Genomic DNA, 70,442 nt, shown 5'->3' on the forward strand with positions numbered 1-70,442 from the left:
AAATGTCGGCTACTACCGCGGTTTTTGCGGCTGCTACTGCTCCTTATGTTCAACAGGTTATTTTCCAAAAGGCTGTTTGTTAGTCCTTCTGTCCGTGTGTTCATTATGGCGCTCAACCACCGAGACCCAATGGACAAAACACTAGCGATGAGTCACTCACCTAAGCCCCGGATGTGACATGCTAAGAAGTAGCTGGTTGCTCAGATATCAATATTGTTATTTCCAAGTGGGTAGGTTAAAAAAAATATTCTCACCGTCCACAAGAGTAAATTTCTCTTCCCCCTTGTGGTCATTCCGAGAATTACCGCTGCCACTTACATCCTTCACCTCGCAGGGCCAGGTTTCTAAAAGTTCCTAGAGATCCCTGGGAGACCGCATTCAGCTCAGAGGTTACCAAGCTGGAGTCCCAAACCCCACATGTCAGACAAGGTGCTAATGAATATTTTTTTAAAAATTTTCACGCATATTAACTTTCAATCCTCATAACAATCCTTTGAGGTAGGTACCACGTTATCATCCCCATTTTACGAGTGAAAAAGATGATTCATAGAATAAATTGTCCAAGTAACAAATAGCAGAGATGGGTTTGAACCCAGGCAGTCTGGCTCCAGGGACTATGTGCTTATCTACCCTGCTGTGTGGTTCAGTTATACTAGCTCTATTTCCCTAGTACCCTCTATGTGCCAGGACTCACACCATATGTCCATATATCCTCAAAACCGACCTGCATTTTGCAGATGAAAAAGCTCAGACTCGGGATGCCTGGGTGGCTCAGTTGGTTAAGCCACTGCCTTCAGCTCAGGTCGTGATCCCAGGGTCCTGGGATCGAGTCCCGCATTGGGCTCCTTGCTTAGTGGGGAGCCTGCTTCTCTCTCTGCCTCTACCTGCCACTCAGCCTGCTTGTGTGTACTCTCTCTCTCTCTGACAAATAAATAAATAAATACATCTTAAAAAAAAAAAAAAAAGCTCAGACTCAAAGGGGCACAAGGAAGCTTTTGTGGGTAAAGAATACATTCATTGCTGATTTGTGAAGGTGGTTTCACAGGTGTATACAAATGTCAGACTCATCAAATTGTTCTTGGTACAGTTTATTGCGTGTCAGTTTTATCTCAATAAAGCTGCCAACACACGAAATGCAGAGGTCAGTCCTTGGCTCTTCTATCATTTGATATTCCATATCTACTTAGTGGGGGCACAGGGCATGGAGAGGTCTGGAGTGAGGAGTACTACCTTGGCTAGGCCCTCTGTATGGATTTCTCGGGTCCACAAAGACAGATCCTGGGAGGCTTGGAGGCTGGGGGTTCCCAAAAATGCGAATAGACTCTTCATTGATCCCTTAGGGTAGTATTTGGTGCTGTAACAAACAAACCCACAAAACAAGTTTATTTCTTGCTAACATAAAATCCAAAGTGTCCCTGATTGACATGTGACCTTTTTATATATTTTTTAAAGATTTTATTTATTGGGGCGCCTGGATGGCTCAGTGGATTAAGCTGCTGCCTTCGGCTCAGGTCATGATCTCAGGGTCCTGGGATCGAGCCCGCATCGGGCTCTCTGCTCCGCAGGGAGCCTGCTTCCTCCTCTCTCTCTGCCTGCCTCTCTGCCTACTTGTGATCTCTCTCTCTGTCAAATGAATAAATAAAATCTTTAAAAAAAAAAAAAGAAAAAAAAGATTTTATTTATTTATTTGAAAGACAGAGATCACAAGTAGGCAGAGAGGCGGGCAGAGAGAGAGGAGGAAGTAGGTACCCTGCGGAGCAGAGAGCCCGATGAGGGGCTCGATCCCAGAACCCTGAGATCACTACCTGAGTCGAAGGCAGAGGTTTAACCCACTGAGCCACCCAGGTGCCCCGGCATGTGACCTTTTTAGCAGTGATTCCATAACCCAGGCTCCTGCCATCTCATGGCTCTGTCCATCTTCACTAAGTGGCTCCCAAATTAGCCAAGCTGTCAAACCATAAGAAGAAGAAAGGGCATGGGGAGTAGGATCTGGTGGACAGAGTATGTCTGTTCACATCCCATTGGCTAGAGCTCTGTCACATGGCCACACCTGACAGCAAGGGAACTTGGGAAATGTAGTCTGGCTGCCTGCTCAGGAAGAGGAGGAGATAGACTCAGAAGGGACATGGTCAGAAGGGAATTGCCCACAGCTCTTAAAAAATAAAAGCGTTACCACTGACTGAACATCTGCTCTGTGCCAAACATAGTGCTGGCACTTCATTTAATTTATTTAATTAACTCAGTCCTCTGAAACACCTCTGCAAAGTAGCTATAATATACAGGGAGGGGATGACGGAGGAAAAACCCAAGGTTTGGAAATGTTGGCTAATTTGCCCAAGGTCACAGAGCTGGTGGACGGTGGAGTCAAGGTTTTGAACCTGGATTTGTCTGGATTCCAGAACCCAATCTGTTTGTAAGAATGGGATTCCTTTGTATCTGTGGTTCTTATTTGTATTTATATCTAATCTCCTTTCTATAAGGCCCTCTTTAGAGCCAACACGTTATTTATGCATCCTCCCAGTACCTCCAGTATAGACCTTGAACATAACTGGTGATCAACAATGTTTTTTGACTGAATAGTAATACATATACACAGTATTTAGAGGCATACAAAGCCCTTTTATGCCTTTAAAACAATCCTGAGGGGCACCTGGTTGGCTTAGTCAGTTGAGCGTCTGCCTTCAGCTCGGGTCATGCTCCCGGGGTTGTGGGATCGAGCCCTGTTAGGGCCTGCTCATCGGGGAACCTCTTTCTCTCTCTGCCCCTCCCTCCTGCTCTGCTCTCTCTTGCTATTGCACTCCCACTCAAATAAGTAAAATCTTTAAAAAATAATAAAATAAAAACAAGATTTGAACACAATTTGTCAAATGCTAAGTACAGTGCTGATACCAGCATTACTACTTTCTAGCAGGATGACCTCGAGTGTAATTTAACCTCACAAATAATTTAACATCATACTCTTAAGTAAAATGAGTAGAGTCAAAGACTTCACTCAATAGGCAAGTAAGTAAAGGCACTAACACTTATAAAGCATGTGGTACAGTTGGCACTGGGTAAGCATACAATAAAAATGAACTATTGATTAAGAGATATAAGTCCTTTTTTTTAAAGTCCATGGCATAAGGTTTTATTAGTTGTTTATAAGACACATATCAATTTCAGAGATGTTTAAAAACACATGCCTTTTTTTAAAAGAGAGATTTAAGGGGCGCCTGGGTGGCTCAGTGGGTTAAAGCCTCTGCCTTCGGCTCAGGTCATGATCCTGGGGTACTGGGATCGAGCCTCGCATGGGGGGGGGTCTCTGCTCAGCAGGGAACCTGCTTTCTCCTCTCTTGCCTGCTGCTCTGCCCACTTGTGATCTCTGTCTGTCAAATAAATAAATAAAATCTTAAAAAAAAAAAGAGATTTGAATTCTTTAATATACCATTTGATTAAGTTCTCTGACATTCCAGTTTTTGTAATATGTACATAGAAATACTCATATCTTCTTTACTGTTTTTTAAAATATTTTATTTTCAAATAATCTCTACATTCAATGTGGGTCTTGAATTTACAGCCCCAAGATCAAGAATCACATGCTCTACTGACTGAGCCAGCCAGGCGTCCTTGTTTTCCTTTTTTTAAAAAAGATAATTAAATGAGCAAAAGCCTTTAAAACCCCTAGTAAAGTGCTTAGCATGTGGTAAATGGGAGGAAGGAACCAGAGAGATTGCTTTTTAAGAAACACCAAACCAAAGTCATAATTTTTTCCTTCAAAAAATTAGATGCTGGGTAGATGCCCAGGAAATGTTTGTTGACTGAGAAATGAGCAGATGCCAACATCACTGCAATGCACAGCATAATAAATAAATTTCATTTTTCTTTTTTTTTTTAATTTCATTTTTCTAAAACATGCTTTTTAGGCATTTAGAACACTTGCCTGTCCCTACTCAGGCTTTCTAGTTTCTTGGTTGGAGATTGATAAATCATTTTCTTTTTGCATAGTGTCTGTACAAAGGCCCTAGGGATTAGTCAAGACTCTTCCTTTGGGATCCTAAAGGAAGGAAGGTGGCCCCGTAGGGCTGTGGTCATAGGAACAGTCAGCGACTTCTGGATCTTCCATTCTTAGGACACATACCTAGGGCACAGGTGGGCTCTGAAAACCACACACACAATTCTTTTTACTTAGAAGTGTGTGGTTTGTCTTTCTTTCTTTCTTTCTTTTTTTCTTTCTTTCTTTTCTAGATTCATAGCTTCATTTTAGAAAGTCTGTCAAGTATTCAAAAAAACACAAAGCGGACTTCCTGCTCGGCAGGGTGTTTGCTTGTCCCTCTCCCTCTTCTCCCCCACCGCTTGAGCTCTCTCTGTCTCTCTTAATTAAATAAATAAATAAAATCTTTTTAAAAACACAAAGAAAAATCATTGTTAATATTTTGTTTACCGGGGCGCCTAGGTGGCTCAGTGGATTTAAGCCGCTGCTTTCGGCTCAGGTCATGATCTCAGGGTCCTGGGATCGAGCCCCGCATCGGGCTCTCTGCTCCGCGGGGAGCCTGCTTCCTCCTCTCTCTCTGCCCGCCTCTCTGCCTACTTGTGATCTCTCTCTGTCAAATAAATAAAAATAAATAAAAATCTTAAAAAAAATATTTTGTTTACCATTTGGGTTTTTTTCTATACATAAAAAATTAAAAAATAAATTGATCCTATACTATATTACACTTACTTCTTTTTTTTTTTTTAAGATTTATTTATTTATTTGACAGAGAAAGCGCGCGTGGGAACACAAGCAGGGGCAGCGGCAGGTAAAGGGAGAGAGAGAAGCAGGCTTCCCGCTGAGCAGGGAGCCTGATGCGGGACTCCATCCCAGGACCTCAGGACCATGACCTGAGCCCAAGGCCAATGCTTAACCAACTGAGCCACCCAGACGCCCCTACACTTGCTTCTTAAGACATTATATTTTAAAAATAGGACACTTCATCATAAATATTTTCCTACATTCTCAATAGTTTTAGCAAACAAAATTTTATTGTCTGTATAAAATATTACATGTCTGTATAAAATAGCATCATACAGCTATACTGTAATGCATTTTTTGCCTCACTGCTGTATAGTTAGACCAATTTCCCTCCAATAAAATAACACTGTGGGATACACTTATATATAATTTCATATATTTATTTCTAATTTCTTTTCAACATAAATTCAGTGGTATTCTGGAACTTATTTGTACTGGCTCCTGAGAGCCAACTGTGGACATCTCCTTCCAGCAACACATGTATGTTAGTAGCTTGAAAATGGCCATTGTGGGAACATTTATATCACAAAATCAGTAAAGACTACAAATCAAGTGTTGTTCTCCTTGCCCCTGTCGGTTGTCAAATATTTTCCAGTATACCGCTATGTAAGTTCCTCAAAGTAGTATTTCAGGAGCAAGGAGTATGTGCATGTTACACACATTTTAAACATTTTGTTATTGCCTTGTTGTCTGCCAGAAAGGTCAGGCACTTCTACCAGCAACTTATGAGAATGAGGCAATGTTGGCATTTTAGTAAGCTTCCAGTGGAGGAAGCACGATGGACTTTGCAGATTTTATTTTTTTATTTTTTAAAATATTTTTATTTATTTATTTGACAGAGAGATAGAGAGCACAAGTAGGCAGAGCGGCAGGCAGAGGGAGAGGGAGAAACAGGCTCTCCTCTGAGCAGAGAGCCGGATGTGGGGCTCGATCCCAAAACCTTGAGGTCACGACCTGAGCCGAAGGCAGCTGCTCAATCTACTGAGCCACCCAGGTGACCCAAACTTTGCAGATTTTAAAAGCAACTCATTGCAATAGACAACAGAAAAGCAATATAAAAAGTTGGTTAACCCAAAAGTTACTTCTTTGAGAGTATCAGTAAAATTGATAAATCTCTAGTCAATTGATCAGGAAAAAAAGAGAAAAGATATGAATTACTAACATCTGGAATGAGACATTCTAGGGACATTACTATACATATCACAGAAATTAAAGTACTAACGGAATATTAGGAGCAACTTTATGCCAGTAAATTAGATGCCAACAACCTAGATGAAATGGATAAATTCGGGGCACCTGGGTGGCTCAGTGGATTAAGCCGCTGCCTTCGGCTCAGGTCATGATCTCAGGGTCCTGGGATCGAGCCCCGCATCGGGCTCTCTGCTCCGCAGGGAGCCTGCTTCCTCCTCTCTCTCTGCCTGCCTCTCTGCCTACTTGTGATCTCTCTCTCTCACTGTCAAATAAATAAAAATAAAATCTTTAAAAAAAAAAAAAAGAAATGGATAAATTCCTTGAAAGACACAAATGACCAAAATTCATTCGAGAAGAAATAGATAATGAGAATCGCTGTGTATCTCAGTAATAGCAAAGTTAAACCTCTGAAATCAATCCATATAATCATTATATCAATAGATTAAAACAACAAAAACAACAAAAAAATACGATAATCTCAATAGGTACAGAAAAACTTTTGACAAAATCTGAAAGTCATTCATGATAAAAACTCTCAGCAAACTAGAAAGAGAAGGGACTTCTTTAGCTTGATAAAGGACATCCAGGAAAAATCCACTGATAAATCATACATAAGGTGAAAGACTGAGAACTTCCCCCCCCAAGATTGAGAACAAGACAAAATGTTTTTAAATGTAATATTGTACCAAAGATTCTAGTCAATGCAATAAGCAAGAAAAAGAAATGTATACAAATCAGAAAGGAATAGATAAGTTTATTTGCAGAGGACAAGTTGTCTATGTGGAAAATTGTAAAGAATCTACAAAAACAGCTATTAGAACTAATAAACAATGAAAACCTTTTTTTTAAATTTTTTAAACATTTTATTTATTTATTTGACAGACAGAGATTCCAAGTAGGCAGAGAGGCAAGCAGAGAGACAGGAGGAGGAAGCAGGCTCCCTGCCTGATGCAGCCCTCGATCCCAGGACCCTGAGACCATGACCTGAGTCGAAGGCAGAGGCTTTAACCCACTGAGCCACCCAGGCGCCCCAAACAATGAAAATCTTTAAAAAATTGATTGCATTCTTATATACTAGCAACACATGATTGGAAATTAAAATTTAAGAAACAATGCCATTGACATTATTCAAAACATCAAATTCTTAAGGATAAAGTCAATAAAAGATATGCAAGACCCAAACACTGACGTCTACAAAATTAAATAAAACCTCAACAGATGGGAGAGTCCGGCTGGCTCAGTCAGTGGAGTGTGTGACTCTTGATCTCGGGGATGTGAGCTCAAGTCCCCATTGAGTGTAGAGTATTTAAAGCTAAAATCTTAAACAAATAAAAATAAAACCTCAAGAGAGGCAGATACACCATGTTCATGAAATGGAAGACTCGATATTGTTAAGATATTAATTCTCGGGGCGCCTGGGTGGCTCAGTGGGTTAAAGCCTCTGCCTTCGACTCAGGTCATGATTCTAGGGTCCTAGGATAAAGCCCTGCATTGGGCTCTCTGCTCAGCAGGGAGCCTGCTTCCTCCCTCTCTCTCTGCCTACTTATGGTCTCTGTCTGTCAAATAAATATATAAAATATTCTTTAAAAAAGATATTAATTCTCCTCAAATTAAGTTACAGACATAATGCAATTCCAATAAAAACCCTACAGCTTTTTAAAATTCCCAGATTAGCCATCATCTAGGTTTAAAATTATGGAGGTAGGAAAGCAGTAAAGGTTAGGAGCATGGAATTCCAGCTTAGACAGACCTGAATTTAATCTCAACTCTGTCCCCTCTAAGCTCTGAGTCCTTGAGTAAATTATTTCATTTCCCATTGCTTAAGTTTTCTCATCTTTTTAGTGGAGATGATACTTTGCCTCATGGTGGTCACTCTGATGATTTGGCACAGTGCTTGGTGCCAAGGGCTCAGTAGTTGTTAGTACAATTTTCATTATAATTATGGGTTTCCCTTAAAAGAAAATCTTTGTGACCATTAGGTAGGAAAAACAAAACAAAACAAAACCTCCTTGGATAGGAAAATATCAAACAAAGTTAGAATTTGAGAAATAAATTGTATTTTATCAAAATTTAAAACCTCTGCTCTTCAGGGCGTCTGGGTGGCTCAGTGGGTTAAAGCCTCTGCCTTCGGCTCAGGTCATGATCCCAGGGTCCTGGGATGGAGCCCAGCATCGGGCTCTCTGCTCAGGGAGGAGCCTGCTTCCCCCTCTCTCTCTGCCTGCCTCTGCCTACTTATGATTTCTCTCTCTGTGTCAAATAAATAAAAATCTTTAAAAACTTCTGCTCTTCAAATAAAATGTCACATCTCAGATTGGAATATTCACAGTACATATATCTGACAAAGGTGTACCAGAATACACAACAAATCTTTTATAATCTATAAGATAACTTAATTTTTTAAAAGATTGTATTTATTTATTTATTTATTTGACAGACTGAGATCACAAGTAGGCAGAGGCAGGCTGAGAGACAGGGGAGGCTGGAAACAGGCTCCCTGCTGAGCAGGGAGCCCAATGCGGGACTCCATCCCAGGACCCTGAGATCATGACCTGAGCCAAAGGCAGAGGTTTAACCCACTGAGCCACCCAGGCGCCCCTAAGATAACTTAATTTTTAAAATAGGGCAAACGGTTTCAACAGATTAAAGAATATATAGGAATAACTAGGAAGCACATGAAAAGAAACTCAGCATCATCAGTCATTAGAGAAATGCAAATTAAAGTCGCAAAAGGAAATCTCTTCCCACTCACTAGAATGACTAAAGCTAAAAAGGCCAATAATACCAAAGATTGGCAAGGGCATGAAGCAACTGGAACTTCTTTGTCTTTTTTGTTGTTGTTGTTTTTTATTTAGATTTTATTTATTTATTTGACTGGGAGCGAGTACAAGCAGGCAGAGAGGCAGTCAGAAGGAGAAGGAGAAGCAAGCTCCCAGCTGAGCAAAGAACCCGAAGCAAGATTCGATCCTAGGACCTTGAGCTCCTGACCTGAGCCGAAGGCAGAGGCTTAACTGACTGATCCATTCAAGCGCCCCGCAACTGGAACTTTCAGAGTGTAAAAAAAAATTTTTTTTTAATTTTATTTATTTGTTTGACAGAGACACAGCGAGAGAGGGAACACAATCAGGGGGAGTGGGAGAGGGAGAAGCAGGCTTCCCACCTGGCAGGGAGCCCTATGTGGGGTTCAATCCCAGGACCTGGGATGGGAGCCCTATGTGGGGTTCAATCCCAGGACCTGGGATCATGACCTAAGCTGAAGGCAGACACTTAACGACTGAACCACCCAAGCGCCCCTGTAAAATGTATTTTAAAAAACAATTTTTTTATACAGTTAAACGTACATCTAACTTGTAAGGTAGCAATGCCATTTCTATATGTTTACCCAAGACAAATAAAAACATATGCCCAGACAAAGATCCTACATGAATATTTCTATTAGCCAAAAGCTGGGAGAGAAAGAAATGGCCATCAGCAGACGAATGGATTCAACAAATTGTGACATATTCACTCTTTGAAATACAATGTGGCAGCAAAAAGGCACGAACCACCGATATAGGCCACCACAAAGATGAATCTTCACAGACATCCCGTTGAACAAAAGAAATCATACACAGAAGAGCACATACTGTTACGATTCCATTTATGCCAGTTCTAGAACAGGCAACAATAATTTGTGGTGACAAAAATCAGAATTGTGGCTAACACTGGGGGATCTTGAGAAAGGAACACAAGGGAACTCCGGGTTATGAAACCGTTCTCTCTCTCGAGAGTGTTATGGGTTTCACCAGTGTGTGCATTTGTCAGAAGTCATTCAACTGTACAAAGTGCATGCATTTTTATTGTACGTAAATCCAACCCCAGTGTGGCTGATATAAATACACACGTGGCATTCCCTCTTGGTCGGCCAGCCTAAGCTGGAGCTTAGGAAGGGAAACCATCCTCCCTGAGTCAGCTCACAAAAGGGCTCCTGGCAGTCAGTAACCTGTCACCCACAGGAAGCTCAGAGACGTGTGCCCATCGTCTCCTTCATGGTGACTCCAGGACCTTTCTTATGGAACGCTGGCCCTGCTGGTCTTGGGGACCACAGGGAACTCTGGCAAGCCACAGACCTGAGAGGGCTCCTCTGCTGAGACACACAAGGGCCGGCTTCACAGTCAGAGATTAGGGGTTCCAATCCGAACAGTAGGCTTCCTTCAGAAGTGGGTGACCTTGGCTAAGTGACTTAAACTCTCTGATGCACAGTACTGCAGAAAAGCAAGGAGGATTTCTCTTTGTATCTTCAGGACCTGGAACATGTATGTCTTCTGAATGAACTAATGCCCAGTGCTGGGACAGAAAGTCTGTCCTGCTCTTATAAAGTAAAAGCGCGAGTTATCTGCTCTCCTGAAGACAATAGTTCTTAACATTTTAGGGGATCACAAACTCCTTTAAAAATCTAAAGACAACCCTATACCCTCTTCTCCAGGAAAATACACATATACATGCTGTTTTACATATGCACATAATTTCCATTTTCCTGGGAAGCCTATGGACCCCAAGTTAAGCTCCTCTGGTTCTGGAAGGTCGCACGTAGCTCTGAAGGTTCTATCAAGCATCTTGCAATTTAGCTACCCTTTGATCTGCACCTAATCACTGCCAGAGCTTTTGTTCTTATAACCCTTTTTTTTTTTTTAAGATTTTATCTGAGAGAGAGAGAGAGAGATTGCATAAAGAAGGGGAAGTGGCAGAGGGAGAGGGAGAAGCATTTCCCCATTGAGCAGGGAACCCGATGCAGGGCTTCATCCCCGGACCCTGGGATCATGACCAGAGCCGAAGGCAGATGCTTAACTGACTGAGCCACCCAGGTGTCCTTGTTCTTATAACCCTTGAGGACGGTTTGCAGATGAGGAAAATGAAGCTCAGAAGCCAATCTACTTGCCCAAGATCACAGAGCTAGTCATGGCTGGTGTTAAGTTTTGACTTCAATCTCATGCTTTCTGATTCCAATCCCTACTCATTCTTCCAGGAGAGAATTTAGCCCCTTCAGGCGCTCCTTGAAGTCCATGCAAGGGGTCTGATAAAAAAGTTCTGTCATGATGGCAGGAATGACTTTGACCAAATCCAGCCCTGGTCAGATGGGTTTGAGATGGCTGAGTGAGTCCAGGCCCACTGCAAGTACAGCCCTCACATCCAGTTCAAGTACGTGTCATCGGCCCCTCAGTTTCTCAATCTGGCTCACGGCCTGGGCAGTGGGTGTGGAGCAAAAGAAGGGAAGAGGAACAGAGGAAATTATTTATAATAAGAAGTTTCAGACTTAGTCATAAACATGAAGTGTAACTCAGAGCGCGACTCTGGGGGTAGGAGGGGGAAAGGCAGAGAAGGTCCTTAAGGGAGGGCTCCATCCTCTGCCTGTGGGCCAGAGATGCTCAGATCGATGGGCCTCTCTCCAGGCTTTGGATGTGACGCCCTCTACTTCAAAGGGGCTTGGGGAGAGGGAGAGTGAGGGGATTGAGAGGTTGGAGTCTGTGATCTGGGAGGTGGGAGGGGGTAGTCAACCGGGCTGAGTGGGTTAAGTACTTCATATGTGTCAGGCCCCAGGGCCATATGCTTCCGAAAGCATCACCCCTTTCACCTTTCCCAAGGAGCAGACACAACTATTAACAGCCATTTTAAAGAAAGAAAATTAAGGCAGAGAGGTTAAATGACTTGCCCAACTCTGTGCTGGGCCTGAAGACTGCTTAGGATTCTCTCTCTCCCCTCCCACTCCCCCCACCCTCCAACCCCACCCCCTCTGCTTAAGTGTGCATGCACACGTCCTCTCTCTCTCTCTCAATTAAAAAAAAAAAAGTTTTAAATGTCTTGCCCAAAGTCACACAGACAAGTGGTCAAAATTGGATTCTAACCCAGGACAGCTTATATGTTCAGAAAACAGTTAAACAACAAAACCTGGGTAGCCTAACCTCAGAGTCTGCCCTTAACCACAGGTCTACACAGCTTCCTACATCTTGGTTGCTGTTTGCTTGTAACTGAAAAGCTCTGTAGACACTTCACACACCCTCTCTTTTAATGTTCGCAATAGCCCTGTTTGACGGTTGAGGGAACATCAGAGCAGTACGATGACTCGCCCAAGGTCACACAGCAGGTCTAGGGGAGCTGGGTTGGAGTGTGATCACAGGTCTGACTCAACGTCCAGTAACTGTTCCCACTACTAACCCACTGTTGCCCTTGAAGGTGAGCTGGGCAGGAGTCAAGGCAGAAGGGAACAGATGGGGGCCCCCTGCGTGGGCCTGGGGGCAGGGGCTGGGGGCATGGCCACGAGGCCTCCTGCTCGCTTCACAGGGGCTTCCTCTCATGGCAACACGGACCTAGCACCAAGCCTCTGCCTGCTATGGCAGCTGCCTTCCCTGGTGGCGAGGGGAGAGCTCATTCAGATGTCTCCCTACTACTGTTGACTCACTTCTCTGTTGAGTCCCTTGGCGGTAGTGGGAACCCCCCAAGAAAGAGAAGCCACTCAGAAGATCTCAAAGTGGAGGAACTTTCCAACCATGCGGGGACCACCTTGTGATGTGGCGGAGTCTCCGTCATTGACGGTCTTTGAGAAGAACCAGATAACCTTCTACGGGAGATTCCTGTAATGGGTAGAGACCGGGGCGAAGTCTTTCAGAGCCCTTTTGACTGTGAGATTTTTGTGAGTCACTGCGGGATGAAGTCCCACCTGTGCGTCAGGGTGGTGTACCGTGAGTTCTGGGGCCAAACAGACCTGGGTTTAAAACACGGCTCAGTCACCATCCCGCTGGGGACTGTGGGCGGGTTTTCTCTCTAAGTCTCGTAAGATGGAAATTATAATACCTACCTCATGAGACTGCTTCGAGTACAGGTTTTCTCCACTGTCTGAAAGCACAGTGTTCCTATGAAGACTTCCAGAAGCCGAAATGACATAAAGTGAAGAAGCAATTAATATTAAAAAATGGAAAATTTTTTTAGCTTTCCCGAGACTCCGAAAATAACCTCTCTTAGGCTTTTCTGATACCTTAGAACCCATCTTGATGGCAGATGCACAGAACAAACTGAGATAAAGTACAGATGCTCCCAGACACAGTTTAGAGATGTAGTAGCTGGCTCGGTTGGTAGAACATGTGACTCTTGATCTTAGGGTCCTGAGTTCAAGTGCTGATTAGGTATAGAGCTTACTTTTTAAAAAATGGGGCACCTGGGTGGCTCAGTGGGTTAAGCCTCTGCCTTTGACTCAGGTCATGATCTCAGGGTCCTGGGATCGAGCCCAGCATTGGACTCTCTGCTCAGTGGGGAGCCTGCTTCCTCCCTCTCTCTCTGCCTGCGTCTCTGCCTACTTGTGATCTCTGTCATTCAAATAAATAAAATCTTAGAAAGAAAGAAAGAAAGAAAAGCCATGGTGGCTTGATGATGAGTGGGGCTCCTTGTGGAGGAGCTTGGCTGGGGTGCTTGGGGGGAGTGTGGCCTCTGTGAGAGCCATGGAATGCTCTTTATTTTCGCTTTTTGCCTTTTTCGCATCAAAAATCCTCTTTGGATTTCTTTTGGTTAGCAGAAACAGATACTTAAGTAGGTCTTTCTTTCTTTCTTTTTAAAGATTTTATTTATTTATTGGAGAGAGAGAAAACAAGAGAGGAGGAAGGTCAGAGGGAGAAGCAGAGCTCCCCGCTGAGCAGGGAGCCCAATGTGGGACTCGATCCTGGGACTCCAGGATCATGACCTGAGCTGAAGGCAGCCCCCCAACCAACTGAGCCATCCAGGCGCCCCATAAGTTGGTCTTTCATAAATGTGAAATGGCCAATTGCAAACTTGTGAAAACCAGGGGATAACTGCATTAGGGATGATGTGTCCGTGTGCTTGGTGTCAAGAAGGAACTCAGTAAATCACACCTGCTATTATGGCCATTAAACGAATGGCCTGATCACAGATTGGCAGGTCCTTTGGTGGCCTTTTCTTATAGGGTTGGATGAGAGAAATCCAAGTGTTAACCAAAGTACCAAATGTTGGGATATCTAACATATGTAGGAAACCAGACTTCTTTCTGAGGTTGCCCATCTTAGAAACAATCATGGAGAACATGGTACATAGTGGTTAAAATATAAGAAATGCTCCGGGACCTTGATACCTGTGCCAACAATTGAGAATCTGAGCCTCTGACCCAGAGGGGGACAGGTAAGACCATTTAAATAGCTCCCGGCTGGGGACTTAGAATCTCTTTGAAGATCCTAACAAGGCTCATTAGTTCTGTGTGTGTGCAGCCCAGGTGATGAGGAACTCACTACCTTCTGAGACTGTGCATAGGAAACTCCCCGCATTTCCCAGCGTATTCTCTGTTGTTTGCCAGCTGGGAAATTTAACTGTCAAACAACTACATCCTCTAATTGAGACCAGAGCCCAGTATTATAGAAATGTTTATGACCACACCAGACAGTTCTGTGGGACATTTAAGTAGATTTGGGGCATTCTCGGAAGGAGAGAGATGGGACTTGTTGAGTGAGTTTCAGAATCACGCAGACTTCGTTTCGAGTTCTGCTCTGCCACTCACCCGTGTCCTTGGGCAAATCAGCCTCCAAGCCTCAATTTTCTCATGTATGAAGTGGAATTAATCATCCCTCCTTCACATGAGGGTCAAATGAAATAAAGCATGAATACACTTGGTGTCCAGCACTCCACATAGTTTTTGTTTATTTATTTATTTTAGAGAGGGATGGGGGAGGAGGGGCAGAGAGACGGAACCTGAGCTCAGAGCCCAGTGTGGGGCTCGGCTCAATCCCATGACCCTTGAGATCACGACCTGAGCCAAAACCACAGGTTGGATGCCCAACCAAGTGAACCACACAGGCACCCCGAGAGAGAGAGAATCTTACGCAGGCTTCACACTCACACAACCCTGAGATCATGACTTGAGCCAACATCAAGAGTTGGACCCTTGGGGTGCCTGGGTGGCTCAGTTGTTGTCATCTGCCTTCGGCTCAGGTCATGATCCCAGGGTCCTGGGATTGAGTCCTGTGCTTGGGCTCCCTGCAGCCTGCTTCTCCCTCTTCCACTCCCCCTGCTTGTGCTCCCTCTTCCCTGCCTCTCTCTCTCTCTGTCAAATAAATAAATAAAATCTTAAAAGAAAAAAAAGAGTTGGACCCTTAACTGACTGAGCCATCCAGGTGTCCCTAGTATTCATTTAATAGATGGGAGCGCGTATCTTATGGGGAGGGGTGTCCTACACAGTGGAAGCTTGAGGACTGTCATTGAGCATTACAGGGAAGAGTGACTCTAGAATTTAGGGACATATGTATCGATAATTTGTCCCCCAAACCAGGTTATTTCTATTAGTGGGTTTTACCCAAGGAGTCAGCACTCAGAGAAGGAAGTTCCTCGGGGAGATGCTGGCAGCTGGGCACTCTTCCTGGAGTCCACTTAGCCCATGGGGAGTTGTCTTGACTTTGTGAAAATTAGAACAAGCTTAATGGTAAAGGTGCTCTTTTGACTTCCTAAACATATTCATATTCACTTGTCCATTGATCTTCAGGTGATGCTGTGAGATGGACATGAATTATTATTATTATTTAAAGATTTTATTTATTATTTGACAGAGAGAGACACAGTGAGAGAGGGAACACAGGCAGGGGGAGTGGGAGAGGGAGAAGCAGGCTTCCCGCAGAACCAGGAGCCAGATGCGGGGCTCGATCTGAGTACCCTGGGATCGTGACCTGAGCTGAAGGCAGATGCTTAACAACTGAGCCACCCAAGCGCCCCTGGACATGAATTATGATCCTGCTTAGCAAGTGGGGAAACTGAGGTACAGAGAGGTGAACTATTTCATGCTTTAGAGTTTAGCTGCTGAGAAAACACTTGTGGGCTCCCACCCCACCCATCACCAATTCCCGGTTCTTGAATCTTCCCTTTGGTGCCTGGGACAAGGCACTAACTGTTCTGGGTCTCAGAGCACTAGCTTCTCTTCCTCCTCCCTAGATGCCTTTCCAGGGCCCTGGAGCTCTGAGGACGTAGTTTCTATGCTTCCTCTAGTACCACCCACCATCAAGTTCACTGTTCCTGCTTTCTCTTGTGCTGACCCCTTCAACAAACGCTAGCTAAGGACCAAAATCTTGTGTGCCGGGCCTGGTGCTAGGTGCTTGGGGCACAACATGAGTCCATACCCTGAAGTTCACAGTCTGGTGTGGGGGAGGGCGGGGACATCATTAGCTGTTTGGAAACAGTGTGATGTACAAAGAGATGGACCATGAGGATATCTGGGGATCTCAAAGGAGGACTGCCCAAGTCTGTGTGGGGTATGTCAGTTGGTTTCTTGGAAGTGTTGTTCAACTTTTCCTAAAGAATGAGTAAGAGTTAACCGGAACACATAGCAGCAGAATCCAGGGGAGGCAGGAGCATGGCAAGTTCAGATTTGGGGAACAATACGAGGATACGTTACGAGAGCCAATGCCCAGCAAGGACTGCATCACACAGGACACTGTCAGCCTGAGCTCTGTCTTGTGGACTATGAGGAGCCACTCCAGGGCAGATGCTGGGTCCGATCTGTAATCCTAAATGGAGGGTGCTGGGAACACAAAAGACTGGAGGGCATTAGTAGGCTGTGGCAGAGGACAAAAATATGAGGACAGGGAGGATGGAGAGGAGGGGATGAATCCCCCAAATATTTAGGAGACAGAATTGATGGGGCCAGGATGCAGGTGGGATGTGGGAAGTGGGGGAAGGAGTCAGGGATGATGCTCAGGATTCCAGCTGGGGTGAAGAGGTCCAGAGTAGACAACCCTGGGTGGTGGGCAGGACATGTTGGTTTCACTGCACAGATGGGGAAACTGAGTCTCAGGGAAGTGGAACATATCCAGGTCAGGGGCTCAGCGCTGTGTATCTCCGTGGGTGTTCAGGAGGGCTCCTTAGCCCTTGGGATTCCAACACCGCCTTCATTCCTCTTATGGGGAGGCTGCTAGTTCACAACCCGCATGCTTAGGCCAATTCTAGCTAAGCTGCTAGTGTCAGAAACTCCTTCCATCCTAACAGGATCTGTTCACCTCTAAGGCTCTGGCTTTCTAACTTATAAAGTGGGGAGGCTGAGAATAACAGGAGCAGAGGCCCTGGTTCATAGGGTTCATTTCCAACCTTGCCAGACTGGCAGGCCCCGCTCACTGGCTGTCATGCTAGCATGTTCCAGGGCTGAGGGCAGTCCCTTCTCTGCTCTCCATCCCTACAACAGCACTTCTCCAACTCCAGTGCGAACACAAACTGTATGCAGATTGTGTTCACATGCAGAATCTGACTGAGTTGGTCTAGGGATGGGCCTGAGATTCCGTATTTCTAACCAGTTCCCAGATGCTGCTGCTGCTGGTCTGTGGACCACACTTGGAAAAGCCCAGCCTCTTGGTTCTCGGTTCTATAAACTTCCTCCAAGCTAATGACTTCCAGATTTATACTTCTAATCCAGATCTCTTTCTGGAACTCCAACTTCTAGTTACAACTCTTAGCTGACATCTCTATTTGGGTATTTAAAAGGTCTCTCCTGGGTTGCCTGGGTGGCTCAGTGGGTTAAGCTTCTGCCTTCAGCTCAGGTCATGGTCTCAGGGTCCTGGGATCGAGCCCTGCATCGGGCTCTCTGCTCAGCAGGGAGCCTGCTTCCCCCTCTCTCCGCCTGCCTCTCTGTCTAATAAATCTCTCTCTGTAAAATAAATAAACAAAATCTTTAAAAAAAAGTTCTCTCCCACAGAATTCTCAAATCTGTTCCTCCACATTTCCCTCAGTGTTCTACTGTTCAAGTCAAGAATATGGAAGATACTGTAAGACTCTCCTTTCTCTCTTAGACTCTTTATCCAAATTGCCAACAAATGCTATTTTACCTATAAAGCATATACCTGCTCACTTCCTCCCCTTCTCTCCTCCCACTGTCCTAGTTTAGGCCATTTCATCTCACATCTGAGCCACTGGCACGTTAGTCAGAGCCATCTTTTAAAAATGTAAATCAGGGACGCCTGGGTGGCTCAGTTGGTTGGACCACTGCCTTCGGCTCAGGTCATGATCCCGGAGTGCTGGGATCGAGTCCCGCATCGGGCTCCCAGCTCCGCAGGGAGTCTGTTTCTCTCTCTGACCTTCTCGTCGTTCATGCTCTCTCTCACTGTCTCTCGCAAATAAATAAAATATTAAAAATAAAATAAAATAAAATAAAAATGTAAATCAAATCATGTCACTCTTCTGCCTAAATTCTACTAGGAGCTTACATTTTCCTCTGAATCAAACCCACACCCCTTACCTGGGCCACAAAGCCCGGCATGACCAGTCCCATCTTCCTTTCCAACCTCATCTCATGCAAACCCCTGGCCCTGTCACAGCCACGTCGGCTTCTCTTTGGTCCCACCCTGCTCATGCCCAGGCTGCTTTCCTCCTGACTCTGCCCTGCCTCCCAGTCTTAGAGAGCCCCTTATCATTCAGTCTCAGCTTCTGGGTCACCTCCCCAGACTAGCCTGCCTGATCATGCCATCTCATACCCCAATTTAATTCTGCATGTGTCTTCCCCATAGCTGACCTCAGTTTGTTAATTGTCCATTTCCCCTATTAGGAGGAAAGACCTGTGAAAACAATGACCTTGTTTTCTACTTGCTTCCCCAGTATCTGGAGCAGGGCCAAGGTAGGTGCTCAGAAAATACTTATTGGGGACAAATGTCATTCTCCTCTCTGAGCCTGTGTTTCCCCATCTATAAACACAGTTAATAATAGACTAGCAATTCTCTCACTGCGTTAAGATTAAATGAGATACACACGTAAGGCCCAGGCACAGTGCCTGGTACTTGGTCACTGGTGGCTAATAATACTATTACTCGTATTAATCTTATTAATACCATAATGGAATCCCCTGGCAGGGATGTGTAGGAAGGGGCTGGTGGGACTCCCACGTGCTCCCCAAACGACCTGAGCTCCAAGCAGCTGGGCTCATTGGCCCTGGTCCATTTCTTGTTGCTGCCAAAGTCCTCGATGCCCAGTAGCAGAGACGGGAAGTTCAGGGATGAAAAGCGGAGGCAAGTGTGCTTCAACTCAACTGCAAGTTTATTAGAAAGGCCATGGACAGATGAACCCTGAGTAACCAGCTGAGGAAGAAATGAAAAAGAACCCCTGCGTCTTTTGGCCCGCCCCACAGGCCTCTTGTGAACTCTGTCCGGAGCAGACTCCAACACGAGTCAGCCCAAAAGTGCTTTCTGGGTCCTCTTCCTGGGGCTGCCCAATCTCCCTGCAGGGAACCCCCTGGCGGGGCCAGTGTAGATGCTGGTGCCTGAGCTGCGGGTCACAGGGTCCTGGTCCTCTCTTCTAGCAGGAAGAGGTTTAGACCGACCCCGCCACCACCCAGCAGAACAGAACGGAAAAGGAGTTGACCGCGAGTAGAGCAAGTTCCGCTAAACAGCCGAGGGCTCTAGAAGGTGGTGCTGGACTGCCTTGGAGGTATGTGCAGATGGCTACAGATGGCCCTTCGTGGGGAGCCTCGGGGTAGATGCCAAAGCTCTAAGGATTCTCCGCCACAGAGAGCCCTGGTGTATGCAGTGCCCCACCTTGGGGCCGCACTGGCTATTTCCACTCCCGGAAAGGCAAATGGATCTTGTAAAAAAAATCCATGGCATTTGATGCCATTTTTTCCTTAAAAAAAGACGAGTTTGTACAGTGAACTGATTTCAACCAGCAGAGCATGAGCCGAGAAGAGTCCATCCGGGGAAAGGAGAAGGCACTTCTCACACCCTCAGTGGGGGTGACCTGGGCTGGCTGCTTCCTGGGCCCCTCGGGGCTCCGCTCCCTCTGGCCCTGGGACTCAGGCCTGCTCCATCTGGGAAGTATGCCGCCTCCATCAAGCTAGCACCGCCCTGCGGCCAGAACGCCCTGGCCTCTCACAGGGTGGTGGATGGCAGCTTCCTCACCCGCCGCTGGGCCAGGATCGATGATTCGATGGGCTTCAGCTGAGGGGTGGGCTTGGAGCTGTTGAGTGCAGAGTAGGTGGCTGCCATGGCTCCCTGGGAGAGAAGGTGGGAGGTCAGATCACAACAGTGGGGGGTGCAGGTGGGAGCAGGAACACGTGCGCCCTGGCTGCTCTATGTTCCACACCCACCCAGTCCCCTGCCAAGCCAGCCTTAGTGGTCTGTCATGGTTGTCCTCCTTCCTCCTCCATCAGACTGGAGGCTTCAGAGGTCAGAGCCTATGTCCCCCAGAGGACCAACGACACCCTTGCATATTAGACTGGGGCTCCCCAAAGGCAGATAGATATGGCATCTGTAGGCTATGCCACAGAACCCTGGCCTGGGCCACCGGAGGCCCAGCAGCCCGGAGTGGCCATACCTTCACCAGCTGCAGGTCCTGGTGGGACAGCTGGCTCTGCGGGAGCTTGTCTTTCTGGGTGATCCACGGGTGCTGCAGCACCTGCTTAGCTGTGAGGCGCTGGTGGGGGTCCACATGCAGCATCTTGGACACCAGGTCCTGGGGGCAAGGCAAACAAGAGGGTTGCTGGGAGGAACACACACCTGGGTTCCTCTGATGAGAAATGGGCAAGTGGCCAACTTCCATCATCTCCCACCATCTTCAGCCTGAACCCTTCCAACAGCCCCTGTAATCCACTTTCCACATTGCTCCAAGGCCTCCCCAAGCACAGGCCCTTCTTTGGGACTTCTTCCTGGAATGTTCTTTCCCTTCTCCTTCACCTTCTAGAAGCCATGCAGGAAGGTGAGGAGAACCTAAGGTTGAGATCAGGTAGACTCGGGTTCAAAACTTGAACTCTTCTGCTGATCGACTGAGTATCCCCGGTAAATTACTTCCATGTTTTGAGCCTTAGTTTCTCCTCTGAGAAAGAGGGAGAATGACACTATCTGCCTCATAAGGCTGATATGAGGTACTATTCATTAAGGGCTCAACCCTTTGTCTGGCACAGAGGCTCCCATAGCTGGAAGCTTGGTAATACTGAGAGCTCAAATGTTGCCTCCTCTGAGAAGGCCTCTCTGCTTGACGTGGTCAGTAGCTCTGCTCCATGCCTCCAACGCCTGCAGCCCTGGAGGAGGACTTGCCTTTCTCTGTGGCCTGGCATCTCTGTTCCTTGTATGCAAGCCTGTATCTCTCCCCACACCAAGTTCCCACAAGGCAAGTGCGGTGATTACGCAGCCTTCTGTCCCCTCGCGCAGGGCTCAGAACATGGGAAGGGCCATGAATGGTCACCAGGTTGTCCAAACAAGGCAGGAAGGCAATCTGCCTGGGTAGCTTCCACTTGAAGAAGTACAGCAACAGGGATTTGTGGAACATTCCGCTTGCGGAAACGAGATTGCAGATTACCTATTCACGAACTGCTAAAAAGCCCCGGGATGGGACCCTGCCTCCCCACCGCAGATGAGCTGGGCCTCATAGACTCACCTTGGCCGTCTCTGACACCGTGTTCCAATTTCCCCCACTCAGGGTGAACTTCCCACTGCCGATCCGGGTCAGGATTTCCTCTGGTGTGTCACTGGGTCCATTGGCAAATGGAGTGTATCTGGAGAGAAGTCCAGAAAAGTTTGGCCAGAGCCTCTGGCCCCCATCCTGGGCTTGAGGTGGGGTAGGGAGCTGTGTTTCCCCCTTCAGACTGGGTACTCCCCAGGGCAGGGCCACGTCCCTATCTTCAGAACTTCCTGAGGTGGGGCTGCGTCTCTCCCATCAGCCAAGCACCAGCCCCGCCTGTGCACTGGGGCTGGAGGAAGGGGCAGGGGAGAGGGGACGCTTACCCCGCCAGCATGGTGTACAGCAGAATGCCCAGGCTCCAGATGTCGCAGCCTTCATCATAGCCCTGGCGTTTCAGCACCTGGCAGCAAGGAAGGCAGGGGAGGATGGTTAGTCTGGGGCGGCGGCAAGTGGCCCCAGATGCTTGCGGGTTGCTCCCCAGGGTAGGACAAGGATCCCAACCATGGGCTGGATCCTCCCTGGGCACCGAAGCCAAGACCATACAGACTGGAATCCTGGACCATGTGGGGCCTCTGTAAAAGGGGCACAAGGCCTCCTGTGCCAGGCCCCCTTCCCCTCGCAGGTGAGGAGGCTGGCACAACTCACCTCGGGTGCCACAAAGTTGGCAGTGTAGCAAGGTGTCATGAGGAGCCCATTCTCAGCCCGCAGCTGCTTGGCAAAGCCAAAGTCACAGATGCGCAGGCACTCGGGGTTCCCAGACTCGTCCACGTACAGGATGTTGCTGGGCTTGAGGTCCCTATGAACAACCTAGGGGCAGAGGGTCTGGTCAGTTCTCAGTGTGGGTAGGCTGCTAGTGACCTAGGTCAACTGCCAGAGATGAGGGAGTGAGGAAGATGGGCTCAGAAAGGGACAGAAGGACCCAGAATCTGAAAGCAAGGGAAGGGGCTGAAATGCGGCCCTTGCTGCTAAGGGTACTGCTGACCTGAATTTCATGTGGATGTCTGTGAGGCAGCCCTAATTTCACCCGTGTCCACACCAGACTCTGCTTTTCCTCCCCTCAAATGTTCTTATCACAGTTTTTCCCAAAGACAACTCCGTCGATGTTTCCCATGGCTTGGGTCAAAATGCTGAGTCCTCCTCAATTCCTCTTTTTTTACTCTATTTGGCTTTTTTTTTTAATTTTTGAAGATTTTATTTATTTCTTTGACAGAGAAAGGGCACAAGCAGGGAGAGCAGCAGGCAGAAGGAGAAGGAGAAGCAGGCCTCCCACAGAGCAGGGAGCCTGACTTGGGGCTCAATCCCAGGAACCTGGGATCATGAGCTGAGCGGAAGGCAGATACTTAACCGACTGAGCCACCAAGGCGCCCCTTCGATTCCTTTTTTTCCCTTATGTTCCTCAATCAAGGCATCAGCAAGCTCTGCTGTCTCTACTACTGAAATATATCCAGAGCCCAAACCCTTTTCAACCCCTCTACTGGCAGCACACTGATCCCTACCAGGGACGCTATCATTCCTCCCCTGTATTACAGCAACCATCTCCTAACTGGTCTCCCTGCTTCTCCCCTGCCCCCTACAGTCTGTTCTAAATACAGCAGCCGGGGCGCCTGGATGGCTCGGTCCGTTAAGCGTCCACCTTCTGCTTGGGTCATGATCCCAGGGTCCTGGAATTGAGTCTCGTGTGGGGCTCCCTGGCGGGGAGCCTGCTTCTCCCTCTCCCTCTGCAGCTCCCCTGCTTGTTTGAAAGCTCTCTCTTTCTCTCAAAGAAATAATCAAATAAATAATCTTTTAAATACATACATACTACATACATACATACATCAGCCAGAGTGATCCTGTTAAATGTAAGTCAGATCATGTCATCCTGGGCTGGAACCCCTCCAAGGCTTCCCCTTTTTAAGAGTCCTTATAAAGTCCTTACAAAGGCTACATGGCCCCACCTGATCTTTCCCCTGACCTCACCCACATCTCTTGCACTCTGTTGTCCTCTAGTACCCTCCTCCTTGCTCACAGCTTCAGCTACACCAGCCTCTCTGCACTTTCCTTCAACATGCCAAGCACACTCCTGCCTCAGGACCTTTGCACTCACTCTTCCCACTTTTAGGAATATTCCTGCCTCAGGCATCTGCCTGGCCCATTCTCTTGTTTCTTTCAGGTCCCTGCTCAAATGTTACCTTACCAGTAAGGAATTCCCTGGACCAGTCCATATAAAATAGCAAATACCAACCAGTACCCCTTAGTCTCCTCACCCTGCTTTATGTTTACCCATAGCATTTACCTCCATTTGACATAATATGTACTTAATTGTTTTTCTGAATCCAGCCACTGGAATGTAAGTTTCATGAGGGTTTCATTCACTGCTGTATCTCAACATTTAGAATAGCTCCTGGCACACAGCAGGTATTCGAAGAGCAGCAGCCTGTTGCCTGAATGACACTTACCACTGAGGCCAAAGCAAATGACTCCTCTGGCGCCCCCCTGCACCTCTGGAGTCTGAGGGCTGACCCACTCCTCTTTCCATTCTTCCCCCTCCCTCTGCAGGGTTCTGTGTAGAGCCACTCCTCTATTACCTAATTTTTGACAACTCTCAGATCACAGACCCTAGCCCAGAACTTTCCTGAGTCCAGAATCATATAGCTGCTTACCAGATAGCAACAACTGAATGTTCCATAGACCCTTGAACCCAACACATCCCACAACATACTCAGTCTCACCCTCTTGTTCCTTCTCCCATGAGCTAAAAAGGTGTTCTCAGGGGCACCTGGGTGGCTCAGTTGGTTAAGAAACTGCCTTCGGGAGAAGATATTTGCAAATAACAGTACAGACAAAAGGTTGATATCCAGGATCCATAAAGAACTTCTCAAACTCAACACACACAAAACAGATAATCATATCAAAAAATGGGCAGAAAATATGAACAGACACTTCTCCAACGAAGACATACAAATGGCTATCAGACACATGAAAAAATGTTCATCATCACTAGCCATCAGGGAGATTCAAATTAAAACCACATTGAGATACCACCTGACACCAGTTAGAATGGCCAAAATTAGCAAGACAGGAAACAACGTGTGTTGGAGAGGATGTAGAGAAAGGGGAACCCTCTTACACTGTTGGTGGGAATGCAAGTTAGTGCAGCCACTTTGGAGAACAGTGTGGAGATTCCTGAAGAAATTAAGAATAGAGCTTCCCTATGACCCTGCAATTGCACTGCTGGATATTTACCCCAAAGATACAGATGTAGTGAAAAGAAGGGCCATCTGTACCCCAATGTTTATTGCAGCAATGGCTACGGTCGCCAAACTGTGGAAAGAACCAAGATGCCCTTCAACGGATGAATGGATAAGGAAGATGTGGTCCATATACACAATGGAGTATTATGCCTCCATCAGAAAGGACGAATACCCAACTTTTGTAGCAACATGGACGGGACTGGAAGAAATTATGCTGAGCGAAATAAGTCAAGCAGAGAGAGTCAAGTATCATATGGTCTCACTTATTTGTGGAGCATAACAAATAACACGGAGGACATGGGGAGATGGAGAGGAGAGGGAGTTGAGGGAAACTGGAAGGGGAGATGAGCCATGAGAGACTATGGACTCTGAAAAACAACCAGAGGGTTTTGAAGGGGCGGGGGGGTGGCAGGTTGAGGAACCAGGTGGTGGGTAATAGGGAGGGCACGTACTGCATGGAGCACTGGGTGTGATGCCAAAACAATGAACACTGTTATGCTGTAAATAAACAAATTAAAAATAAATAAATAAATAAATAAATAAATAAAAATTAAAAAAAAAAAAAAAAGACTCTGCCTTTGGCTCAGGTCGTGATCCCGGAGTCCCAGGATCAAGTCCCTCATCGGCTCCCAGCTCCACAGGGAGTCTGCTTCCCCCTCTGACTTCTCCCCTTTCGTGCTCTCTCTCACTCTCTCTCTCAAATAAGTAAATAAAATCTTTTAGAAAATAAATAAAAAATAAATAAAAAATAAAAAGGCGTTCTCAAAAAACTTCAGTGGCTCCCTACTACCCGCAGGATAAAGCCTGAAGTCCCCATCCTGGTGTGGGAGACTCGGTTATCCACTGCAGCCTCATTGTCCACGACAACCTCTCACTTGTCCTAAGCTCAGGCCAATGGAGGCTCCTTCGACCATAAATAACCATATCTGTCTGTGGGACGGCTGCTCACCTCCAGCACTGAGCAAGGGTGAAGTGAACTGTGTGCAATGAATGAACAAACCCGCCTCTGAAACTCATGGAGATCCTTCAGGTGAAGTTAGCTCTCACAGATTAGCTGGCTTTATGAGACGGCCCCTTCATAATCCCAGTTGAGCCCCAAGCCCTCTAGCAGGTGCCTGTGGGGCGGGTAGGCTGGAGGGTAGACTTGGCCCAGGACAGTCCACGTCCACAGAGGGAACAGTGAGATAAGGAGGAGAGGGCTACACCAGCAGGGGGATCTGGACGACACCCGTGAGTTGTAGCCAAGCTCTTGGGCAGCCCCTGACTGGGCCGTCCCTGACCAGCTCTTAGGGCTCTGTCCTTCCTAATCCAATCATATGGCCCCAAAGACAGAGCCAGACCCCACGAATGTAGACTCTTCCCTGAGGAGGGCCCAGCCAAGCTTCCCAGGAGTCAGGGATGCTCAGCCGGGCCGAGGACACTGACTACCCAGTATGAGTGATCTTCCTGGTTTCCAAAGAACTCTCCTGCCCATGAGCCCACGGGGAGGGGGGGGGGGGGGCTGCAGGTTATACCTAGGTCAGCACACAGGGCAGGGACTGCTGGCCCTGTTCCCCAGAGAAGGAAACCAGGGCTATGAGAAGAGAATGGACTTGCTCACGCAAGTAAAAAACAGGTGGAACTTGAACCCGGCTCTGACCTTAATTCCACAGTCTTTGCAGTTGGTGTGACACAGATGACACTTTTGGAAAACTGGGATATGGAAGTTTTGTTTTTTTTTTTTTTTTTTAAAGAGAGAGAATCTTTTTTTTTTTAAGATTTTATTTATTTATTTGACAGACAGAGATCACAAGTAGGCAGAGAGGCAGGCAGAGAGAGAGAGAGAGAGGAGAAAGCAGGCTCCCTGCACAGCAGAGAGCCCGATGCGGGACTCGATCGCAGGACCCTGAGATCATGACCTGAGCCAAAGGCAGAGGCTTAACCCACTGAGCCACCCAGGCGCCCGGGATATGGAAGTTTTTGACCATTATCCTGCCCCCAAACTCCTCCAGGTGATGGTGGCTCACTATGGCAGGAAGCCCCCCATCCCCACTGATTCTGATGTCATCCCCCCCCACACCGGGTGTGCGGGGGGAGGGGGAGCCAGGCCAACCAGTCTAAAGGGGCAGCTGCGACCCTGACCCACTCCAGCCCACAGTCCCTGCGCAGCACCTCAGCCCCAGGTTTCAAAAGGAGCCAAATTACCCAACTCAACCAAACCCAAAGCAAAAAAACCACCCCACTGCCTGCAGGCCAAACAAAATATGTACGCAGTTAAATGTAGCCACCGAGGAGCCGTAGGCTGTGGCCTCTGGCAGAGCTGGGATTTCGGTCAGGCCAGAGTGCGAATTCTGACTTTAACAGCCTGTGTGACTTGGGCATGTCCCTTACCCTTTCTAGGCCTCAGTTTTCTCACCTGGAAAATGGGGCTGGTGATAGTGCTGAGGGAGGAAGGAGCATATGAGTTATGTACCAGGAATATTTAGCACCGGGCTTGGGAAATGGCCCTGTAACTCCAGCACCCCCGGGGCCGAAGCCACCACCGTGCTGGACGTTCAGATACGGTGCATGCTTGTTAAGAAGCACTTAAAGGAGGGTGCCTGGGTGGCTCAGTGGGTTAAAGCCTCTGCCTTCGGCCCGCGTCATAGTCCCAGGGTCCTGGGATCGAGCCCCACATCGGGCTTTCTGCTCAGCAGCGAACCTGCTTCCTCCTCTCTCTCTGCCTGCCTCTCTGCCTACTTGTGATCTATCTGTCAAATAAAATCTTAAAAAAAAAAAAAAAAAAAAAGAAGCACTTAAAGGGTCGCGTGGGCAGCTCAGGTTAAGTGTCTGCCTTCGGCCCACGTCATGATCCTGGGGTCTTGGGATTGAGTCCCGCATCAGGCTCTTGCTCAGTGTGGAGCCTGCTTCTCCCTCTGCCTGCCATTTTGCTTGTGTGCTCGCACTCTGTCAAACAAATAAAATCTTAAAAAAAAAAGAAAAAGAAAAAAGAAGCACTTAAAGATTAAAGGACAATAAGGAGGGACTAAAGGACCAGGAAGTCAGATTAGCAAGGAGACTTTTACTTACTCCCAGAGCCTCAGCTCCCTCACTTATAAAATGGGCATAATGACAGTCCCCAACTTCCAATTGTCTGTTGAACAATTAAGTGAGTTGATAAGTAAAGTGCTTAGAACTCACGGGGCGCCTGGATGGCTCAGTAGTTAAGCATCTGCCTTCAGCTCAGATCATGATCCCAGGGTCCTAGGATCGAGCCCCGCATCGGGCTCCCTGCTCAGCGGGAAGCCTGCTTTTCCCTCTCCCACTCCCCCTGCTTGTGTTCTCTCTTTTGCTGTCTCTCTCTCTCTCTGTCAAATAAATAAATAAATAAATAAATCTTTAAAAAAAAAAAAAAACAAAAAAAAAAACTGTCCAGCCTGTGGGAACTGCTGTGTGGCGCCAGCTACCGTTAGCAGCCACATGTCTGTCGCGGTCCCCATCACTGGAGGATGTACGTTTAGGCGCCTGGGACCAGCCACACACACACAGAAGTGAAGTTCTTCTATGTAAATCATTGGTCAAACAGAGAAACCAAAGTGTCACTCTCTACTGACTTTTCAAACAGGCCCCCCCGGGCACAGTGGGCCCTTCTGGAGGCAGGAGGAGGGAAGCTGGGCTTAAAAGGGTTCCATGTGTTCCACAAAGAACTCTCGAAAATAAGATGAAAAAGATAGACAACCCCATTTTTAAAAATAAACATAGGACTTGAACAGGCATTTCATGAAAGAGGCTGTCCAAAGTGGCAATAAACACACAAAGAGGGGCTCAACTTCACTGGTCACTAGGGAAATGCAAATGAAAACGGCCACGAGAAAGCCCTCCCCGTCTAGTCTACAGAAAGGGCTGGGATTACAGCCCTGCAAAAGCCTGAGCATCGGCAAGGACCCGAACTTCCGCACGCTCTGGAGGGGCTGTAAGCGGGCAAAAGAGGTTTGACGAACTGCCTGGCATCACTTACTATAGATGAACACACACATACACACACACACACACACTGCAACCCAGAGGGTCCGCTGCTAGGTGTGCACACAGTGTCATACATGTGTGGTCATCAAAAGGCAAGTGCTACGTCACAGCAGCATTATTTACTTGTCATAGTCAAACACTGATAACAACCCAAGGTCCATTAACAGCAGAAGGGACTGTGAAAGCATTGTCTGTTCACACAGTGGTAGTTACACCGCAATGAGGATCAGGGAGCTTCGGCCACACAACCACATGCAGGACAGCGAGTGATGTGGTGGGAGCCGGATACGACAGAGGGTGTACATGTGAAATTCAAAGGCAGGCAAAATGAATCGAAGCTGTCAGCAGTCAGCTTAGCATGGTCATCCCTGGGAAGGGGGCAGGGACTGGCAGGGATAGTAACACATTTGGGGAAACTGGAAAAGCTTTGATTCTTGATCTGGGTGCTGATTATGTGGGCGTGTTCACTTTCTGAAAATTTACTGACTTGTACATTAGGATTCGTGTTTTTATGTCCTACTTCAATAAAAAGATAACATTAAAACAAATAGAAAATCCCAGGGGACCCTGTTGCTGGTTATCCCCTTTCCATCCCCCTTAGGAGAGTCCCAGCTTCTAGACCACAGATACTGCCAGTTCACAATCAGCTCAAAGAAACTCCCTCCAAATACCTCAGGGCGAGTTTCCCATTTCCTTCTCATCTCCCCTGGTATTTGGAAAGGGCCAGAAACTTCAGAGACCCAGAGACTCGCCGCCAGAGACAACGTCCTCCCATGCCACCACCCCCTCCACAGCTGTCTGTACTTGGAGTTTATATACCCCTGGTAGAGAAGGCAGCTCTTGCTCTAGAAAGTCCTTCCTTGCTTTGAGTTTGACCCACTAGAAACTCACTGCTTTGGCTCTATCTCCTAAACCTTCTTGGGGTGACTTTAACGAGTACTCACTTGAGAACAAAACAGGAAAAGGAAACATTTACTATCTGACCTGACATATTTAAATATTAGTCTATTTGCACTGGCCATTTCAAAAGCCCAAACCACTTCAAACATGACCATTAAAACGGTCAGTACATGTGGGAACCAAAGTGAAGCTTTGATTTTTTTTTTCTTTTACAAAAGAACCCCCCCCTCATAAACTAGACGGAATCCAACACTGCCATTTTTGCAAACCCCAGCGATATGACTGATGCAGGCGTAGATCCTGAGAGGATGGAAATACTGCACGGAAGGTTGGTGGGGGTCTTTACAGCACCCCGCCAGGCTCACCCACTGACGCTGGGCTCGGGGTGTGATGCCATATCAAGTATATACTGCACCTCCCCTGAAGTGTTTTCTAACTCCTTGCTTCAGAAAAGAAGTTAAAGCAGGATATGATTAAGACTTTAGAAATAAGGGGTGCCTGCGTGCGGGAATGGCTGCTCCGGCCTACTGGTGGCCTGAAGAGGGGCGGAGCATTAATTACAATTAATTACAGCCTGGCAGGAAAAAAAAAAGACTTTAGAAATAGAAGAATAAAAGCAATGAAAATGATGCCATAGGGAGCCTGGGTGGCTCAGTTGGTTAAGCGTCTGCCTTTGGCTCAGGTCATGATCCCAGGGTCCTGGTACAGAATCCATTCAGGGGGGATCCTGCTTCTCCCTCTGCCCCTCCCACTGCTCACACTCTCTCTCTCTCAAAAATAAATAAAATCTTAAAACAATATTTTTTAAAAATGATGCCAAAAGGAAACAAACAGACACATTCTGAATGTGGGACATTTCCCAGAATTGATCTCTTCAACTAGTCAGTGGCATAAAAAAGGGAGGTTTTACTACAGAGGTTATGTGGACGTATACATTCAACAAAGTCATCAGGTTTGGGGTGCCGGGGTGGCTCAGTTGTTAAGCGTCTGCCTTCGGCTCAGGTTATGATCCCAGGGTCCTGGGATGGAGCCCCATATCGGGCTCCTTGCTGAGCAGGAAGCCTGCTTCTCCCTCTCCCACTGCCCCTGCTTGTGTTTCCTCTCTGGCTGTGTCTCTCTATCAAATAAATAAATAAAATCTAAAAAAAAAAAAGTCATCAGGTTTACACTTAAGAACAACTGTATGCAAATTTTGTATGCAAATTTTATCTCCGTTTTTGAAAGGAGACTTAAGGGATTTAAAAAGTGAATGGGGGCGCCTGGGTGGCTCAGTGGGTTAAGCCGCTGCCTTCCGCTCGGGTCATGATCTCAGGTCCTGGGATAGAGTCCCGCATCGGGCTCTCTGCTCAGCAGGGAGCCTGCTTCCCTCTCTCTCTCTCTCTGCCTGCCTCTCTATCTACCTGTGATCTCTCTCTGTCAAATAAATAAATAAAATCTAAAAAAAAAAAAAAATAAATAAAAAGATTTAAAAAGTGAATGAAAAGTGTAAATCTCCCAGAGATTGTGATTCCAGTATAATAATGGCAAAAAGATTTTTTGAAAGGACAATAGAGTAATGTACCTATTGACTAGGCAGCATGTGAACACGAGTAACTGTTAATTTTGAGAGTTGTTATGAAAGAAAATACCTTTTTTAGAGATAAGATATTTTAGAGATAAGATAATGAGAGTTCTGAGATATGCTTTAAAATACTTTAATTATAGGGATTTATGGGTCAAGTGTCATAATGTCTGTAACTTCCTTTCAAATGCACCTGTAAAAATATACATTTACATGCAGAGAAAAGGATATAGAGACAAAGACAGAAACAGAGATTCAAAAAAATGTGGCAGACTGTTAAGATTTGATGACTCTAGAAGGGAAATGGTTTTCACTATAAGATTCTTTTAACTTTTCTACAGATCTGAACGTTTTCCTCAATAAAAGGGTGGGAGAAATTCTTCAGCAACGACAAAAAAAGAGAGGGAAGGAAGGAAAAAAGAAGAAAGAAAAAAGAGAGGGAGGGAGAGAGGGAAAAAGAGAAAAATCTCAACAATTCTTTAATCTGGGTGATGGGTATCTGGAGGTTCATCATACTTTTCTCATAGTTTTGTATATGTTTAAAATTTTTGACAATAAATTAATAATTTGTTATTAAAAAAAAAGCCACAGCCACGATCTGGCCCTCTTCCTCCCAGTGCAGCATTTCCCGTGGAGCTGCCTGGCCCATGGCGCCTTCCCAGTGCAGCGAGGTGGCCGCTCCGGCTATCCTGAGCTCGCAGAGGAGGAAACGGCTCAGAGGAAGAAGGCTCAGAGAGGCCTTCCCAGCTGTACACACAGTATACAGTACACAGTACACAGCCAATCCTCGGATTCCAGAACCTGCCTGGAAGCACCCCAAAACCTTGTCTCATCCAGACAGAAACTCATGCTAACTCTGTTCAGGTTCTGTTCACACCACCACCCCATGGAATGATGAAGGCCACATCGTACGGTTTGGACAAACACTTCTCGAGCACCTGCTGTCTTTCCAGCAGCACCTCCTCCTGCACCCAGTTCCTCTGTCCTAGCAGCTGAAGCCCCAACCAGACTCAGCTCCCGGCTGACCCGGCTGCTTCCTCACAGAAAAACCCATACTCTACCTGCAGCTCCCCAACCTCACTCCTCAGTCGGACACTCCGGCTCTATTCTTCCCTGCTGTCTGACCTTGGGCAAGTGACCTCACATCTCTGAGCCTTGCTCTTCTCCCCTGCAAAGTGGGGCCAACAACAGCACCTACCTCATAGGGTTGTTGTGAAAAGCAACTGAGATAATGCAAGGAAAGAACTCAGCATGGTGCCTGGCACACAGCAAGTACAGTGTAAACATTCCTTTTCACCATCTGGCCTCGCGTCTCCCTCCTTCCCTTCCTTACCTCGGTCTACTTACCCACCCACCATCCCTCGTCTCCCCTCTGGCTGGCTGCCTGAAGACGGCTACTGCCTGGGCCAGCCCGTGGCTCATGCACTCTTCTGACAGTGAGACCCCTGGCAGCCCGCCACCCCCACTGGCTGCCCCCCACCCCGGACTTACCCCCTGGGAGTGCAGATACTCCACGGTTTTGCTGATAGTGTGCAGGACAAAGCTGGCCTCCCGCTCGGAGAAGAATTTCTGCCGCAGGATCTTGTCTAGCAGCTCCCCACCCCGCATCAGCTCTGTCACCAGATACACGTGCTTGCCATCATCGTACACCTGCCGGAGAGCTCAGTGTCAGGGCCCTCCCCTCCATGCCGGGCCTGGGCCCCTTGGTTACCCGTTCACCAGGCCTGGGGAGAAGGAAGGAACCTCGGACACGTGTTCTACTCTGTGCTTCAGTGGCCCTCGTGGGGCCTTCACTTCTCTGGGCCCCTGTCCTCCCCAGACAGGAGGATACTGACCCTTTCCTCCTGGGGCAGGAAAGCAGTCAGAGAATGCCCGAGTCTAAAGTGGAGGGCCTTGGGGGACAGCCAGACTGGAGGCACGAAGATCCTTCCCTCCCATGAGCAGAGGAGAATTAGAAATCAAAGTCCTGAGACAAATCCCAGAGCTGAGTGCCCCAGACCCCATCCCGGTCTCAAGGCCCCCTCCCCCACTCACGTCTTTCAGAGTGATGATGTTTGGGTGCTGCCCGTACCGCAGAAGAATCTCAATCTCTTCTGAGGGATCCCGTTTGCTCTTGTCGATGACCTGAGGAAAGGGGGTACGTGGGCAAAATCAGGGGGACATTCTCCGGAGTCCCTCCCTGCCACGGAGCCCACACTGCAGGACTTGGGGGGAGTCTCAGCCACATACCTTTCAACCACCCGCAGAGCCAAAGGCACCCACCCTCCCCCACCAAAGGGCCACGGCTACACTGGCCTCCCCCAGCCCAGCAGCCTTGGCTGAGACACGGTCAAGAGGCTCACCTTGACAGCGTACTCCATATTCGTGGCCTTATGGACACAGCGCTTGCATACGGAGTAGGAGCCCACACCAATCGTCTCCTTTACGATGTAGCCATCGCTAAAAACCAGGTTTTTCCCATGGAGTTGCTGCAGGAAACCAACAGGTGGGGTTGACTCTCCGCTCTAGAATGCGGGGCTCGTCCCCCAGCACCCACGGCCTTGGCTCAGGGGAGGTGGCACCAGGCAAGAGCCGGAGGCCTGGGGCCGCATCCTGTAACCTCGAGCAAGAATCTGACCTGCTCAGGGATGCCTGGGTGGCTCAGTGGGCTAAAGCCTCTGTCTTCATCTCAGGTCATGATCCCAGAGTTCTGGGATCAAGCCCTACATCGGGCTCTCTGCTCAGCAGGGAGACTGCTTCCTCCTCTCTCTCTCTGCTGGCCTCTCTGCCTACCTGTGATCTCTGTCTGTCAAATAAATAAATAAAATCTTAAAAAAAAAAGAAGAAGAAGAAAAAGAATCTGCCCCGCACAGGGCCTCCGTTTTCTACTCTATATGGGCATACGCCGTGGCTCTGGGCGTGGTCAGGCCGGGGTGACGGGGACAAGCAACAGAGCCATCCCACACAGGTCAAGAGGCCTGTGGCTCTGAGAAAGCTGGGCAGGCCTGAGGGACATAGGAGCCCTGAGCTAGGTCCTGGCTCTGCCACTTCCTGTGAAATTGGGTGAGCTGCCTCCCCATTCTGGGGCGTCAGAGCCCACATCATCTAAAGGTTCGAACCACTAACAATAGCAAATGCTTCTATAGCACTTGGTCACAGGGCTGGCACTATTCTCAGCACCCTCCAGCAGGGACCACAGGCCCTGACAGTCCTGGTTCATGCCTGTCGTCCTTGTATCCTGTCTGGTTTAGTGTTTATCTTGGACAAAGATGTCCCAGTTGTATAATAAATTAGAGTCACCTTAACTCTACACACACAACAACCTATGGAGAAAGGTTCTCTCATCAGCCCCATTTATAGCTGAGGAAATGGAGGCCCTGAGAAGGTAAAAGTCTCCCTCAAAGTCCCTTACCTTGGAAGCTTTGAACCCAGGCCATGAGCTCTAGAGTCTACACTCAGGACTCCTAATTCTAAGTTTCCCACAGAGCTGGGAAAGTGCACTCATGCGGGACAAACGTGAGGAAACATGAGCCCTCTGCCCCCATCCCCGTCAGGGACCTACCAGCCACCCCACAGCCCCACCACCCTGGGCACCCCCTTGCATTTATTCATCTAGGCTCTACCACGTCTCTGGCCCTGTGCTGGGAAATTTCGATCCATGTTGCCATCCAAGCAGAGAAACTGGGGCCCAAGGAGGTTGGGGGGCCCAACGGACTCGGGGTGACAGTCAGGATTTAAACTCCAGGAAGCCTGGTGGCTTCCAGGCAGAAAAGACAACAGAGCAGCAGTCTCCTGCCCCCTCACCTGTACCACTGAGTGCAGTGGTGCCTGCGTGGCCCGAGGCTTGCCATCGTCCTCCATCAGGCCAGTGGCCACGAAGCTGAAGCCACGGAAGAGCTGATGGGCGCCAGCGCTGGGGGGGATGCCTGGGGAGTCTGTGGGGTGGGAGGGGGTGTGTGACCCTGAGAAGGCACCCTTGACCTGGAAGCAGTTCAGCAGAGGGAGACCACGGGGCTTCCAGGCCTGCCTTAACAGCTGGCTATGGCGGGGTTTGGGCAGGCCACTCATGCCAGGCCTCAGTTCATGTGTGTTCAGACCAGCCCAGCCCTGACACACAAGAAACAGAAAAGAACCCCCTCCACACTGGGCGTCTGGCCCAAGCCAAGATACTCCATCCCTTTCTGGAGGCCTCCTCCCTCGGGCCCTCCTCCTTCGGGCCCATCTTCTGTGCAGCACCAGGAGGGACAGTCCCAACTATAAATCCAACCCTCGCCTGAACCCTTCAAATGCTCCCCTCTGCCCTCAGAAAAAAGCCCAACTCCTCGGCCTTGTGATCCATCCCTGCTCTGCAGCTCAGCCTCACTGGACTCCCAGGTCCTCATAGGAGCCCCTGAGCCCCCGCACATGCTGTTCCCTCGAACCGGGTACTCCACGGCTTCTGAGTGCTTCACGGCTCGGCTGTCACGCTCCCCTCTGAGAAACTCTGCCTGAGGCTGCTCCTCCAGCTCCCCACCCCCATGCAGCTGTAGTAGTCACACTGCCCCGCAGTCTTCACATCTCCCCCCTAACTGCAGTTGGAGCCATGGCAAGGCAGGGCCAGCCCCCCGTGGCTGACCGCTGGCACACACAGCAGGAACCGGGTACAGACGGGTCAGACACATGAATCGAGATGGGACAAACTGTTGAAGTGCTCAGCTCCCTGACATCAGAGATGTGCAAGCCACAGTGAGAAGACCACCCCTTCTGCTAAAACCCATCCATCTGGGAATCCTTCCAGAACTAACACTCCCCCTGCAGTATCTGGCCAATATGTTGGGATTTATCTAACTCCCTCTCAGAAGCCCCCTCTTTGGCTTCTCGCAGGAACTGAAGGGGTCTGTGGCTGAGCCCATGTTGTAGATGAGTACACTGAGGTCCAGCGATCAGAACAGCCACAGGCAATTCCCACACTTGCCCTGACCTGTGGGCGCTGTCACCTCTGTTCCGCCAGACTCTCTCCACCTCATGTTTTTGCTGGGTCGGATTCTTTAGCCCTGACGTGAATGTGAGCCTCCTGTGTTCGGTCTTCCCAGTGGGCTGGAGGACGCCCGAGGCAGGGAGCCTGACTTTTCCACTGTGGCCTTAACCACCCACCCCCCTACCCCCTCACCCAGATACAAAGAGCCTACAGAGCCCTGGGGTGGGAGGGTCAGACCAAATAAGATAGGGACAAAGAGTCAGAGATCTACCCTCCGGTCGGCCCACACGCCTAGGCCTGTCTGTGTCTCTGGCCACCCCTCCGTCCCAAGGGGCCCCCGACTGCCTGCTTCCCTCCTGCACCAGCCCAAGACAAACCGAACCACAGACGTACCCTTGGGTGTGCGGGACGTGAACTCAGTGTCAAAGTAGAAGGTATCATCGGGTTGTGCCACAGCTGGCTTGAAGGGCGGCTTGATCTCACGACGGTATAGCTTCTACAAGCGGAGGGGGGCACCCCAGTCAGCACGGCACCCCCAACAGCCCACCAGGAGCCTCAGGTGGGAGAAGGTAACTTGGCTGTGCAGACAGGGAGGGGCACCACTGCTGGGCCCTGGGAGGGCAGCCCTGCCTCCGAGGCCATGCTGCCGCCCTCTGCTCCACCTCTGGGGCCCTGGTTGGTAGAAGCCCCCCCTCCCCCACAGGCGAAGCCCTGACTGGGGCTCTGGGGTGGACAGACACACTCACATTCCAGTCAATGGTAGAGTAGAAGGCATGCCGCTTGATCTCCTCTGCCCCGTCAGGGCCGGAGCCTGAAAGAGTCCAGATGAAGGGTCTGCCCCTGGACCATCCAAGCCCCCAGATGCCCATCCTGTTTGCTGTGTGACCCAGACCTGCGTGGTCTGGGACCAGTGGCTGCAGTAGTCTACTGGGAGCATGGGGGACGATGGGCTCCCCCTGCCCCGAATCCACCCAGCCATCACCCCAAAGGCCTACTGCCCACTCGGCATTTTCCACTTTCTGGAGACCCTTATGATCAAGCTCCAGGGTACTAACACAAGAAGAAAGAACCAGCAAGTCAGACAACTTGCCCAAGGCCACACAGAACAGAAACTGGCCTTGTTCTGAGATCTGCAAAAGCCCCCCATCTCCCTTCCAGCCAGGCCTCCTCTCTGTTGCTCTTATCCCATGTCCTTGTCCGCCACTGGGCAAGCTCTCAGTCCATCCAACCCCAGGGACCCAGACTGGACCTTACAAAGCTGGTCATGGTCCAGAGGAACCCAGGAGCCAAGGAGCCAAGACATACCGAACATCTACTACACACCAGGCACGTTCATGCAACTTCACTTAGTCAGCAGGGCTCAAGAGCATCATCTCCCGTGGAGACGAGGACCCGGAACTCTGGGAGGTGAAGCCAACTGCCTTGGGTCACTTAGCTCATAAATGGCCCTCATTCAACAAATATTTATGGAGGGACTGCTGTGTGCGGGGCGGTGAGGACCTGACACGGGGCCAGGATTGGGACCTAAGCCTTCTGCCTCTTGAGCTCACGCTCTTTCTCTTGTGCCAGCAGCCTTGGCGAAGGAGCTGTGGCGGTGGGGGGGGGGGGGGGGGCGGCTCCATCCTTGTCCCCAGGGAGAGTGGGGATGACTCAGTTCCTGCCTTCCCCATACACACAGGTCACCCCCCGCAACAAACACCACACATGGAGCCCGAAAGCAGGGTGGCCCGCGGCATTGTCTGCCCACACAAAGGACAACAGCCTCTTTCAGCCCAGATGTGGCTCTGTGGCCTAGGCTGCAGCTGTGGCCCGCTCCCCTCCCGAGCTGGGGCTGCTTACCAAGCCGGTTGGCAGGATTCCGCTTGAACAGGGCCCGCAGGAGGCTCTGGGCTTCTGTGCTCAGAAACTGGGGCATGCCTAGCTTCGCCCTAAAATAGCCCCCAGGTCTCATCAGGGCTGAGCCCATGCCCAGAGGCCCTGTCTCCCCTCCCCGTTCTGTCTAGGTTGAATTTCCAGCTCAATCCAGACAAACCATCAACTAACTCAGGGATTCCCCGCCCAAGCCCGGGAAATCATAAGGCTTATCCCAGAGGAGGGTCTCAATGGGGAAACCTGGGGCAGGTACAGGGCATTTTTCTGGCCCCCAGGCTGGGGCCAGCATCGGGGGAGCCCTGAAAATGTCAGGGCATGGCTGGTGCTTACTTCAGAATCAGCGTCATGGTCTCCTTCCGGTCCTTCCCCTGGAAGGGCAGGGAGCCGGTCAGCATCTCAAACTGCAAAGGACAAGGGTCTGTGAGGCTCTGGTCTCCATCTCCCATGTCCCCCACCTCCTCCCACCCAGGCCACTCAGTTCCTTTCCCAGAGTTCTTGCTGGACTGTGGCAGGGCCCCCCGGATCAGGAATCGTGACCAGCTCTCTTTCTCCTTCCAATCAGAACACTGAAAGCAGTGCTAGGGGGCTGAGGCTGGGGAATTCCTTCCTCCCAAGGAAGGAACCTGTGCCTGCGGGAAGGGTGAGGCAGTTTGGCGGGGAGAAGACAGGAGAAAGTCATAGACACTATGAACCCCCTCACTGTACAGATGGGAAAACTGAGGCCTGCAACATGGGCTGAATGCTTCAGCCCTGTCTGGGCACTCACCATCAACACCCCGTAGGACCACCAGTCCGCGCTGTGGGTATGGCCCTGGCGGTTGACAACCTCGGGGGCCATGTACTCCACCGTCCCACAGAAGGAATAGGCTTTTTTCTCATGGTCAATGGCCTCTTTGCTCAGGCCAAAGTCTGTGGCAAGGAGGGCAAGAGGACACATCTTTAGGAACCCCCTGCCTTCCTTGCTGCCAACCCCTGCGCACCCAACCCCCCTGCCCACAGGCCTGAGGGCATCACCCCCGTGACACTCGGGAGGAGGCTAAGGCCGTGAGACTTAGGTGACTTGCTCAAGGCTACCTAGTGGGGAGCTAGGGTTCACACCCACACCATCCAAGTCTAGGGCCTGGGCTTCTAACCACTTCCAAGGGTGTGGCACAGCCTCTGAGGAAGGATCTCCTGGTTCTTAGCCCAGGCCTCTCAAGAGCCCCTTCCACCCTCTCCTGGGACCTGAGGAGGGGAAGCAGGGGCCCTCCACTTACCAGTGAGTTTGATGTGGCCCTCCTCGTCCAAAAGGATGCTGTAATGGAGAGATAAGGGGTCAGGCCCTTCAGCTGTGGCCCTTGGGGTCTGTGACACCAGGGGGGCTGTGGAGGGTGGGCCCAGCCCAGAGAAGGTGACCCACCCAGATCGACCTGAGGAGAGGCAGATGGAGCAGGCTGGTGCAGAGGTGTTGCCTGCCTTCTTTGCTAATCCTTGGAACAACGGGCTGACGCAGGTACTATTAGGGCCCTATTGCAACAATTGGGGAAACTAAAGCTCAGGGAAGTTAAGTAACCCTACACAGCCACAGAGCTAACAGGTGGTAGAGATAAGACTCGAATTCAGGTCTGCCTAATGCTAAAACCAGGTGTCATTCCAGCCAAGCACCTGCCCCTGGCTCCCCCAAGTTACCGTCTAAGGATTGATATTAAGGAAAATTCTAGAGAGGATCATAACAAGGAAGGACCTTCCGTGATGGCATCTCAGACATTACACTGGATTAGCAAAAAACATAGGCAATCACCAGCACAGAAGAGCCCCGGCCTTGTCAACGGCAGCCCCCCGAGGTGGGCCTGCTGCCACCACCAGCCCACTCCACCCATCTGTTCATGGGGCACCCAGAGAGAGAGAGAGAGACTTTGTTGGGGAAAGTCCCGCCCACCCATCGGGCAATACCCCAGGGCCGGCCTCTGTACTCCCTAGGGCGGCTGGTGTGGAGGCCAGGCTTCACTCACTTTTCAGGCTTGAGGTCCCTGTAAATGATGCCCAGGCTGTGCAGGTGGTCCAGGCCCAAAGCCAGCTCAGCCAGGTAAAACTTCACGTCCTCCTCCGTGAACATCACCTACAACAGGCAGGCAGGGGCGTCAGATGGGGGCGTCTCTCCCTCAGGAGCTAGGGTGCTGGGCACTCGGCAGCCTCCTGGTCCTCAGGGCCCCTCCTGGGGAGGACTTTCAGACACCCCCGGGCCACATGCTCTTCTCTTTATAAAGGGGGTTGAGTGTGAAATGACTCACATACAAGTCACTCGTTGTGGCATTGTTCTGAAACAGCAGAAAGGTTGCAAAGGGCCCCCGGGTGGAGCAGGAGACTGGACTGAACTGTCTATCCCGCGCATGCGGCCATAACCGCATGGGGAGTCTCTCCAGGTTCTGATATGGATCGATCTCTAAGATATGCTGTCTCGAGCAAGGCAAAATTCAGAACGGTGTATACAGGGCAGTACTTTTTGTGTAAGAAAATGGGGGTTGGAATTCAGAACGTGTAGCAGAATGGTTGGTATGACTAAAGAAACATGGGGTGCTTAAAAAAGAAATCAATAAAAATGTTTACCTATGGGGGGGTAGAGGGACTAGGGTGGGAGGAAGACTTCTCAATGATATTTTTCTTTTCAATCATGTAAACGTATTACCTATTCAAACATTAAAATAACATTTAAAAAATCTTTTAGAGTTTGCTTCTCTTCTAAAGTCTGACTTGTATTAATGGTCCCGCTTTTATATCTGTCTCCAATTATTTTAGGTCCGCTAAAATCCTTTTGGTAAGGGGCACCTGGGTGGCTCAGTCGGTTGGGTGTCTGCCCTCGGCTTGGGTTATAGTCTTGGGGTCCTGGGATGGAGCCCCACGTTGGGCTCCCTGCTTGGCGGGAAATCTGCTTCTCCCTCTTCCCTCCACCTCTGTCCCTCCCACTCATGCTTGCTCTCTCTCTCTCTCTCAAATAAATAAAATTAAAAAAAAAATCACATAGGGCATAATGTTAAAATATCTAGATTTCTGGGAGAATTTGGGCTTCTTCCCATTCTCACAGCCCTGCCCGGGGCAGCCCCAGAAGAATGGAGGTGGAGGGCTGAAAGACCCCTTAGCTCTCAGGAACGAGGATGGTGTCAGACACAGGGCCTGAGCCTCCTCACCCACCCCAGGAGAAACTCTGGGGCTTGGTCAGGGCATATGCTCTGTCCCAGGGTAGGTTCCTAGGTCTGGGCAGGCCTGGATGGGTCCCAGGTCCAAGCCACACTGGCCACGTTCTTCACAGAGCTCTGGAATGAGAGGCCTCATCCCTCCACCTCCATCCCGGGGCCCTATGGCAGTGGGGTGTCAGCTCACCTCTTTAGAGAGCCGCGTGAAGAGGTCCCCGCCACGCAGGAAGTCCAGAATAAGATAGAGCTTTCCCTCAGTCTGGAAGGCTGGGGAGAGGGGAAAAGGCAATGGGGGAGCCAGTCGGGCCTTGGGCCCTGCCCCTCTGCCCTAAGCTCCCTTGGCCTGCTGGGGGTGGGGGCAACATCCAGGAAAGGCAGCAGTCCACAGGCAGGACAGGGCTGGCAGGCAGGCTGGGAACTCAGGGAGGATCTGCGTGTGGTCTTACCATAGTGCAGCTTCACCACAAACGGGTGATTTACATCCGCTAGGATGTCTCTCTCCATCTTGGTCCGAACGCGGTCACGCACTGGCCAGAAGAGAAAGGCAGTCATGGAGAATCTGGCCCCCCGAAACGATCATCCCCAAGCTCTGGCTAAGAAGAGATCTCTTTTTCCACGCATTCCTCACACCTCATGGGAGTGCCCAGGGCTGGGCCCCAGGCGCCCTGCCCATTCCTCACACCCCACCTCTGCCCCATTCAATCCAGCCAGTCTGAGCAATCTGTTCTGTCCTGTGTGCTCTTAACCTTTGCCCCCAGGGCTCCCCACAGCAGGATGCTTTTACCAGCCCCCTCCCCACCTGGCACCAAAAAATCCCTAATGTCGGTCTGAAGGATGGGGATATAGTCACTTGGGAGCTAGTTAGTCAGATTCCTTTCCTTGGGCCTAAAATTCAGATTCATGAGCCTAAGCAGGCACTCTCACATATTTTTCTTTCTTTTTTTTTTTTTTTTAAGAATTAAAGTCCTGGGGCACCTGGGTGGCTCAGTGGGTTGAGCCTCTGCCTTCAGCTCAGGTCCTGATCTCAGGGTCCTGGGATCGAGCCCCACATTGGGCTCTCTGCTCAGCAGGGAGCCTGCTTCCCCCTCTCTCTCTCTGCCTGCCTCTCTGCCTACTTGTGATCTCTCTCTATGTCAAATAAATAAATAAAATCTTTAATAAAAAGAAAAAAGAATGAAAGTCCTTAGGGCACCTGGGTGGCTCAGGTGGTTAACTATTTGCCTTTGGCTCAGGTCATGATCCTAGCAGGTTCCCTGCACAAGCTCCCTGCTCAGTGGGGAGCCTGCTTCTCCCTCCCACTCCCCCTGCTCGTGCTCTCTCTGTCAAGTAAATAAAATCCTTTTAAAAAACAAACAACAAAAAAAAAACAAGAATAAAAGTCCCTAGGCATTCTGATCACCAGCAGCTTCTTCTTTGACTCAGCTCAGGCCTCACCTCCTCGAGGAAGTCTTCCTTCAACTGCCAGACTGACTGAGCGTCCTCTCTCCTACAGTGCTTGCGCTTGCCCCTTCAGAGCACTTTTCACCCTCTCCTTTAATTTCCTCGTTTCCTTCATCAGACGCGGCATGGGCCATGCTGGAGCCGGACTATTCCAGCCACTGTTTCCCAAATACACCTTACATTTTTACACTTTTGCTCAGGCAAAGACCTTCTCCTTCCTGGGGTATCTTTTCTCTACCATTTTTAGTCTGGAGAACTCCTAACTCATCCTTCAAGGCACAGCTCAGGTGGCCCCTCCTTATGTGAGCCTACCCTCTGAGACCGTAACCCACCAGTCCCCAGGCTCCCCACTCACAGCCCCAACTGCCCCACACTGCAGGCTTGACTGGGCCACTCGCACCCTGGCCTGGGAGGCCTTCAGAGCAGTGACCAAGTCCTCCGCCCTCCCTGCCATGGCTCCCATCATCCCTCCTGGGGAATGACTTCTACCCCTACCAAGCTGGCGTGAGGGCATCAAAGCTACAGCACCCCACAAACAACCCTTCACGGGCCACAAGACCCCTAAAGTCTACAAGGTCAACACTTCTGATCCTCCCCACCTCACCCCAACCAGGGCCCACTCCCCCCACCACCCGCTGGTCAGTGTGGCTGCTCTCGTTCCCAGACTGCTCAAAGGGTCACTGCCCAGCCCAAAATCCACCACCACCCACCGTCATGCCCTTTGTGAGCCTTGGAATGCCAGACCTGGCCTTGGGCTCCCTTCTGAACCTCCCTGCTCTCCATCTCTGTGGCTCTGCCTCAACTTCCCCTCTCCTACCCTCCCTGTCTCCCAGACTCCCTGCCTCTTCCTTCACACCCTTCTCCACCCTGAGAGGTCTCCCTCAGCCTTCCAAGCATGAAATAGCTCTCCCAGCTCATGTCAATGCCAGGCACTTGAGGACCCCTGCCACAAACACACGTACTTCCTCCTTGCCTCCCTTCCAGATCTTTATCTTCAGCTACGGCAATGGGTGCTTGGCTCTGGGAAAGAACGGAGGGATGAGGCTAATCCCCCAGAAGTCTTTTCTTTGAAACAGACGCTGTCTTTGCCATGACGTGGGAGGGGGGTAAGGGGAGGCTGAGGACAGACCTGTTTCTCTACCTTCAGACCAGGTGCTCCTGGAAATAGAGCCATCTCCTCCATCAGACCCAACACTCTGGAGAACAGGGCTGTCTCCCTCAATCCTGTGCCCAGCTTGGGCTCTGCATGGGGAGGCGACCTTCACTCACCTTTCAGCGTTGCCTTCTTTAGTACCTTCATGGCATACAGGTGCCCACTGTCAGGTCGTGTGACCTTCCGCACCAGGAAGACCTGAGAATGCAACAGGGAAAAGGCAGAGGAGAAGCTGGGGAGGCCTGTTAGCTCCCATCCCCCAGGCCCTAGGCTGACCTCTAACTTCCCTGAGCCCCAGGTTGAACTTTTGCCCTCCCTGGGTACCAAGGTGACCTCCTGTCCTCCCCTGAGACCCATCAACCCCTGCCCTCTGATCCTGAACCCCAAGGGGACCCCTCACCCCCACCTCTGACACGACCAGTGCAGCAGTCCCAGTTGCGGGCCCAGGACTCACTTTGCCAAAGGATCCCTGGCCCAGAACCTTGAGCAGCTCAAAATGGGACGGGTCGGCCTTCTCAGAGCCAGCCTTGACGTGGTGCGTGATGGAGATCTCCTTGAGGATGCCCTCATCCTAATGGGAGGGATAGAGCTGGTGAGCACAGGGGGCCCATCCAAGCCCCCTCCCCCTGGAGACAGGGCTCTGCTGGCCACACCAGACAGCTGTACCGACAGGGCTGGCCTCCTCTTCGTCAATGCCCCAAGGGCCTCAAGGGCCAGGGACGGTCAAACCACCAAGTGCCGCGTCAGGTGAGGCCCTGCTCCCACCGCTCCTGCTACTCTGACCCGGGGAGGCCCAAGGAGATGCCCAGGCATGGCACGAGTTGTGCCTGTGGGTCTCCCTTCCCCCTGCTGCAAAGGTTTTGCTTTTGCCACAGTAGGAAGTAGAGCTTGTTCTCATCCCGGGGAGGCAGAGCTGGGCTTTTCTTTCTGTCAGAGTGGATGATAGGATCCTTCTGGCCAGAAGGATGGCTCAGAGTCACAGGGACTCAAAGTCCACCAGAGACTACCCACACGAACCCAGTAAGTGCCAGTCTGAGCTGGCCAGGAGCTGAGGCCAAAGACTCGACGAGCCCACCCCCGCTCCAGCTTTGAGACTTCCATCATAGGAATCTACTAAAAACCCCTTGCCAGGTCCTAGCTCTTCTGGGACCCTCCTGCCCTCCCTTCAATCAGCCGCTGGTACCCTGGAGCTCAAAGCACCTCCTTACTTCCCCAGGAAGCAAGTCTGGGCAGGGGCCAGTTGTCCAGCCGAGCCAGGCCGGGGCCAGGAGAGCCGGAAGCCAACTGAGGCCAAACTCGCCGTCCAGGCACCTGCTCCAAGGGCCCCAGCCAGGCCGGGACCAGACATCTGGGCGCACTCACCGAGTCCCGCCTGGGGCCACAGCCAGGGCCAGGGGCAGGCAGAGAGGTCTGGCTGGTCTGGGGCCGCTGCTTCCTGGGCAGCCAGGGGAGCAGGGCCCAGAGCCGCAGGCGGGGCGGCTTGGGAGCCTGCTCCATCCGCCCGGCAGGGCCAAGGCACCATGGCAGGAGCAGGCAGCGTCGGGGGCCGCCTCGGAGGTGGCCAGGCCCAAGGCGGATGTGCAGGGTGAGGGCGGGGGCTGGGCCCAGCTCAGGGCCGCCAATCACCCGGGGCCTGTGGTTTCCCAGCTCCAGGCCTACAATCTTACCACGGTCCCTTCCTCTCTTGCCCCCCCTCTCCACTGCCTGCGGGCCGCCCTCTGGCCCTGTCCCCCTCATCCTGCCCGTGGGCCTGCAAAGGGAAAGCCCCATGCCAACACAGCTGCTGAGGGCTAGATGGGTACCTGACGGGCAGAGACAGGCATCTAACGTGTAAAGGCGGATGAGGGGAGACACCCAACAGGCAGAGGCGGGCATCCACAGGTAAAGACGGGTGAAGGTGGGCAGCTGTCAGGCAGCAGTGGGTGGGGACATCGGCCCACGAGGCAGGGACGGAGGGGGACACACACCCAGCCAGCAGAGGTAGGAAAAGCACACACACAACAAGCAGAGACAGATGGGGACACGTACCCAACAAAGCTAAGGCAGGAGGGGACCCATACTTAACAGGCAGAGGGGCCCAGAGCATACATCCAACAGGCAGAGACAGAAGGGGACGTGAACTCAACAGGCAGAGACAGATGGGGACCCAACAGGCAGAGACAGATGGGGGCTGGCATCCAACAGGTGGAGACAGATGGGGACTCGTACTCAACAGGCAGAGACAGAAGGGGACACAACTCAACAGACACCCAACATGTGACATGTACCCAACAGGTGAAGACAGGCACTCCTCAGGTGGAGACAGAGATGGGGACCCGGTAAGAGAGGCGGGTGGGTCACAGAAAGAGAAAGCCAGTCAGTGAGGCCCAGGGAGACCAACAGACATGCAGGCCAGACACACAGAAAGCCAGCTCCGAGACTCAAGGGCAGAGCTCCAGTTCTTGCTGGTCTGCTGGGGGCTGGGGGAGAAGGTGAGGGGACATCACCCCACATCTGGGGCAGCAGTCCCATCTTTGTGGCAGACACCCCTCTGAGTCTCATCCCTGCAGGGCCTGCGGAGGGCCCAGCACCGATGCAGTGGGCGAGAGGACCATCTCCTGAGTGCAAGCTGATAGCTTTGTCTCTGATCCAAATTCCCCAAATCCGCTATCCCCACTGCAGATACAGGCAGTTGAGGCCCAGAGGCCAGTGACTCACGCCGGCTGAGAGCAGACCGGTGGCAGAGCCGGCTAACACTCAAATCCTTCCCCTAGTTACTGCCTGGCTTGGGGTCAGCGGGCCTTCAGTGCCAGGACGGGGTGAGCAGGGAAGTCAGCCAGAGCCCTGCCCTGCTCATCCGATCCCACCCCCTCTCTCAACACCGGGGTCAGTCCAGGGACGTCCCATTCTAGGTCTGGGACCCGACAGACACAGCCCCATCTTCAGGCGACCTTGAACACCCACAAAAGTTGCAGCCACAAGAAGCTGCAGGCTCTGCAGGCTTTGCAGACCCCTGAGGAGAAGCCTGGGCAGGACAGGCAGAAAGCCTGACTCAGAGAGGGGCTGAGGCGAGCCGAGGCCACACAGCAGCCCTTGCCCACCCCGCCCTGAGGTTTGAGCCTCCGCTCGCCTGCCTCTGAGGACACTCCCTGGGGACAGAAGCAGTCACCCGGAAACCCCAGGGGACAGAGCCACTCCCAAACCCATTCCTTGCCCAGGGTCATGGGGACAGAGACTAGGCAGACCAACCCTCTGCTCACCTTTCTGGGACAGGGGAGTGAGTCTCTCTCACCCCTGGGGAAATCTGCCGGGGTCTGCATGGTGGGGCTCAAGCGGTGGCCAAAGGGCCCCGGTACTCCTCCACTTCTGCTTTTTCAGCCTTCCCGGCCCAGAAGGCAGGGTCCCTGACCCCCTCCTTCTCACTTCCCCCTCTGCAAGGAGGAGGGACAGAAGACGGGTCAGGCTCCCCAGCCGAGGAGGGGACACTGCAGACCCCAAGCCCATGACTCCGGGGTGGGGGTGGTCCAGGGATACAGCCCTCATCATCTCCTCTGATCCTAAGGAGGGGAGACTAGAACACAGACAAAAGTCACAAGATAATGAGGCAGTGACACACTGGGCATCCCAGCACCTGCAAACAGCCCCTTGAGAGAATGTGGGGCAGAAGTCAGCAAGGCCGTGGTCTCTGAGTGCCCCAGGCCAGAGTGCAGAAGCTCCTTCCCCAGCAGTGACCTTCCTACGGCTGGGCCCACCCAAAATGGCAGCCCCCACAGCAGGCACCGCCACACCCAGCCCTGCCCGGCAGAAGCCTGCCAGGCCAGGGCGCTGGGACGGGCAAGGGGGCCAGAGGGCCTCACCAAAGTCTGAGAGGAGGAGAAGGTAGCAGTGAGGCAGGGGCTGACCAGGCCCAGCCCCCTTCCGCACGGCCTGGCCGCATCAGTCCCACCAGTACCCCCACAGGAACTGGCACACCCACAAATACACACAGGCCGATGATCGGAAACCATTTCCACAGACATGTGGAAACACACGCCCCCACGTACACACGGACTTCCCCTTCCAGTCCTCAAAGGGCCTCCAACGACAGTCTGCTGATGGCCTGCTGGTGGTTGGGAAACAGGCCTCCTCAGACAGGCCACTCACTGCACCCAGCTCCGGCAGGGCTGTGGAGGCCGGGACAGCCCGAGGAGCCCCAAAGCTCTCTGGGCTGGAGCCAGCTGGGCCCCCCCACCAATCCTCAAATCCCTGAGAAGCAAAGGAAGACTTTGTGGCTAGCAGAGTACAGGAAGGGGCTACAGGAAGGAAACAGTCTCAGAACTGCCTTCGCTGGAGGGTCTGTGCTGGTACTGTGAGGCCTCTGGTGGCAGGAGTGGGGGAGGACAGGCACCAGACCACATCCCTTGGTCCCTGCCCCATTCTCCCCTACAGACACTTCCTCTTACTTACTTCCTCCTACAAGGCAGCTGGGAGAGAAGCCCAGAGCCCCTCGGCCTGATCCCTGGTCTCTAGGGTCCCCGATGTGGGCCTCCCTCCACCACCTGCTGCAGCCCAAACCCAGCTGCCAATCCCAGCGGTAACGGACACCCACAGTCCCTTCCCCAGGTGGCAGTGAACACAAGGCGTCCCAGGCCTACCCCCTCTGGTGGGACACATGGCTCCCGTTCTGTCTCCTGGTTCCTTGGGGCAGGTGAGGAGAGGTGGGCAGTTCCCAGGCATCCCTGCTGCACTAGGCCAGGACCGGCACGAGTGACAAGAACCTGCCCCTTCTCAACGAAGCATGTACCGCACGAGGCCTTTCTTTCCTTCAACCTCTACCAGTGTGGCTTCTGCCGGGCCCTGTGTGTTATCTTTGAGAGAGATCCTGTCATCCCATTTCAGAGCCAGGAAAACCAGACTCGCAGAGAAAATGACTTGTCCGAGACCACATGGCTAGAAAGGGGGGCAGCTAAGGGCAAAATCAAAGAGTGTTTGCTTCTGAAGCCTACATTCAAGCCCCCAGTGCGAGCCTGGTTCCCCTTTGGACATCCTCAAAGCTGCCCCCCCCACCCCCTCTGGACCCGTCCCCAAGCTACGAGCCTGACGCTAAGAGGCGCACATGTTAAGACTCAGGCCTTGTTCTCAGGCTGCTCCTGAAAATCCATGACAAGGAAACAGAAGAGGCTACAATCCTACAATCCAGTATTATGGGTGCCCAGGAGCAGTAACAATCTGCCAAGGGTGAGGTCCCAAAAGACTTTTCCAGAGGGGGTGCAGCCCAGCTAAACCCCGAGGACGAACAGGAGCTGTCCAGGCAGAAAGGAGGGGAGAAAAGACCCTCTTTGCAGAGGATACCTGCACGAAGAAGAGGTTGAGGCAGGAGTGCAGGGTACGAAGGTAAGAACTGTGCACTCACTAGCTGAGCGCTCCCAGGCAAATTTCCTTCCCTGTGTGAGCCTCAGTTTCCCCTTCTGTAAAATAGAGGTTAAAACTAAATACTCCAGCCCGGGAAGGTGGTTGCTACAAGTACAGTGAACCAGAGATGAACGGATGCTGTAAGCAGGACTTTTCCCTGGATCGGGCGGGTGATCTCACTGCTGCAGTCTCCTCCCGGCAGGCTGCGGGGACACAGCCCAGCCACATGGTCCCCGGGTCCACGGGAGGGTGGGCTGGCCTACCCCGGCCAGTCCGAGGGAAGTTCCCCCCAACACCTGAGGCCCCCAAGGCTCCCCAAAGTCCACAGTCACATCCTGCTTGTGCTCCGGCCAGAGGAGCAGGAGGGATCCGGGATGGATCAGGGTTTCATAAACAGGAAGAGAGGATGGGAGGGGGGAGACGCTCAGCTCTCAAAATAGACCTGCCGGTGCTTCAAAGGGGTCCAGCTCCGGAGATGGGGGGGTTGGGGGGGCCGGGGGCGCCTGGTCCACCGTCATGGAGAGAGGGAGGGTGAGTGGAGCCCCAGTCTGCCTGAAGTCCCCAAGAGTGCCAGGGTGCCGAAGGGATCCGGGGAGCTCTTGCCCTGGACTGCTGTCCATACTATGGCGGCTAAAACCCAAATCCCCCTTTCGGCCTAAAATGAATAAAATAAGCAAGCATTAAACACCAAGCTTTGAGGAGGCCTGGCTGGCTCAGTCAGTGGAGCAGGCGACTCTTGGTCTCAGGTTATGAGTTCAAGCTCCACACTGGATGTAGAAATTACTTAAAAATTCAAACTTTAAAAAAAGAACAAAACAAACCCAACACACCAAACTTTGTGTAACTGTTTAATTTATACATATCACACTCCCTCCCCCAGGGGGGCCTGAAGGCAGACCCTATTCGTCCTTTACTGGAAAAGCATTAGAACCTCAGAGGAGCACGGCACCTGCCCAGGGTTCCACAGCAAATGAAAAAGGGGCAGGATTCTGAACTCAGAATGCTGGACTCCCAAGAGCCCCTCCCTGCCTCGTCTCCACCTGGAAGGCCCAGGCAGAAAGGAGGGGAGAATTTTGGGGCTGCCAAATCTGGCCGTTGGAGGCCCAGCCAAATGCCAGTTCTGCAGGGAAGGGGGCCGGGAGCCCTAGAGCCCACCGTGACACTTCCTCCCCTGCCACTCGGAACAGCAACCATCCATCTGGTCCATGCTGGCCCTGAGCATAGGTGCCCCTTGCTGGTTCCCCAGGACTGCTCCTCTTACCATGTCACTGGGAGAAACGTGGGCACGTGGAAAGGGGTGTATTTCTCTGCCCGATATGGGGCCTGGCACAGAATGGAGATTCTCTGTGCCCACGGTCATGTTCTCTACCAATCCAGCAGCCACTACCGCACGGCTTGTCTGTCTCCACCCTTCCCTCAAGCCTGAGAGCAACCTGAGGCTGGGGTTGCTGACTCATTTTAGGGCCCTCCAGGGTCACAGCACAGTGCCCCTAAAGTCTGATGACGCAAAGGAGAAACCGGCCTGCTCCCAGCTCATTGCACTGCACAGTGATGAGGTCCTGACCACAGGCTGAGCGCCCCCTGGTGTGCCAAGCCCAGAAGCAGGCACCGGGGATTATGTGAGGTTCTGGGGGCAAGAAGAGATAAGCAGGTGTTTAGAAATGGTGGAACCGGGGGTCACAGGGACCCAATACTCCCCCCCTGCAGCACGCAGAGTTCTCTGGGCTGGAGAAGTATGGGCTCTGTAGGCAAGCAAGACCTGACTCCATTGTGCACCAGCTATGTGACCTCGGGCCTCGATTTTCTCATCTGTAAAATGGGGATAGTAACAATCTTTACATCAGGGGTGTTGTGGAAACTACACGTAAAGCTCCTGGAGTGGTGCCAGGTATGGGTTAAGCTCTTTCTCTTCCTTAACATGGCCTTCAAGGCTCTCCTTGCCCATCCATCCCCAGCCTTGTCTCCCTTCTGATCCCAGGGTCTTCTGCTTGAGAACAGGCATCATAGGCTTGAGACCCAATGTAGGTTACCTGCCTAAGTTCCTGCCCTCTCCCAACAGGCCCCTCTAGCCCCTGGGGTAGCTTACCACCTTTCCCCACAAAGCTGCGAGCTTCTACGCAACCCCCAGAACTTGAATCCTAAGATCTGAACATCCTGGTTCTTCCTTGAATCTTTGTTACGAAGCAACTAGAAGCAGGTACTCTGGAAGGAGGTTCTCCAGACCAGGGGCCCAGACAAACCGAGGGACCCAGTCTCTCCCACTCAGTCTGGCCGCTGCTGGCCAAGGTGGCCAAAGTGACCATCAGAAGAGAGGGACAGCCTACTTATCTCACCTTGCCATACCTCGGGCAGCTCAGCTCCCTTATCTTAGGAGGCTGAAACAAGGCAAACCTCGAGACCAGCTCTAGGTCTATTTCAAAGGTCAAGCTCATGGCAAGTCTGGTGCCCAGGCCGATCCAGGTCTAGAGGGTGTGGCCCCTGGAAGCGGGGCAATACTGTCCTACCCATGCTACTGGTGCTGAAGTCACTGTGCGTGCACGTGGGGCAGTTACAACCTCATCTGTCCCTCCCACCACTCCCTTGAGCTAGGCACCATCGTCCCCAATTTACAGATGAGGAAACTGAGACTCGGAAGGGAGAACACCTCTGGCCAAATAGTGAGCATGGAGCCAGGAATTGAAGCAGGTCTGCCCTAATGTCAGAACCCACGCTCCATCCTCCCTAGGCAGCTTCCCAAGCACACACACCACCTGCCGCTCTCTCCCCGTCCCCCAATGGCCGGCAGCTCTGTGGCCTCATAGCTCCCGAAAACCGGCTGTGCTCTTTCCAAACAGAGCAATGAGAAAGCCCAGGCCTAGAAGGAACAAAGGACCCACCCAAGGTCACACTACTGTGGAAACACAAAACCAGCAACAGGGACTGAAGGGCTAAAGGGAGGCGCCCAAGGGAAGCAAAGACAGTAGGGGAGGGAACCAGTCCTGGGCGGGGAGGTGGGAACCCAGAGAAACGGCCAGGTGCCATGTGCCAGGCACTAGGCCCTGGTTAGACTTGGGGGGCCACCCTTCAGGCACCAGCACCGCATAACCCAGAAGATTCTAGGCCCTCATCATGCCCAGCTGACCTGAGCCTCTCCCATCAGCCCTTCAGCCCTTTCCTTACAGCCAGCCCAGCTGCCATGAGGAAATAAACCAAGGAAGTGGCCTGGGTGAGGAGGAGCCAGAGTTCTAGCCGAATTCTGCTCCTAACCCAGGCTCAGCCGCAGTCCCCTCGCCTAAGAAATAGGAAGGATGAGGGGCTCCTGGCTGGCTCAGTGGGTAGCTGGCGACTCTTGATTTCAGGGATGTAAGTTCAAGCCCCACACTGGGTGTGAGATTCCTTAATAAAATCTCTAGCGATGGCTGGGTGGCTCAGTTGGTTAGGTGACTGACTCTGGCTCTGGTTGTGATCTCAGGGTCCTGTGATCGAGCCCCACATCGGTGTGCGCATCTCTCTTTCTTTCTCAATGAAGAAATAAAATATTTTTAAAATAAATAAATAAAACAAAAACTTAAAAAGAAAGGAAGGAAGGAAAAGAAAGGAAAGAAAGAAAAGAAAGGAGGAAAGAAAGAGAGAGAGGAAAGTTGGAGCAAGCTTTCTCTGTGCACAGGGTCACCTCAAGGACTCAGTGGGACCAGAGCTGGGTGGGCCTCCCTCCTCCTTTACAACCATGCAAACGGTCCCTTGCTCAGGGTGCTTGCCTTGGTCCTCACCTTGGATGGCTGCAGTCCAGCTTCTTCCCCTGAGGCCTGTCCATTCTAGAAAAGAGAAGGGAAGGAAGATTGGGGAATATTACCAGAACTTCCCAGGGTGGAAGAGAGCAAAAACAGACCCGGCCAGAAGCCCCCACACCCACCCTGGGGGGCTGCCCTGGCTAGCTAGGGAGGCCATGTAGGCAAGGGCCCTCTGCCCCCACCTTCACTGCAGGGGGACAGGTATCAGGCCCTCCTGCAGCAGCCCCTCACCCGCATTTCCCCCCTCCCTCCTTCATGCTCTCTGCCTGGCAAAGCCCTCATCTCTGAAGACTGAGCTCAAATGTCATCTCCTCCCAGGGAGAAGGAAAGGGCATGTGTGACTCCCAGCTCTACTGGAGACAAACTGAGTCTGTGCTAACGAATCGACTGCCAAGAGGCCTCAGTCTCCCGATCTGTAAGCTGGGGAGAGTTACCCGCACCTCCCAGAACTGCTGCAGGGATGTAAGGAGACCAAGTCTGCACCAGTGACCAGCCTGGAGCTGCTGGCTGCCCTGTCCTTGCCCCATTCTCAGACTCCTCCCCTGCCCCTGCCAGGCAGAACCACGGCTGCCACACAGCTCCCCTGCATTCCTCCCCTGTGCCACTGGCGACGCGGCAGAGACTATATACACAGAGGCCTGCCCTTCCTCATAGAGGGGAGGACAGAGATTAGGCCTTGGTGCTAACAGCTGCTCTCTTCCGAGCCCCTGCCACATGCCAGGCACTGGGCTGGGTGCCTCCTGCTTGTGGCATCATTAAATCCTCCTGACCTGGGAGGGAGGCCCTGTCCCCACTTGGCAGACGAAGAAACTGAGGCTCAGAAGAGCATGGTGATGGCACCTAAGGTCACAGGACTGGGAAGCGGAGATGCAAAATCCAGACTCTGACACCCAGGAGGTGATCAAGGAAAGGTCTGTTATAGAGGAGCCCAGCCTCAGCGGGGCGAACCACCTGCAGAGCGGTGGCCGCTGGAGCCTGTTTCTAGGCAGTCCTAGAAATGCTTCTTCAGGCCCCTAGACTTCGCCCTCAGGGGTATACCAAACCCAGCCCATCCCTTTCCTGTGTGATAGGAGGTGAGTAACCAGGCCTTGGGAAGCAAGGAAGGAGCAGTCCCCACCCCACCTGGCACAGCCGGAGTGTGGGGAGGCAGACGGCGGCTCCTCCTGTTAGCGAGACCTGTTAGCCTCGGGCAGGTCAGGACTTTGGAGCCAGGGGCTGGGTCCACAGGGCAGCTGTGGCTTTGCCTGGCAGAAGCAGGCACAGCTGTGCTCTGCCCATTACATAATCTCCCGGCCCCTGGAGCGGCTCCTCCCTGCGGCTCGCAGAACATCCTGCCCCCTGAGCCCCTTTAATGCCCCAACCCTCCCCAGGGCTCGCTGCTCTGCAGGTCCCTCCACACACACATACACATACGTGCTGTCATCTCTCAGCAGCCTGGGGGGAGGGCTGGGTGGCGCAAAGCCAGGGAGTAGGGGGTAGGGGCCATGATGCCTTTATATGTTGAGTTCACCCGGCATTCTAGACTCCTGCAATAATTCCCACAGTAGGTCACAACGGCCTATCTGCAGACCAGGTCCCCCCATCCCGCCCCCGCACTCCTCATTCCAAACCACTGTCCCTCCTCAAACTCAACTGTGAGCCTTGCATTGAGCAATCAACTCTCGCTCACACACTCCTGAGAACCTTCTATGGACCCAGCCCCAAACCCTTCCATGGCTTCCCACTGCCCACACAATAAAGTCCCAGCTCCTTGGCATGGCATTCAAGACCATCATCCCCAACTGCCCAACACGGGCGATTAAGCATGTGGGTTCTAGAACCTAATGTTTTGGGTTCAAATTCTGGCTTCTACCACTGCATAACCCTGAGGTTACTTCATTTCTCAGGGCTTCGGTTTCCCCATCTGTGAAATGGACATGAAAGCAATGTATCTCATTGGGAGGTGACAGGAAGCAAACAAAATCTGCCCGGTCCACAAACAACAGCCATCATCATTACTGGGTCCTATTCTTGAGCTTAACCGAATGACCTGGGACCCTGGGCAGACCAGCTTGTTTCATATCCCTAGCATCTGCACGGTGGCTCCTTCCACCAAGAAAACCCTTCCTGCCTTGTCACTTTGGCAAACGCCTGGCCTTCTTCCAGCAATGTCCTCTCCACTGTTCACAAGGTCTCAAGTCCTTTCCTCCCTCTTCTGGACCCCAGAAGCACCGAGCAAACCCCAGGTGAACTCGGGAAGAAGCCACGGTTTGTCCATCATCATTTCCCAGCACCCAGCTCAGGGTCTCGCACGCCGTCGGTCACAGGAAAGCGCTGCTCAGCAGAGAGAGCAAAAAGCCCAGACCAGGTTCTAGTAACTTCTATTTTTCAGACATGGCTCAGAGTTAAGGGACTTACCTGAGGTTCCTCACCTAGCAGGTGATGGACATGGGACCATAACCCGAAGTCACAAGGCTGCAAGCCTAAATCCCCAGTAAGGGAAGGGAGGAGGTCTCGGATGCCCCCAGAGGTGTGGGCTTACGGAGCAGTATCTGGACGGTTCAGGGGACCCCAGAGGCCCTGTCTGGCTGTCTCCGGTCCCAGGGTCTCTGGCCTGGGTGCCACCCTCATGAAACCCCATGCCTGTAAGAGCTGATGCATGACGTTTCTAGAAAGGGATGGGCAGCCCTGGAGAAAGGACTGGGAGTGAAGAAACCACAGGGGAGCCTCCTCCTCAAAGCCAAGGTCCTGGGAAGACAGGGTCCATTGCCCCTCTGGCCTGACTGTTGCACAGGCAGGTGGGAAGAACACAGTTCCCCAGCCACAAAGACAGCTGCTAATCCGGCTCTGCCGGCTGCTTGCTCTGACCTTGGGTCTGTCACGTCACTTCTCTGACCCTCGGTTTTCTCATCTGTGTCGAGGCCAGGTCTGTCTTGTTCACAGCTGCACTGTTGCTTGGCACAGTACTTGTCACATGATAAGTACTCAATAAATATTCGCTGAATGAATGAATAAATGAATAAATGAAAGTGGACAATGACGCTGACCTTGCAGCATCCCGAGTCAAAGACCTTGTCTAAAAAGTCTGGCATAGGAAGGGCCCTCGGGCCTCACGCACTCTTCTTGCTCTTCTTCAGGGAGCACTGTTCCTAGGAGAGCTGCCCCCAGACCACTGTGCCCCCTCCCCAGAGGTCAGAGATGGATTCTAAAAGGCATTCGTCCTTCTCGCCCAGGCAGCTCTGTCTTGAGAAGTGGGGCTCAGGGCAGCATCTGGAGAAGCCAGGCAGCAGATGGACAAAGACAGCACGTGCCCCACGGGCAGGAAGCAGCCCCAGGAGCTGGGTTCAGAGCCCAGCCCTGGCAGCCCTGCACGCTGCTGGAGGCTGGGGGCCAGGTGCCAGGATTGGCTGGCACCACCGGCCCTCTGAAAAGGCTGGACAGAGGCCCTGTGGAACAAAGAGAGTCTGCCAACATCCGGAGCCTCTCCTGGAGTCCCTTCCACCTGGGCCAGTTTGATCCCAGCCCTTCCCCATCCTTGAGCCCCGCCCCCCCCCAACTTGTTAGAAGACAGTGAGAGATCTGGACTCTGATCCTGTCTCTGACATGAATTCAGAGGCCAGTTCTCCTAAGTTCAGCTGTCCCATCCATAAAGGGGGGTAATAATCCCTTTTTTTTAAAAAAAAAAAGGTTCCCCCCAACATGGGACACAGTAAAAAAGTAAAAAAGCCACAGGCTTTACTGAGTCAGCCAGGCTCCCCAATGACCCCTACTTTGAGAAGGTGTTTAGAGAATTATTTTAACAAGGTAACAGAGGCGAAGCAGGGTCGGTGGCACACAGTGAAGCTCTGTACAGGGCAGGGCTGGGCCCCCGGAGAACGTTCCTGCTTTCAGCAGGGCCAGGGAAGGCCCAGGGCGGAATCCGCACCCACACGGCCACCTGGGCCAGGCCCTGCCTCCCAGCAGCCCATTTTCGGCAGCGTCACGAGATGGGCAGGGCCGTCCAGGCCCCAGGCCTCTGCCAAATGCCCCCGGCAGCCCCTTGCCCGCCTCCTTCCCAGCCAGGAGGCAGTGGCAGCACCTGTACCTGTGGGTCAGGCTACTGTATCGCTTACATGTCACCTGGGCTAAGAACAGCAAGGCCCTGTTCTCCAGTGAGAGCGGCCCAACCGGCGCCCCGGCTGCCCCCGTGGCTCCTGTTACCCAAACAATAACACCCAGACGCCTGGCACGTCCATACAGTGGGGGAGGGGGAGAACAGGCAGCAGCGCCCAGGGCTCTGCACCTCTCAGGCCCAGGAAGCATGAAGCTAGGACCCAGCACTGGCTGCTGGAGGAACAGAGGGGCAGAGAGGCTAAGGACCGGCTGAGGGTCACACAGTGTTTCCACGGTGAAGCTCAGAAATCACGATGCCCCCAGTCCTAGGAAATACACTAGTCTTCTCCTCTCACAGAACTCAGATGCAGTTGTACTCAAAACTGAGTCGAGTTTCCTGTTTAAACCTGGTCCCCTGCCCCAGGATTCCCCAAAGGGAAGCAGGAAGTAGTGCCCTGCACTGGGAGTCGAGCTCCTGGGTGTCTGCCCTTCCTGCGAGTACAACCAAGGTAAGTCCCTGGGTTAAGTACTTCCCAGCCTACCTTCCTCTAGGGAGGCCCAAGTCACAGGGGCATGCCAGGGCAAAGGCATCCATCTCTGAGCGCCCCCCCAACCAAGCCCTGATGCCCCAGGCCTTGTGTGTGGGGGGGGGGGGGTACTGCAGAGGGCAGTGTTCTTCACCTCAGAGGGTGAGTCAGCGAGAGAACCTCCGAGAGTCGTGCAGGGCCTGTAAAAACCCCATGGCAGGGATCCCAGAGCAATTTACTCCAAATTGCACCTTCAGGTTGGTTACCTAATCCTGCCGCGCCCACCATCCAATAGCCAGTGTCAGCTACGACCATCCCTTTAAAGGGGTAGCACACGCTGGGTGCTGGGGACCTGGGGTCCTCACTCTAAGCACAACCTGTGGCCCTGGGAGGCAGGGTACTTGGTGGTTGCCCCAGGTAAGAGGAGGCAGAGGAGGGGAGCTAGGCAGGGGCTAGGGACCAAAGCCAAGAGAAAATCACCTTGGCTCCCCTGCTCACTGAGGTCTTCACACCCTCCCAGTATACCCCCACATCCCCTCTGGAAATGGAGTTTCATCTGCCTCCTTCCCAGTATGAGACTGAGGGGAAAGTTTTATTAATCTGCTGGTTCAGGGCCTTGACCTTGACCCTGAGGGTCAAAGGGCACAGGAAGAGCTGGCCTCCTGCATCCTAGGGCTTGGCACCACAGAATCCTCAGAGGAGGGTAGAAGCTGCTTCTGGGAGAGGCTAGGTGACAGAGGCCAAAAACCCCAGGGGCCCAGCCCTTCCTATGGGAGGGCTCACAAGAAAGAAGGCAGGCACCAAGGTCCTCCATGTCTCCTGGAATAATCCTCACAAGGTCTAAGGGCTTTTCCCCACTGTCTTCTCCACAGCCTGGGGTAGGGGACACAGGTGTCCTCTGGCCCTAACCCAGGGGCAAAAAAAAAACCAAGAGTTTCAGCCTTAGACAGGTGGTGTCACCTCATATCCCACAACTGCCAAGGGTCAAGAGGGGTAACACTGCTAGGGTCAGCAGCAGAGAAGCGGGGCGCTCTCGGGGTAGGGCGCTGGGAGACATGAAAGAGACGTGGGGTTCTCATGACCCTCATCTCTTGTAGAATCCCAGACATCTGGCACCTCAGCCCTGCCCTTCTGCGCTGATAGAGGAAGCTCCGACAGCTCCCGGTACAGGTCCTAGGTGTGTGGGGTGACGGGGGTGGGGCAGATCTCAGGGCCTCGCGGGATCCCCTCCCCGTGCTAAGGGGGTTCTGGGCGCTTGGCGGAACTGTCCCTCGCGCGCGCGCGCGCGCGCACACACACACACACACACACACACACACACACACACCCGGGGCATAGGGGTGTGGAGCCCAAGAAGGGCACAAGAGACCGGAGTGCACTCGCGCCCTCGAGAGCGCCAGTCAGGCTGCAGCGGCGCCGCGAGCCGCCCCGCCCCCGTGGGGACCCAGGCTCGCCGGCGGCCGGCGCCCGTCCCCCGCCCCGCTCACTCACCTCCGGGTCCAGCGGCACCAGCTCCATGAGCGGCCAGGGCTCCTTGAGCTGGGCGAGCGGCATCGCGCCGCCGCCAGGCCGCCCGCGCTCCTCTGGCGGCCTGGGCCGCGCCGCCTCCCGAGTCCCGGGGTCCCCGGCTCTGCTCCCCTGCGCCCCCGCGCCCCCCACAAGACCCCCGCGCTGGGGCTGGGCCGTCCGCCGCCGCTACCGCCGCGGCACTCGCACTTCGGCTCCCTCCGTCACCCGGCGCCGCCGCGCCCATTGGCTACCTGCGCGAGGGGCGGGGCCGCTGAAGCCCCGCCCCAGACCCCGCGGCGCGGCTTTCCCGGAGCGGACCCCAGCCCCCGGCGCGCGGTAGGGCCCCGCCCCGCCTCCGCCGGGAGCTCCTGGCCGGTGCTCTGCTCCGCTTGCAAGAGGCCTTCCCGGCTCCTCCCTACCAAAACGCTGTCCTCCCCGTGCGGACCACGCCGGGGTCATCGCTTTCCCTTCATCTGCTCGCGCAGAGTCACGCCCCAGTTATTCCTTCTTCCTCCTGCGGGAGGGAAGCCCCCTGTTCCCCCAGCCCCCATCCGCCCGCCTCTCCCCTTCCCGCCCCAGGCAAGCACTCACACCGAATGACCCAGGCCGAGGCTTGAAAGGAACCTGGGCTCCACGCCCCTCAGGCCTTCACCTCACGAGGCCCTAGAGATCCCCCGGGATCTTAGCGCCCCAGCTCGGGGTAGGTTCCTATTATGTTGCCACCATCAGCACCCATAGCACCACCAGATTTTTTGGGTAATCTGTCCTTGAGGGGACCCCTTTCAAGCCAGATCTCCCAGAATCTCTCCAACTTTAGGCCCATTCCCGGGCTGATTTATGTTTGTTGCCCGCTCTGAGAGGGCACGGACCAGACTCCCAGGGTTGAGGGACACTTGGGCTGCACGTGGAGTAAAAGGCCAGGGAAAAGGGCTCCTCTTGGAGAGATTCAACCTCCATATAAAGAGGTGTTAGGGGTCCAGGTGCGGACAGGTTTACTCACAGGTGGGGCAGTGGAGGGATGGGCTTGCAGGTTCATGGGTGGGGAAGAATGGCTAGTTATTTGCAAAGCTGTTAGAAGGCAGGGGGATGGTTGGGGAACCTGGGTGGCGCCGGGAGTTAAGCATGGGACTCTCTTGGTTTTGGCTCAGGTTATGATATCAGGATTGTGAGACTGAGCCTTGCCTTGAGTAAGACTCTCTCCCCCTCTAACTCTGCTCCTACCCCCACTCTCTAAATTAAATAAATAAATTTTAAGGCAGGGTGATGGAGAGGATTGTTTATCAAAAGCCTTCTGTGAACCGGCTCCAACAACCTGTGATTTCTTTGAATTCCCACCACCACCTAGTTTACAAATCATAAAACAGCCTCACAAGGATGAGATGATTTACCCAAGGCCACACAGCTGGTCAAGAACAGATTAGGAGTTTTAAGAAATCAAAGTTTATGAATATTTCTCCTAAATCCAGATACTTCCGTTATTCCACGACTTTCCTAGGGTAGCAAGTGAATTGAGTTTTCAGTGGAAAAGACTGAAACCCAACAAAAAAAAAATTTTAAGACTTATTTATGGGGCGCCTGGGTGGCTCAGTGGGTTAAGCCTCTGCCTTCGGGCTCAGGTCATGATCTCAGATCCTGGGATCAAGCCCCACATTGAGCTCTCTGCTCAGCCGCAAGCCTGCTTCCTCCTCTCTCTCTGCCTGCCTCTCTGCCTACTTGTGATATCTGTCTGTCAAATAAATAAATAAAATCTTAAAAAAAAAAGACCTATTTATTTTGGGGTGCCTGGGTGGCTCAGTCCTTGAGTGTCTACCTTCAGCTAGGGTCATGAACCCAGGGTCCTGGGATCGAGCCCCACATCCAGCTCCCTGCTCAGTGGGAAGCCTGCTTTTCCCTCTTCCACTCCCCCTGCTTATGTTCCCTCTCTCTGTGTGTCTCTCTCTCTGTCAAATAAATAAATAAAATCTTTTTTAAAAAGATTTAGTAATTTTTTATGGGGGGGTGACCGGAGGGAGAGAGACTCAAGCAGACTCCGCTTAGCTCAGAGCCCTACTCGGGGCTCAATCCCACAACCTTGAGATCACGACCTGAGCCAGATCAAGATTAACCAATTGAGCCAAATTAACCTACTGAGACACCCAGGAACACCCCCCCCCAATTTTTTTTTGAAGCAGGCTCTATGCACAGCATGGGGCTCAAACTCGCAACCCTGAAATCAAGACTTGCGTGCTCTATGGACCGAGCCAGCCAGGTGCTCCAGAACCCAACAAATCTTGATTTGAATCCTAACTCTTTTACCTCCTTAACATAGGAAAACTAACTCACTTTATATCGCTAAACCACAGTTTCCCTATCTATGAAAGAATTATAATCCAGGGGCACCTGGGTGGCTCAGTGGGTTACAAGCCTCTGCCTTCAGCTCAGGTCATGATCCCAGGGTCCTGGGATTGAGCCCCACATCGGGCTCTCTGCTCCGCAGGGAACCTGCTTTCTCCTCTCTCTCTGCCTGCTTGTGATCTCTGTCTGTCGAATAAATAAATAAAATCTTTAAAAAAAAAAGAATTATAATCCAAATCTTTCAGGTATGTACTGAGCACAACAGTTATTTTCTTTTCTTTTTTGTTTTTTCTTAAGATTTTATTTATTTATTTGACAGAGACACAGGGAGAGAGGAAACACAAGCACAGGGAGTGGAAGAGGGAGAAGCAGGCTTCCCACTGAGCAGGGAGCCCAATGTGGGACTTGATCCCAGAATCCTGGGATCATGACCTAAGCCAAAGGCAGATACTTAACAACTGAGCCACCCACGTGCCCCTATTTTATTTTTTTTAAGTTTTTTTTTTTTTTAAGATTTTATTTATTTATTTGACAGAGAGAGATCACAAGTGGGCAGAGAGGCAAGCAGAGAGAGAGAGAGGAGGAAGCAGGCTCCCTGCCAAGCAGAGAGCCCGATGCGGGGCTCGATCCCAGGACCCTGAGATCATGACCTGAGCTGAAGGCAGAAGCCTAACCCACTGAGCCACCCAGGCGCCCCTAAGATTTATTTATTTATTTGAGAGAGAGTGTGTGAGCTGGAGGAAGGCTCAGAGGGAGAGGGCGAGAATCCCCAAGCAGACTCCCTGCCAAGCGTGGACCCCAACTTAGTGTTCAATCCCAGGACCTGGAGGACCATGACCAGAGCCGAAATCAAGAATCAGCTGTCCAACCAACTGAGCCACCCGGGCATGCCTACATTCGTGTTAATCAGTAAACATTTATGCCTACGTACGACATGCCAGGCCCTCTTCCAAAGCATGTATAGTATCCCAGGACTGCTTCTAGATGCTGAGGATAAAGCAATGAACAAAACCAAGCCCCAGCTCTCCCAGAGTTGACATTCAGTCCGGTGCGATTACAGAAATAATTACAGCCAACACACACCCAGCACTTACTCTGGACCAGGCACTGTTCTAAGCACTCCACCTGTATAAACTCATTTAATCCTCACAGCATAATGAGGTGGGAGCTGTTACTCTCTCCAGTGAACAGAGGAGGAAACTGAGGACAGAGAAATTAGGCATCCCATTCTCTGGGTCTCTCCGAGGTTACACAGCTTGGAAAATGGTAGAGCTGAGACCACTCTGGTAGTGTGGGCCCAGATTTTGGTCTCTTGTTCACTCACTCTCCACGTCCCTGATGGGAAAGAGTGGGGGCTTGGACCAGAGGCAGTGGCCATTATTAACCTCGGTGTTAGTGTCTGCCAGTTCAGTTGCCTGGAACCATTGGCAGCGTCCTGACCCTGGCTGCTCAGGGCTAGCCTTGTGATATGTGGACTGACTTACCCTAAAAAAACTGTTGCTGTCTCTCTGAAATTCAAATTTAACTGGGCATCCTGTATTTTGATTTGCTAAATCTAGTGATCCTACTTGGGGTACAGAAGAGATGGAGCACAGGAGCCAACTATCTGATGGCAAGCCGGACGGAAGTGAGACAAGAAGAGGTCCCCCAGCATCAGGGCAATAGACCCGGTGAGGAAGATGGGATAGACGGGCAGGAGTAGAGGAAGTGAGGGGAAAGCAGGAGCAATTTTGTCTTTAGTCTGCCCCTTTCGTGGGGCCCCTGGCCCTCTTCCTTTCGCTTCTTACAGGAAATAATTCCCTATCAAGTGCATCATTTCCGCTTAAGGACTGAGTGGTGACTATGCTTTCCCACGAATAAGTTTCACTTCCTATGTCCCCTCTCCCAAAGGTACTGGAAAAGCCATGGTGGGTCATGCTGGAAAAAGGAAGCCCAGAGGACAGCCAGGCCTGGCCTGGGCAGTTTGGGCAGGTCAGCTTGCCTACCTATGTTGTAGTGACAGCAGTCACTCAACAGAGAGACATGGAGACCAAACCATTGCCTACAGGGCAGTGATCCTGCTATAGCCTCAGCTCACAATTTCCCCCGTTTCCTTCTAGACTTCAGCCCCAACTCCTTCAGTTGCCCTGCCACAGGGCCTTTGAACACGCCGCTCCTTGTACTTGGACCTATCTTCTCTTCCTCAAACCAGCGTATCTCCACAATCATTTCCTCCAGGACATATTCCTTTGCCTCCCTGTTATACACACTCGTAGCAATGGATACTTCTCACGGTTGTGCCTTTCTGTGTGTTTATGTGATTATTTGATTAACACCTGGCTCTTCAATTAGACAGTAAGCTCGAGAGAGCAGGGGTCACGTCTTGGTTCTTCGTGGTCTTCCTGGCATGTGACACACTGCTTGGCACATAGTAGGTGCTCAAAGAGGCTAAGTGATATTCCAGCATCATCTGGGTATGAAATGGTAAATCCAGGACTCAGACCCAGGCAGTCTAACCCCACAATCTGAGTAGCGGATAAATGCTAGCTATCATTATTAATAATAATAATAACGGTGTTAGAACAGGCTGTCCTGGGCGGTAACTTGAGGTGTTTGTTAAATGAATGACTCATAAAAGGGCTTTGCTGGACACAAATGAGGTTATTATTTTGTATCCTGTTGGAGAGATTTTTTCTGGCATGGAGCAGGGGGACTGAACTGAGAGGGGCTGAGGGCTGGTTTTTGGGTCTCTCTAACGCAGCCTGGCCTTGTGCTTGCTATAATCAAGAGCAGAAGGCATTGCCTCAAGGAGACGGTCTGTCATTATTCTTTCTTAGCCTTTCGGTAGAGGAGGGTCTTGGCACACGTGTTTCCTGGCAGCAGGTGGAATACAATAAGAAAGATAATCATAACTGCAGCCGCAGTTGTCTTTGACAAGTGATTACAAGAGGCCTGAGCTTGGCTAAATATTTAAATAATAATCACCAACTATGAGGGCTTTTTGGGAGAGTACAATAGGGCCTGCTTGGAGCTGTTTAATGCAAGAGCTCATCCAATTGTTCCAACACCACTATGAGATTGAAATAATAGTCCCCATTTTCCAGATGAGAAAACTGAGGCACATAAAGGGACAGGATTGCCCATGGTCAGACAGCTGGTAAGTATTGCAGCTGGACTGAGAACCCAATTCTCTAAAAGACTCACTTCACTACATGGTCAGCCCAGAACGGGAGCGCAGGGGTACCCAGGGTACAGAGAGCCCGTAGTGGTGAACAGGGGAGGGGGTGGAGTCTCTCATCTGCTCCATCCAGGTCTAGGGGCTGGGGGTGCCATCGCTCCTCTGCCTGAAACCCTCATGTGGCTCCTCCATTACATTTCAAACAAAATCCACAGATTTTGCTGGGCCTGCAAAGCCCCACAGGACCCCGCTCCCTCCTGCCTGGGGCATCTCTCCTACAGCTTGCTCACTGCCTTCTGGCCACCAGGCTTCCTTCCTGCTCATTGACATGCAAGGTAGCTCCCACCTCCGGCTTTCTCTCCTGCTGCCCCTCCTGCTGCCCTCTCCATGTGGAAGGTTCTCTCCCTTCATTCATACCTCTGCTCAAATGTCACTTCTTCAGAGAGAACTAGCCCCATCTAAACCAGCTCCCCAGCAACGGCATCACCCACGTTATCTTGTTTTCACGTCACGCCTCTCCACCAGCAGCAATCGCGCTGCCCATTTACCTGTTTGCTATTGTTCGTTGCACCCAGTAGAATAAAGTTCCATGAGGCAGGGCTTATCTGTTTTGTTTACCGTTGTATCCCAGGATACATCTGGCATATGGCAAGCCCTCAAACATACTTATGAATGGAGCCACACCAACCTGGGCTCTCATCCAGGCTCTGCCCCCTCCTAGCTCTGTGACTCGGAACATTTAGTTAAACTTGGTTTCTGCATCTCTAAGCCAGGGGTGTCTGCATTAAGTTAGATTGGGCGATAAAATATCTGTGTGGTGCCTGGCGCATGGTAGGTGCTCAAGAGAAACCATACAAACAACCATAGCCCTTCTCCCTTCCCCCTTAATTCTTCCCCCTGGAAAGGAAGGGAACGCAGGAGGCTGGGACTTGGAGGGTTCACTGGATGTGTTCTCCACCAGTGTGAGAGGAAGATGTGAGAAGAGGCTTCGGTTTAAAAGCACTCCCATGACCGCGGTCACGAGGCAGGGAAAGAATGAGGCCAGAGATGGAATCGTCAGAAAGGAAGAGGAGGAATAAGAGTGTGCAGGTGAGATGGTCTGCTGGAGAACTGGCTGGGCGCTCCCCCGCGCCCTGGAGCCTGGAGGTGAGGCAGAAGCTGGCTGCTATTAGTTGGAAAGGATGGAAAAGGAACTGGAGTTCGAGGGACAAAAGAGGAAGCAATGGGTCATCTGCAGATACTCACCAGAAACCAGCTGTGTGCCGGGCACGGCTGTGGCCGCTGGGGATACAGCAGAGGAGGAGACGGAGAGGGTTCTCTGCCCTCTAGGATAGGATAGGGGTGGGCGAATTACGGCCCAAGGGCCAAACCTGACCTACTATTTTTGCACACCTGTGAGCTAAGAATGGTCTTTACCTTTTTAACTGATTGAAAAAAAATCAAAAGAAGACTACTTCCTGACCCGTGAAATTTATATGAAATTCCAATTTCTGTATCCACAAATAAAGTTTTATTGGCACACAGCCAGGCTGCGTTTATGTGTGGTCTAGAGCTGCTTGGCACGACAACAACAGAGTCGAGTAGTTGCAACACAGACCATATGGCCTGGAAAGCCTGAAATGGCTTTTTTGTGTTTTGGGGGGGAGGGGTAGTTTGTCAACCTCTGTTTTGGGACCTTCCATTCTTTCTGGAGAGACAGTTAAGGAAACAGTAAGTGGGTTTCAGGGGGTGTCTGGAGAGGGAGCCAACTCCTGCCTCAGCCACCTACCCCTGGAAGAGAAGTGCTCCGTCCAGCTGGACTACATTACAGCCCAGAGGCGCTGGGGTCATTGTCATCAGCTCTCTGCCTCTGGGCCTTTTCCTGAAGAAAAAAAAAAGAGTCATACTCAGTGATCTGCAAAGTCCAGCACCCACTGGATCCCCTTCTCTCCCAGATTCTCAGTGCAAGAACAGCTTACATATATACCACCTCAAAGGAACATCCCCTTTGTCACCAAGGCCTGTCACCTACGAGTCTCCTCCCACATTACCTCATGGAGCCCTGACAAGGATTAGGCATGGGTTGGGATTATTGTTCCCATTTCACAGATGAGGAAACTGAGACTTAGAGAAATTACCTGAGTTACCCAGGGCCACACAGCTGGAAACAGCTTGCAGATCCAGAATTTAAAATTAAGTAGTGGAGTGTCAGCTTTGAAAGGGCCTTCAGGATTGTCTTCGCGAGCCATGGAAAACTGGTGGCCTGGGGCTGAGGTGAATCAGGTAAGGGTGGTGGCAGGTCCTCCGTGTGCAAGACATAAGGCTTGCATTGTCTGTGGAGAACTTAAAAACATGAATGAAACTGGGTAGGTCTGCTTTTTATTATCACCCTGCCCTGGCACCTCCAGACAATGTCGGGGATTAAAAATTCTCCCTCCTGAAGAGATCTTTCTATTGGTCTAAGTTCTAAATCATTGCTGTGATTATTAAGAGTTTTAAGAATATAATATATACGGAGGCTTCAAATTAGTACATTTATGTTACCTAACCTTTGATAAATAATATATGCTACAATGGGAGCTAATTTGGAGAGCTCCCCCCCTACACAGTTGACCCCCAGCACGTGCCTTCGATTTGAGACTTCCTAGCAGCTCAGAAGCACTGGCGTCCCTTCGAGAATGTTCAGGTCCCCCTGTCTCTGTATATAAGCAGATCTGAAATCAACAGTGGGGCTACAGTGACTGTAAAAAGTGAAGGAACAAAACTTGAGCTACTGCAATTCTTTCATTCTCTGTGCCGCTCATTCTCTGCACCCTGCCCTGTTGCCCCTTTTGGAGGCCCTTTTTCTTGTGTATATGTCCATGTTCCTTTTTATTAAAAAAAAAATAATAATGTAACTAAAAAAATAGTGGCCCATTACTTTTTCTCTTTTGTGTTGTAATTTTTTTTTTTAAATTTTGGTTGTTTGGGTGTGTATATGAAGTCAATAAAAGGAAATTTTTTTTTAAAGATTTTATGTATTTATTTGACAGACAGAGATCACAAGTAGGCAGAGAGGCAGGCAGAGAGAGTGGGGGAAGCAGGCTCCCCGCTGAGGAGAGAGCCCGATGTGGGGCTCGATCCCAGGACTCCAAGATCATGACCGGAGCCGAAGGCAGAGGCTTTAACCCACTGAGCCACCCAGGCACCCAATAAAAGGAAATTTTTACCATGTTTCTTTTCTGGCCATTATTATTTATTTGGTTTCACAATTATTATTGGAGAAAATTCTGTCAGGTTGTGGTTAAAAAAATGATCCAATCTGGAGGTCAGATACACACTAGGTTTACCATGGACCTGAAGACAGAAGAAGACCCACAGACAATGGCATTATCTTTTCAATCATGATCATCATTATTATTTTATTGAGTACCTACTTGGTACCAGGCCCTGTTCTAAGGTTTGACATCATCTCTCTCTCTCTTTTTTTTTTTTTGGATATTCAGCAAATATTTATTAATATCCTACGCTGTGTGAGCACCATTGTAGGTGCTGGAAATATGGCAGTGAACAAAGTCAAGTGCTTTTTCTCTATTACCCTTGAACCACTGGACCTGGAGGTGTTTCCTTGTGTGTCATCTCACTTTAAAAGTGAAGACAGACTCCCACAGGGCTAGGATTAGGGTAAAGTAAGGTAAAGAGTGAGGCCAAGTCATTCAGTACAAGTTCAGATCCTGTCTTTATTTAAAATATTGATAGTTTGTTCATCATAAATATTTATTGCATTATTTTTGACTTTTTAAAAATTAACATATAATGTATTATTAGCCCCAGGGGTACAGGTCTGTGAATCGCCAGGTTTACACACTTCACAGCACTCACCATAGCACATACCCTCCCCAATGTATTTTTGACTTTTTTTTTTTTTAAAGATTTTATTTATTTATTTGACAGAGAGAGAGATCACAAGTAGGCAGAGAGGCAGGCAGAGAGAGAGGGGAAGCAGGCTCCCTGCTGAACAGAGAGCCCGATGCGGGGCTCGATCCCAGGACCCTGAGATCATGACCTGAGCCGAAGGCAGAGGCTTAACCAACTGTGCCACCCAGGTGCCCCTATTTTTGACTTTTTTAAAGCATTTATTTATTTGAGAGAGAGCAAGAGAGTGGGGGGAGGGGTAGAGGGAGAGAATCTCCAAGTAGACTCCCCACTGAATACAGAGTCTGACTTAGAGCTGTCCTATGACCCATGCGATCACGACCTGAGCTGAAACCAAGAGTTGGACATCGAATCAACTGAACAACCCCGGTGCCTCTACCTCTGACTTTTTTTTTTTTTTTTTTAAGATTTTATTTGTTTGAGAGAGAGAGAGAGAGAGAGGGAGCACAGGCGGGGCAGGGGGAGGGGCAGAGGGATAGAGACAAGCAGACTCCCCTCTGAGTGTGGAGACCAACATGGGACTTGATCCCAGGACCCTGCGATCATGACCTGAGAGCTAAAGTCAGATCCTTAACCCACTGATCCATCCAGGTGTCCCTACTTTTTAAAATATTACATTAATACATTAGTTATCTTGATTGTTGAGTTTTCTTAAATCTTACACTCAAGATGATTCCTCATTAACCTCATCTTTGCTCATCTAACCCTCGCAGCAATCTTGTGAAGGAAGTGCAGTAATTATCCCCATTTTAAAGAAAAGAAAAGTGAGGCACAGAGCGGCTAAATGATTTGTACAAGGACACACAGTCATTAAGTAGTAGGACTGGCACGTGAACATCTCTTATCTTAGAGCTCATGCTCTTAATACTACTTTACCTTTGTTTGGTCCACACGGGTTGCTAAATAACCCAAATAACTTGCCATTGCTTTAATTTAAGTTAAAAATTAAATTTAAAATTTAAATTAAAAATATAAAAATAACTTATATAAAAATTAATAAATAAAAATAAAAATAAATAATTACAATAAAATTTTTAAATTAAAAATATAAAAATAATTTAAATGAAAATGCTTCCTTTTTCCTTTCTTTCTTTTGTAGGCTCCATGTCCCGCTCGTGACCCTGAGATCAAGACCCTGAGATCAAGACCTGAGCTGAGATCAAGAGTAGGATTGCCTAACCAACTGAGCTGCTCAGGAGCCCCTCCAGCTTCTTTTCAAGTGTTGTAATCTGGGCTCACACTCCTGTTTTGGAAGTATCAGCAGGATGAGTGGTAGCCCTTCTTAAATCAGGCAAGCTTGGGGTACCTGGGTGACTCAGTGGGCTAAGCCTCTGTCCTCGGCTCAGGTCATGATCTCAGGGTCCTGGGATCGAGCCCCACACAGGCTCTCTGCTCAGTGGGGAGCCTGCTTCCCCCTCTCTCTCTGCCTGCCTCTCTGCCTACTTGTGATCTCTCTCTCTGTCAAATAAGTAAATAGAATCTTATTTATCTTTAATTTAATCTTAAAAGAAAACTCAGGCAAGTTCATTAGGCAGTCACACACCCCCCCCACAACCCCCTATTGTCTCGACTGTTTCACTGTCTTGTTGCCTGCCTGCTCCTGGGGGGCATCTGGATTTGGATCCCTAATCTGGCCATTTCACAAATGGAGAAATCCAGGCTCCATCCAGAAAAGAAGAGGCTTACCCAATGCACCTAGCACTTCTATGACAAAGCTGGGCTCCAAGCCAGGTCCCACACAGTCCCTCAGTCACAGGAGACAATTGTGAGTGACTTCACTTTTAAAGGAAGCTCAGAGAGGGAGCTCCTAGACTCAGAACCAGCTAACACTCATTCCATGAGCACCTCCCAATGGCTGGCGCTGAGACAGGCACGCCCATGTCCAAAGGAACAGCTCCCAGCAACTCTGACAGGTCGACCTTGACAACCTCCATTTTACAGGTGAGAAGGTATGGCTTGGGAGGTCAAGTGACTTTCCGGGGATCTCACTGTAAGTTTGCAGCAAATCTGCCTAACTTTAGTTCACTAGCTCTTGACATAAGACTGGAGGAAGTTACCTCCTGCCTCCTTCCTGCAACCCCCTCTCTCACTGTTGCTGGGGTTTTCTGGGGCTGAGGCTGTAGTCACCCCAAACTAAATTTACTCTCTTCCAGGAGGATATTGACACTGAGCAGCCTGAGAATCGAGACTGAGTTGTCAAAAATACCTGCTA

The 70,442-nt window shown here is 51.1% G+C and overlaps 1 protein-coding gene across 4 annotated transcripts; it reads right to left on the reverse strand.

Annotated features, from left to right (window-relative positions):
• Positions 1-18,980: 18,980 nt before the first annotated feature.
• On the reverse strand, positions 18,981-59,050 carry RPS6KA1 (ribosomal protein S6 kinase A1). Of its 4 annotated transcripts, XM_046007041.1 has the most exons (23): positions 58,828-58,953; positions 52,718-52,762; positions 46,838-47,008; positions 44,053-44,169; positions 43,715-43,796; positions 41,452-41,532; positions 41,193-41,272; positions 39,827-39,933; positions 39,092-39,129; positions 38,602-38,744; positions 38,166-38,236; positions 37,803-37,891; positions 36,710-36,774; positions 36,357-36,459; positions 34,811-34,941; positions 33,370-33,495; positions 33,062-33,151; positions 32,519-32,677; positions 21,995-22,156; positions 21,673-21,749; positions 21,326-21,443; positions 20,267-20,404; positions 18,981-19,944 (listed from the first exon to the last, which is right to left on the reverse strand). In XM_046007041.1, exons 3-23 carry the CDS (start codon positions 46,895-46,897, stop codon positions 19,822-19,824), a joined length of 2,160 nt encoding a protein of 719 aa, XP_045862997.1. In that variant the 5' UTR covers positions 46,898-47,008; positions 52,718-52,762; positions 58,828-58,953; the 3' UTR covers positions 18,981-19,821. The 4 variants fall into 4 exon arrangements, with proteins under 4 accessions (XP_045862997.1, XP_045862977.1, XP_045862987.1 ...); XM_046007021.1 differs by lacking the exon at positions 46,838-47,008 and having other exon boundaries at positions 58,828-59,050; XM_046007031.1 differs by lacking the exons at positions 46,838-47,008; positions 52,718-52,762 and having other exon boundaries at positions 58,828-59,050.
• Positions 59,051-70,442: the final 11,392 nt, after the last annotated feature.

This window comes from Meles meles, chromosome 1, assembly GCF_922984935.1.
Source record: "Meles meles chromosome 1, mMelMel3.1 paternal haplotype, whole genome shotgun sequence".
NCBI lineage: Eukaryota > Metazoa > Chordata > Mammalia > Carnivora > Mustelidae > Meles > Meles meles.

Bases quoted from the DNA above. Each gene is read 5' to 3' on its own strand.
- RPS6KA1 (XM_046007013.1), bottom strand. From the start codon at position 45,095: ATGGAGCAGGCTCCCAAGCCGCCCCGCCTGCGGCTCTGGGCCCTGCTC. The intron at 41,533-43,714 runs GTGAGTGAAGGT...TCTTCTGGCCAG, and splicing joins AAAGAAGGCAACGCTGAAAG to TGCGTGACCGCGTTCGGACC. The intron at 36,460-36,709 runs GTGAGTGTGTCT...CTCCGCTTGTAG, and splicing joins ACTCTACCATTGACTGGAAT to AAGCTATACCGTCGTGAGAT.